The sequence below is a fragment of the Corvus moneduloides genome, chromosome 3, assembly GCF_009650955.1.
Source record: "Corvus moneduloides isolate bCorMon1 chromosome 3, bCorMon1.pri, whole genome shotgun sequence".
In the NCBI taxonomy this organism is placed as follows: Eukaryota; Metazoa; Chordata; class Aves; order Passeriformes; family Corvidae; genus Corvus; species Corvus moneduloides.
This window is the reverse complement of record NC_045478.1, coordinates 78,610,514-78,679,287: the sequence shown is the minus strand read 5'-3', so window position 1 is coordinate 78,679,287 and position 68,774 is coordinate 78,610,514. Positions and strand designations below refer to the sequence as shown.

The window sequence follows — 68,774 nt, the reverse complement described above, 5'->3', positions numbered from 1 at the left end:
GCCACTGGGCAGCCCTAAGGGCTCTCTCAGTGACTGGGGATGGACTGGAAAGTAGCTGCTTCTCAAAAACCAGTTTCTTCTCAAAAAGCAAACACAAGCTTTTATTGCCGTTTGTGTAGTGGCACACACTCCATCTGTCAGCTTCCTGTTGGGATTTTGGGAGGTGCTTAACATTAAGTCCTCAGTACTTGACCCCTGACCTCAGGTTCAGTTGTGGCTTAGGTGGTGTTATGAGATGGATTTTAGGACCTGCTTCTGTTATTTGATTAAAAGACTGTTTTAGAAGCACAGACAAAAGTTAACTTAGAATAGCATCCTCATGAGTTAGATGGCATTCACAAACTCCACATTCTCACCTATAGTATTAATTTATGGTCCTAACCCCACGATAGAAGGGGCTGATTTTTGAAAGGGGGAGGGATGCTGAGCCAGCTGCTCCTCTCCAACCTGATCAAAATCAAAGGGGTCAGGAGATGCTTGCACCTTCTGAATGAAGACCTATATTTTGCAGTGCCAAACTTGGGTTTAGGACCACTCATGAGCACAGCTCTGGGCAGAGGCGAGTCCTTCAGCAGTGAGGGTGTTGCACAGGCACTGCCTTGCACAGAGGGACTGATGCTGCCACTGGTGTGTCGTTGTCTGCTGCCTCTAACAGCAGCACTTGGTCTCAATCTAACCCACAGCAGCAGGTATTCTCAATCGCCTCGGTGCCAATTTCATCCAGGTGAAGATAAACGCCCTAAAGAGCATTCTTACAGCTGAGAAAAATGACTGCTTTGGGTTTTTTGTTGCTTAATCAATGAACAGGGATGCAATGAACCCTAAGTCTATGAAACCACCCTGTTCAGGTTTTAATTTCAAACTAAAAGACTCTCTTTATCCTGAAACTAGCCTTTTATTTGGGCTTGGGATTTTCCTTAATATTTTTAGCAATTGAAGACACAGATTTTTTGGAAATGGGTGAGTTGGATTTTCACATGGCTCACAAGCCCCATTGTTGGGATGGTGTTTTGGAAAATTTTGCTTGTGCACAGCGGTCTGGGTTTGGTCTTTTTTTGTGCAGTTCTCAATAATTTCATTATCCTCCCTGCACCTCTAACAGTGCTGTTGGCAGCAGGCAAAGGATCCCCGGGACCAGCATCCTCTGTTTTGAGAGAAGCAAAGGGATAAATGGGGTATCAGGGGAGTAAAAGAGGAAAGAAGGAAGGATGCAGGACACCCACATGCTGTGGGAGGGAGGGTAACAAAGGGGAATGGCTCTTGCCTGCACCAAAACATCCTGTGGGGCTGCAGCTCACTGCTCCCACCACAGCCATCTGGATCCAGGGCTGGACCAGTGCAGGACAACCCTCCACAATTTAAGTCTACGGCTGCATGCAGTGGGCAATGCAAGAAGCTGTCCTCGGTTAAAATATCACCAAGGGATGGAAAATCTAGAGAGAAGACAGGTCCTTGAAAGGACAAAAACTATGTGGGGCTGCTTAGATGATCTTGGGAGGCACAGTCATGACTGGGTTTGGATGTAAGCTTCCCCCAGATCTGCAGATTACCTGGACCATTACCTAAATTATACAAGGAGCTAAGGGAAAACCCAGGCTCTGAGAGAAAGTCTTGAGGGAGCCTCTGCACAAAAGAGCAAAGGAAATCCTGGAGAAGATGAGCACACTGGAGTGTCTTCCTAATTTTATTTTGATACAGATTTTGCTAAAGTGAAAATCTGCATTTGCACAGAGAGCAGAATGTGACCCAGGAAGGGCCACCCCCCCTCATAGGTCATGGCTTTGTGCAAAGGGAGCTGGCACCCCAACACGCTTCTCCCCTTGGCTTCCAAAGCTGCAGAAACAAAAAGCACTGTGACCCACAGTATTTACTGGGCTTGGCTTTGTTGAGAGGACCTGAACACCCCCTCAAACTTAAGATCAGTGCAACCCCACTGTGTCCTCAGTTGACTGTGTGTCTCCCATGGGCATTTGGCCAGTAATATTTATTCAATGAGATTTACTAAAGGGACAAAATAGGCCACTTGAAAACTATCATTACTTTTCACAGGAAACTCCTAAACAAAAAATTCTGTGGCAACCTTTATTTCTGAAAGTGAGGCATTAAAATGAAGACTTTCAAATCTTCAAACAATTTTATTTTGTAGGAAAATTTTGTGCTGTTTCTATTTCATTAATCCACAGGAAAAATAAATTAATGGAACATGTCTTGTTAGGGTTTATTTGCTTGTTTATTTATTTTTGAACCAAACAGGCATTTTTCTTTAAAAAAAAAATTAAAGAGCTATTCAATTGTACAGATTCTCATGGCACATTTCCTGGGGCTGGAAAATGCAGCACACAAGGGTGACTGTAACCTATTGATCAGCTAATGGATAACTGCAGGCAGTGCTGGTGTGCAGGCTGCCACGTGGGACAGATGCCAGTCAGGGTGAGCCACTTTACCAACAGAACCATTCAGAGTACCCCCCAGCCTTGTCCACTTTCCCGGGAATCGCTGGCAGTTTTGGGGATCCTCTTCCAACCCTCACGGCCAGAACATATTTTGAAGGGGCTAAAATGTTCTGGCTTCAGGCTTTGGGAATTAGTTGTATTTGCAGCTGGCAAAGACTTTGTTTTTCATTTGTCCAGGATCTCAAAAATAAAGCAGCTTCTGATTGCTATGCAGCAGGAAAAGCTGGAGCATTGCTGGCTGTCACAAGGGCTGTGTGCTGTGGGTGATGGCGATGAGCAGATGTCAGGGAAATCTTCCATTGCCCCCCTTGTCTCCTTCTTCCCCCCTCCAGAGCACCCTGTCAGCCTTGATACTACACTGCCCTGTGCAGAGCTGGGGCCAGCACTGAGCAGACCTCTCACACTGTGGTGACCCTGGGCAGCTCATCCTCTGTGCTTGCAGGGACTGCAGCCAAACCCTGTCTTGTCTTGGCTGCTCAAGGCCATGCTCTGAAAATAAAGCTGCAGCTTGGAGGCAGTTCTGGCTGTTGATGTCCAGGGAGTGCCACAGGCAGCCCAGGAATGAACCTCTGTGTAACCCCACCTCAGGGAGCTGTATATATATAGATCCCTGGAAGCAGTTTTCTTCCTTGGCACATCACTCCCACCCATAACTCCCTCCCAACAAGCACTCCCTGCTCCCCTGTGCCCTCACTGCTTGGCTTCCAGCAGCTTCTCTCTCTACCAGGGTAAACAAGGCTTTAAAGCTGAGAAATCTGGAGGAAGGAGGGGAAAGGGGGAAGATTGCCTTGTAAGAGGACTCTCACACATGCTCACAGACAAGCAGCCCAAAGTCAGCATCAGCAGGCATCAGCCCTTGACCCAGGTTCACAAAGGCACGAGGACCTGAGCAGTATTTGCAGTGGAGGTCATGCCTTGTCACAGTTCTGGCTGGGCTGTCCTCTTTCCAAAGCAGAGGTGCTGTAAGGCTTCAGGTACAGGTGTGTAAGGAGACCTCTGTATGGATGTAGCTCTACTCTTGTCCCAGGGGAAGAGCTGCCCTGGTGCCTGGTGCATGCAGGCAGGGACAAGGGTGCTCCCATGGGCAGGTTGACGGTGACTACTGGACAGTGACCCTGCATCCCACACCACGGGCTCCTCAAACCCCCTAGACACAGACACCATCTAATCTATTTGAGTGCAAAATACAGTGAGTTTACATTGCTGTTTATGGTGGCCAGTGCTGAACTGCTGGTGTTGCGCTGGGTAGGTCAGTATTGGGAAGGGGACAGCCAGAGAGCGGAGGAAGGGCTGGAGGCCAGAGCAAAGCAAGAAGCAGAGCACTGCCAGCCGTGCAGAACAGAACACTCCTGCCCTTCACAAACCTCCCTGTGGCGGCAGGGAGAAGGCTGCTTGCAGAGGGAGGGACCATGCGAGCAGGAGGAGGTCTGAAGCAGATCAACACAAAAGAAGCCAACAAGGTTTCCCAGGGCAACTGTATCGGCTTCTGGAAGGATTTTTAATTCCCTTTAGCAACAATAATTACAAAAAACAGTTACAATAACAGAGATATAAGAGTCTAAACGGTTTTGCGTTTGCTAGCACTGAGCTATGCTGCCACTGGGCTACCTGCCTACAGAGCTCAACCAAAGGGCACAGTGGGGAGCTCTGCCCGTCCTGCACTATGTTCCACGCTGAAGATTAAGAGGTCCAGGTGCTAAAGCTGTCCACTTTCTTGCCACAAGTTTTTCGGAGTGGTGTGTGGGGACTGAGGCACTTTTACAAAGGCAGGTTATTTTCCCTATAAGGATCTCTTCTCCTGGAACCCCTTTATCCCCAACACCAGAAAAAAACCCCAAATCAACTAAGAGCTACCAGAAATCCCTTATCCCAATCATTTTGAAGTAGTGATGGTGTTATTCCTATCTAATCTCAGCAGCACTGACAGACCACGTTTCTGCAACTGCAGGAACCAAGCAGTTTACATTGGAAAGTTGCTTTTCTTTCTTCTTTCTCCTTTCCCATGCCAAGCCTCCATCACAGTTTTCCTCTGTGACCATGAACAAGTCAACACTCAGGACTCTGTTTGTTGCCAGCAAAGTGCCTTTTCTATTTTCCATCTCAAAGGAAGATAAAGAGGAATAGCTAATGCCCATGAAGGGTTTTGAGATGTTGTCATAGAAGGTGTTTGGGGAATGTGAAATACTTGTGATCCTAAATTTAGCTCTGAAAGTCATGCAGCCCGGTTTCCTGGCACAAATACCAGAGAAAGTCTTGAAATCTGAACATTTTCCAATTGCAGCCACAAGCCGGAGGCTGCAGTAGCCACAGGTGGTTCTGGGAATCTCTGGCTGTGCTTCCTGCAAGTCCTTTGCCTTGCTGAGCGCCCAGACCTCCCACTTCCTCACAAACTGTTCCCACCAGGAATCCAAACCACCAGCGGTTTCTGTCCTTGTCTTGGGTGTGATGGCTCCATATTTGGCCTCCAAGAGCCCTGTGTGATAAGGTTATTCTTCAAACCTAATAGAAGTGGCAAATTTAGGAGATTTACAGCGTTCAAAACAGGTCAGGGAGAATATGAGCAATATTTCTTGGGATAAACGTTTTAGGAGAAACGTGGTGATTGATTTGAGACCTTCTCCTCTGAGATTTCTTCCCTCTTTCCTTAATTTTTGTTAGTCCACTGAAGACAGCCCATTGTGGCCAAGACTGCATGGTCAAGGTGTTATCGTTCTTCCGTTCACATTTGATGGGTTAAATGCCAGACAGGTTAATAAAGAAGCTTGGTTCTGCTTAGACAGCAAAATATGGTATAAAGTGGAACTTGGAGCTGAATTCCAAAGTCAACCTAAAAAGGGTGTAATGTAATCCTTGAGGTGCTTAGGCTCTGCTGATATCTTGCTTTTTTTTTTTTAGTGCCTGCTGCACAAGTTCCTGGGTGGAAAAGCAATTGTTTGACAGAAAGCTGATGTAAATTCTGTCTTGATCTTGATCAGAATCCAGAAACCAGGTGTAGCTCTGCCCAAACTGGAGGTGCTTGGTTTCTTCAGCAGTTGCAGCTTCCTGTGGCAAAGGCTGCAGCAGGACTGTGGGCAGCGCAGGGAGTGCACCTGCTGAATGTACATCACCGTTTAAAAATAAAAAGGGGAGAGAAAAGAACAACATGGAAAATATTGCAAGGTCAGCAGATGGCAGGGGGAGGGCTCATGCCTGGGCAAGGGGGTTTGGGCAAGGACAGGACAAATACTGGGATGGAGGCATAGCCACGTAAAGAGAAGGCATCTGGGATGTTCCGCAGCGCAGAAGTAATGGAGAAGGCTCCTGGAGTGCTGTAGTGACATTACACTCAGTACTCATTTCTACTCTTAGTGCATGTTAGATTGGCTCTATTTCAGCATTGTTGCAAGGTTTCAGCCCATGTACCCAGTCTCAGATGCCCTCTGCTGCAATGCAGACAGGCTGGAGTTGATTCATCCCCACTGAAGCTGAGGGGGAAACAGCAGATTTGGTTAACTTTTAAGCGCTTGAATGATCAGGTCCCAGATTAAGAAACAAAGCTATAGCAGTAAAAGCAATCACAGGAGGAAGCAGAAGGGAGGAAGAAGGAATAATTTTGCTGCTGTAGGTCCAGAACTGGCATGACTTGAGGCCATGGAAAGTGTAAGATATATGCATTGAACCAGTTGCCTGTTCTGTAGAGATTTTTTTGTTCATTTCATAATTCACATCTATTTTTCTCCATTTGCTGTGAAAGAATCTGTGTGAATTAAGGATCAGTTGAGCCAATGAAGGTATAGAAGAAAACTGAAGAGCAGTAAGACTCAGGTCTGGACCACAGGCATTCTGTAGGAGTTGTAGTTTTGATGTAGTTTTGAATAACATACATGGGTGGAAAAAAGAAAAACATTAAAGGAGATAATGTTTTATGACATAATCATCATACCATTGACTTTGTGCTGGGAAAGAGTGCTGAGTTGCAGTGCTGGGAGTGAGGGCAGGCTCAAGCTCCGAGGAGGTATTTTTCTTTCTGACTCTGGTTTATCTCTTACCAGCATAATGGTAAGTGGCTTCAGAGTAGTTTAGGAGAAAGTAATATAAATATACTGGCTGCATATGGGAAGGGTGTTTTTATTCAGTAGGTGTAACTGTAAGGAGGGTTTGGTATTGCTAAATGAATATTTAAAGCAAATGTCTGATAAGTTCTTCACTGGCAGTCTGACTTGTGAGTCAGGTTGCACAGTCCCCAACCATGCCCCTCTCTATTTATAAAGTCATGCCTTGCTATATCTGACTCGCTAAATAAGCCTTTCAAATTGTGGAGGGGATTCTAACAGCATAGTGTGGGAACCAGGGAATAATTCAGAGGAGGAAGGGAAGTTAGAAAGGACACGACAGACCACTGCATGCTGACTGTCCTCTGAAGAGCAGAGCAAATGTGCTATTTGACCTCTTCACCATGAAAATGCCCAGGAGGCAGGGACATATGGCTTCGGTCTGCTGGGCACAAGGTAGAGAAAGAAGAGTAGAGTGAAGGTTTGTCTGAGCCGAGCCCTTGTAGGTGTTCCAGGATGCATGGAGGAGCAGGGGGAGGTTACTCCAGGGAAGCATGCCAACAGACCCATCAGCTAGTGGTTTTCTCCCTATGCACAGTGCCTGGAGCAGGGCTGTGGAGCTGCTGGAGCTGCTCCCTGCTGCAGCTATGGAGTGGAGTGGAGTCTCGGTGGGGGTCCCCGCCAGCATCTGCCCTGGCCCCTGCCACACACGGGAGCCCTTTCCGGGTCACTGCCCGCCAGCTGGCTGTGGCTGTGGGGTGCCTCGGTGCTGACAGGGCTTATATGTGCAGGACAGGAGGGGACACATCTCCGGAGTGGCACCCTCCTCCCCAGGGCTCCAGCTGGAGCTGCAATAAAGTGTGTTTCCAAATGCTGATAACATAGTGATTACCAAGTAGGTGCAGGACAGGGGAGATGAGGCAAAGGGACATGAGGAATGCAGTAGAAATTGTGCTGGGAAGCCCAGCAGTGGGGCCACTAAAGGCAGAAGGAAGTGTCCTGACCTGTTTTATCCATCTCCTCTTCACAGACAACAGGCAAGGGAGGGACAAACACATGCAAATTGTTTTTAAAGGGTGGTTTGGATGAATGCATGATCTTATTTTTTCCCTGTCAGTCATTTTTCCATGGTGGGCATCTGCAAAGGACTGGGCAGACGAGAGACGAGGGCCGAATGTGAGACAAACACGTTCATCCAGAGTCTGCCTTTGCAGAAGTAGGGCCCCATCACAGGTAATGGTTACTTCGGGAGACAAATGCCATCACTCTAAACATCCCCCCTCTTCCTCCTTCTTCCTCCCACTTTATATACTGACATGATGTCATATGGTCAGTTTGGGTCACCTGTCCTGGCTGTCTCCCCTCCCAGAATCCCATTCTCCCCCAACTTCCTCACTAGTGTGGCTGTACCAAAAGCAGAAAAAGCCTTGGCTCTGTGTAAGCCCTGCTCAGCAATAACAAAAACATCTCTATATTATCAACCCTGTGTTCAGCACAAATTCAAAACACAGCCCCATACCAGCCACCATGAAGAAAATTAACTCTATCCCAGCTGAAACCAGCACACTTGGAAAGCAGAGTGGTGGGGTTACAGCATCACCTGTTTCTGAGACTTTAGTGACTGAAGAAAGTGGTTTTATTCCTGCACACCTCTTTCTGTGTGCAGGAGCTAACTGCTTTCTGCTGGACATGGTTTGGCTCTGCAGGAATTCACAGGAAGCCAGTTTCTTTCCTGTTCAACACAGCACTGCCATAGTGTTCATTCACTGTTCCTGAGTGTCTTCCTCCAAAAAGGTTTTGGAGCAGACAGTGGGTCTGAGCACCATGCAGACAGCATTTGGGAGCAGTCACACAGGGCTGTACAACTACAAATGAGTGAGTGTTTCATAGCCAGAGGAATATGTTTCTCTGGTCTTGCAGGGGATGGGGAGCAGGAGTGTGGGGTTGACAGGGGTGCCCACACAGCTGTGGGAGTGCCAGGAGCACAGGCCAGAGTCCCAAACTCCCAGTCTCTTCTCTCAGGAGCAGAGCCATCCACTTCATCTGCCACTGCTAGCAAAATGCCCTGCTCAGTGAGCTTCTCCTGTGAGCTTGGCTCAGTGAATCTTTTTTAGCTCTGCATGCCCCAAGTTTCCTCACAGTGCCCATCATCTCTGATCCAGGGCAAGTGGCAGGTGCTGGGGCAGCAGGTGAATGTCAGTGCTGGGGCAGGATCTGGCAAGCTCCAAAACCAGCTCCTTTTCTGCTCCAGAAACAGCCCCCTACACCACCCTTGGCCCCCTCAGTGGCAAAACCAGCACATATTTCTCCTGAAGCAGCCTGGCTGGCACTTACAGTGCTGTCCCTGGACCTGGATGTCTCACTTTGTGTGGGGTGGCAGGAGCAAGGGGGTCAGGGCACCATGGTGGATTTTTGCAGGGAGAAGTCCGATTCACAGGAGGCTCAGGCTGGATTCACACCAGCAGGCTGGGGAGATGAAAGTCAGTCTAACACAGCTCTCCAGGGCCAACAGGTTGCCCGTGCTGAGTGGATAATTAATTATAAACAATATATGCAGACGTCAGCACTCTCTGGGGGAGCAGCTCACAAGTGGTGCACAGGTTCTTTTCAAGAGCATCCATTTGTCAAAACCATTCTCAAGATAATTTCTGGTGCCTTGGAGGGATGCTGTACTTCAAGCTGGGGTTTTTCCCACTGGGCACAGGTTTTGCTTGCTCCCCATCCTCTGAGAACCAAAATCTGCATGCCAAGCCATGTGACAGCAGAACTGAGGTACCCTTCTTGTAGGGATGCTGCAAGATCCATAGCTGCTTTTTGACTGCAGCTGGCCTTTTTGCTGACTGTCCTTGTGACAAGGCTGCTTTGCTGGAGTGGGTTAGGATGGAGAGAACTAGAGGGGACAAACAGGTGTCTGGAGACAAATGTATTGAAATTTTAATCAGGAGAGACTTGGGGAAATGGCTGCAGTGTTTTCTTTTCTGCATTTTAAATCAGTACTGGTTTTGCTGAACAGCTGGATTTCCTCCCAAGAAGTGATGAGGGAACCCTTAATACACGATGGTCGATTTTACAAAATGCTGTATGATGTGAGGGGCTGCAGACACACACCCTGCTCCCTGCCAAGGTAGGCTGGTGGTTTAACACAACAGCTGGAGGAGCCTTGGGCTGGCGGGGGTGTGTCGCCTGCTGGCCACGCAGCAGGGGCCGGGGGGGTGCAGGACAATGGCAGACCACAGGCCAGGAAGGCTGACATCCAGCCCTGATGGCTTCACAGTGGTGCTGACAGAAGGGCTGAGCCCCTGCTGCAGGGCTGTCCTGCCCCCGGCAGCCACCAGCAGGTCAGCGGCATGCGCCTCACCCTCCCCGGGGTGTCTAGCTTTTCCTTGCCTTGCAGCAGCGTATCTTCCAGCTCCCTCCCACAGGTAGAGCCGGGGGGATGCCGAGGTTAATAACCCAGACCCAGAAAGTCCTTTTCCAAAAAGAAAACTGCAAAGCTGGTGAGTGGTTGGTGGTGCTTAGCACGTATGTGTGTGCTCCGGCTGCTGGCCGGGTTTGCTACCGAGGCAAAGGAAGGGGCACGATAAGACTTTAATCTCCCTCTTCACTGGGGGATAAACGAGCTCTGACTACAGAGGCGTTTCCCAGCCCGGTAGCCAAAAGGCTGATCACACGCCTCTCGCTAGCTGCCCAGAGCTGCTCTCAGGGGGTTTGCACATCTGCAGACTCGGAGGGGTTAAAAATAAATCCCACCCCGCTGATGGCACATTTTATGTCCATTTAAAGGTGTGCCATGCATTTCCATCCCAACAGTCCTCTGTGGGACCTGAGCAAATGCCTTCATGGTGCTGACGTTTTGTTCAAGGCTCTTTCTGCTCCCGAAGCCCGTGGCTGCCCGGGCTGGCTCTCCACTCCGGCTGCTATTTCGGGGGGCTGCATTTGCCCCCAGCTGCCCTGTTCTGAACGAGCAACTGCAGTGCGATTGCTGATACACAGCACATAATGAGTTTATATTTCTGAGCGAGGCAGGGAGCTGTTCTCTAAATGAGTAAAACATTCTTTTTTTTTTTTTTTCCAATAAGCCGGAGAATACCTGTTAGAAAAGCGGCATCCTTTCTGCGACTTTTTCGTGCTGGCCGTGTGGGGTGGCTGTGCTACTTTTTGGGGTGAACATCCCAGCAGCGTGCCGTCTGGCACATGTGTTCCTCCAAGCGTCTTCCACGTGCGCTCGAGGAAACATCTGGGGCTGGACGTCTGTGCCCCAGCCACCGCAGCTCGTGTGGGACCCAGCCCTGGCCCGGCCCCTTTGGAGCTGCAGGGGTCGGCCCCCGCAGCGCTGCCACCTCCCTACCGCCGGTGGGCAGGGGTCTAACCTGTGTCAGATAGGGCCCGGCCCTGGTCAGCACTGCAGGTCAGGGAATTTCCCACCCATGGCTCCTGGCGCCGAGGAGGCTGCTTGGGGTGCAGGTGGCGTGGTTATAGCACGTAAACAGGCACCTGAGCGTATTTGTAAGAAGCAAAAGCAAAAAGGAGCTGCTGCGGGTTCTGCTATGGAGAGGAGCAGTGAGGGGGGGGCGTGGTGGCACTGCCCTGCACCCTTTGAAGCATGTGGTGCTGCTGCTGCGCTGGCAGGGAGAGGAGAGCAGGGAGCAGGGAGCAAGGCAGGAGCCCACAACAGGGGGATGCCAACAGGTTTCCTTCCCAGAGTGATGCTGGCAGGAGCCGTGTGCTGCTTGCAAGGGGCCTTTCTCTGCTGGCAACCGCCAGGTCATGCACAGACCAGGCCACCACTTCATGCCATATGAAACCCAAGAAAGCTTGGATAATCTCCAAAGGGTGGATGAAATTCCCATATCAAGCAAGCTTCACTGTAGCTCTGCTAAAGTCCAGGGAAGTTTGCCTTTGTGGGAGGACCTGGGTACTTTTATAAGGGGTTCCATTCCTCCCCCCGGAGCCCCCAGCCAGTCAGTGTAGCTGAGACCATATTAGGGATGCCTTTCCCTGAGTCTGAACTATGTGTTTCCATCACATTCCCCACAAGAAGGCTCCCTGCAAGGTTTCCCCCTACACTGTCTTAAAGAGTCCGTGAAGGTAACATCTTTGGGGTGAGAAGCAGGGACGATGGGGCCCTATTGCTCATCCTCCAAGCCAGCACTTATCCCAAATGGGTATAAGTGAGGACAAGCCAAGGTGCCAGCGGAGAGAGAAGGGAGAGCTGTCAGCCTGCATGTGATTTTCCAGCTTGTCTTTGCCTTCCTCACCACCATTTCCCAGTTTTTTCTGCTGCCCCTGTGAAATTTTGGAAGCAGTTTAGAAGCTCAGCTTGGCAGCTGAGCCCTACCCCTGCTCAGAGCTGAACCCTTGATGTGACTGGCTTTATTTGGGATGAAATCTTTGCAGCCCCCCACCAAGAGGCTGGGAGTCCTGCTCACCTGCAGGGTACGGCCGAGGGCAGGTAAACCCCTCTCGGGAGCTCCCTGCATAGTCTTCCTCCTGTCCCCATCGTGGCATCCTCCTCCACCCTGTGTCCTCATCAGGAGCCGGGGGGTCCTTTGGAACTGTTTCTCTAGGTGATCTGGGGAACAACTTCTAATACACTACTTCTTCTGAACTGGTGCTGGAGGTGCTTCAGAAAAAAGTGAGATAGTTGTGGCAACCTTCAGTGAATGGTCTCAAAGCACATGGTCATGGCACTGAGATCCTTAAATGGAGTTTATGCTGGGATGAGGGGTTTTTTGTTGAAGAGCCACTTGTTTGCAGGGGGAGGATCAATGAGATTAGGTTACAGAGACTTCACAAACTGACGGTGAAATCAGCCCAGAGTCAGCACTGAGCTGCCAATAATTTCTGGTGTTTAAAAGCAGATTTGGAAATAAGAACTTGAGCCGGCCTTGTTCCCAAGCCTTCTCATTTCAGATTCTGTGAAGTTTTTTCAAGTATTGAATTATTTTCTGCAGATCATTCGTTATTACCCATCAATTCACTGCTTGAGATCCATCACTGTGCAGGCTGCTGTTAGGTACAGGACTGGCACTGGGCCACCATATGGGGAACTGTGAGGCATGTGGGCTCCTATGCTGGAAGTAACATCCCAAAGCCACAGAAACAGCTTCTGTCCCCATCACCTAGAGGCTGACTCTAGCCCAGCAGTGATGGTCTGAAGGACTGACCTTTCAAAGTTTATCATTTCAGCAGCACTCCCTTACTGCTGTGAGGTAGGGAGCAGGTTACAGCACAGGTGTTTGTGTTTCGCCCCAGAAATTTTATGTTCTCTCAGTGACAGATGGGCTCTCTGAGGTAGCCATTAAATGCTGGAGATTTTGAATCCCTTGCTTGTGGCAAATGCTGTACCAGCCTCTTGGGTGTTGTCCAGGGCCAAAAGAAGGAGAGGAAAATGCATCTGGGATTGCAAAAGGAACGTGAGCAGAACCAACAGCAAAAGTTATCCTGACCAGTGGCTGGATTGCTGCCCCAGAGCTCCAGAGGGAAGGGAGTATGAGCTGAGAACAGCTTTGTGTAGCAATATGAGCTTGAGATAAGGCTGAAGGAAAGTGTGTGGGCTCAGATACTTCTCCATCACCTGTGTCTCCCTGAGTGGGTGCACTCGGACTGCCTCCTGCCTCAAACTGTGGAGGTGGCATCCTGCAGGCGTTACTGAGACCATGAACTCAACAATGTCTTGCACGTTGCAAGTGGCTGTGCTGGACTCTGCCACTTGGAGCGTGATGCAGGTCTGCCTTGATGACTTTTTGGGAGTGAGATCCCACCACATGGTGAACTGCCTCAATCCCTGTTTGTCCTTTAAAACCAGATTTGGAAATATGAACTTGAGCTGGCATGTAGCTGAGAGTGGGATCTCCTGCACTGCCCATGGAGCAGTACATCTGGGAGCTAGGTCCTTGCCTTGGCCATGGGACAGGCAGCTGCTGAGCAGGGTCACCAGCCAGCCTGCTGGTCGCTGGGGCTGCTCAAGCAGGAGACAAAAAGGGACAGGTGGGAAACGTCTCCCAATTCTCCTGCCTCTTACTCACCTGGTGTGTAAACTTGATTTTTCTCAGAGGGAGTAGGCAGCCTGCAAACGTGTTGCTGGGGACAGTGCCTTGACAAGCACCCCCTTACTGCAGACTGTAAGATCAGGTTCCGTGCTAGGACCCACTTGACCAGTCAGCAGTGGTGTGCAACCTTGCAACCTTAAGGACTCAAAAAAAAAAGGGGAAAAAAAGAACTGATACCAGTATGGACTTTGTTCTTTGCCACTGTAACAATTTAAAACTAGGAGCTGAGCTGTGTTCACACCATGTGGGCAACAGTCAGCCTCTCTGGGTGCCCAGTTTAGGACTCAGAACTGCAGCAACGAGAAGACACTCAGGAGTGGGAAGTGTCTCTCCCTGCTCCTGGCCAAATTACTAGCACACAACCCAAGGAGCCACATCTCTCTTTTCATCTTTTAGAAAGGTGAATGGAAAGTGTGGACCTTTGACAAGACTCAGAGGAGCTGCTAAGGTTGCTGTGAACTCTGCTGCTGTGGGTGCTTGGAGGCACAGCCACTCAGCTGTAATGGCAAAAAGCTTCAAGCTGTTCCAAGAAAAATGTCAGATTTTCACAAATAACAGGATTTGTGATCAGAGCTGCCAGAAGAGGGGGTGCAGGGCTTTCCCAACTGGTCGCAACTCACAATGGCCGTGGTCAAGTTTTGCAGAGCTCTGGATACTGGGATCAGGCCGTTCTGGGAGACTTCTGCAGCCAAGTGCACTACTGCTGACTAACCTGCCCCTAAGAACATTTGAACCAGCTCTTCTGATCCTTCTCCCAAGACAGTGTTACCCTGTGGGCAGCTGGTGTAGACCTAAAAAGGATAATAACTCATGAAACCAAAGAACCTGCATCTGCAGGATTAACCAGGCTACTATTGACAGCATGACGGCTTGTTTTGTGAAGTGACTGGGACAGCTACCCCCAGTATTGGCAAAGATTCACTGATCTAGGTGAAAGCAGAGTTTACAGGTCTAGGAAGACTGTGCTTTTCTCCCTATCTGGGAAAATTTTCTTGCTGATTTGGATTTTATGCTGTTAAATACTTCAAAAATACATTCCTCTTTGAGAAGCAGCTTATTTCTTTTCCCTGGTTTCTCTCTCCTCCAAACTTTACCCAAGCAAACTCAGCAGCCCAGTTTCAGACTCTGACAGCTCCTGATTCGGCTGGAAGCCAGTCTGTGGATATGAAAGATGTGTTGACATGTAATTTTTCCACTCCAACTGCATATAAACTGTCCACTATTCCCCATTATTTCCTGGAGCTAGAGAGAGGTGCAACAGCAAAAGACTGCAAGACAAAACCATGTGTAAACTACCCATGTGACTACCCGGTGTTTTTCTGGACTGTACTCTGCAAAATAACATCCATGCTCATTTTTCTTTACCTGCTAATGTTTGTGTAAAACTCAGGCTATGTCTCTGCTCTTGACTTTGCTGTGGTTGTTTCAGACAAAAATAAGGCTGTTTCCCAGACCAGGCTGCTGTCCTCCCTAGTGGGAATGGTACTCCCATTGAAATGGGGTAGTGGAGGAAACTGGGGTTTGGCATCAATCAGTCATCTGTCATGGATCTGGTCAGAAACTCTAGACCTACCTTTCTACCTGGTTTGCTATGTGTAGAAGAAAAATAATAAGAATTAGGAGGCAGCAATAAGATCCTCAGGGGAAAAGTGCTTTACAAGGAAAAAGCGTGCTTAGAATTTCAGTGTTATGATTCAAATGGTGTCTTTATTTCATTTTTTAATGAAGGCAAAAATGCAGTAAAGTATACAAGGGAGGAAATTCTAATGTTAGTATCAGCCTCATAAATGTTGTACTTCCTCATCCAGGAATCATTTAATAACTGGCTATTCTCAGTACATGAAAGTCTCTGCCATGAGGTATTGAAGCCAAAACTCATTAGGATTAAATTAATAATAATGTTTATACAGCTACACTGAGAATATCCAGAGCTGCTGTGTCGAGGACGGGGAATGATTCTTGTCTGGCACATACAGAGCTGCTTGGCTGTAGCTGGAGGGGTGAGGGAGGAGTTGTTCTTCACCCAGGACGGTCTCAGCATCCTGCCCCAGAGCTGCTGAATGTCTCTGGAGCTGGTTTGGGATGTTGGGCGCTGTGGCCTGGAGGTTTCTGCACTGTATGTGTCAAGATTAGATTGTGGCAGGGCATGGGGAATGTGGCTGACAGCCACATTCAGCCTCTTGCTTGCCTCAGCCTCAGGTAATGTGTGAATTACAGCATCAGCTCTGCTGTGTGTCTCTGCACACTTCTGTCACAAGTCTTCTTACACAAGTGGTCCCCAGTTGCTTTCCAAGCCTTGCTGCAGCTCCTTCCCCAGGCACTGTGGGATGTACACGCAAACTGTTGGATGGGAGGGTTGACCTGCGAAGGAGAAACTTAAGCAGGAGTGTGAAGGTGCAGCTTACCTCGTAGCACAGTAGCACACGGGCAGCTGGGTGCTCATTTTCATGTCAGCAGGAGTACTAAGCCTGTGCAGTACCATAGAGAGGATGGGTGGAGGCAGCTGCTAACACTACTGTGTTATTCATGAAGTATTGACACCTTGCAGGCTCTTGTGAAGATTAGGTGCCTCCTCTGAAGAGTGCAGAATTTAGGGAAAAAATTGCAGAAAATGGGAACTCACAGACTGTGTGCCAGGATCTGGAGCTTGTCATACTGGCATTTCCTGTGTGATGGCTGAGACACGGATCAATGACTGGGCAGTAGGTTTATGAGCACCCCAAGAGAAGCTTGGTTCTGCAAAAGGGGATCCCTACTTGATAGAGAAGTCAACAGAGAGTATCCATGTACCTCTGATATAGCTGTGTCTTCTTAAACTGATGTCATGGTTCAACCCCAGCTGGCAACCCAGTACTGTGCAGTCACTTGGTCACTCCCCTCACTCCTTGGTAGGGTGGGGAGGAGAATCAAGAGAAAAGAACAGGTAAAACTTGTGGGTTGAGATAAGAACAGCTCAATAATTGAAATAAAGTGAAACATAGTTCCAATTATAATAATAACAATAATAACATATAATGATAGTAATAAAACTGGGAGGAAGAGAGAGATAAAACCCAAGAGAAGCCAGTGCTGCACAGTATAATTGCTCACCATCCACTGACTGATGCTCAGCCCACCCCCAAGCAGCAATCAGTGGCTCCCAGGTAACTCCCCCCAGTTTGCATACTGGGAATGATGTTTTATGGTGTGGAGCATCCCTTTGGCCAGTTTGGGTCAGTTGTCCTGGCTGTTCTCCCTCCCAGCTTCTGGTGCACCTGCTGGCTGGCAGAGCATGGGAAACTGAAAAGTGCTTGATTTAGAGTAAGCACTACTGACCAACAGCTACAATATCAGTGTATTACCAACATTATTCTCATACTTAATCCAACACACAGCACTGCACCAGTTACTAAGAAGAAAATTATCTCAGCTGAAACCAGGACAACAGGGAACAGAAGTCCTTTGAGAAAGGAAAGATTGATATAATAAAATACGTGGAAAAAGCGGCAGCATTTTCATAACCACAAGTGACCAGCTAAAACTGTGCAGGTTGATTCAAAATGACATTTTGTACAAAATAACATTTTATAAAAGGAAAGGAAATTCTGCAACCCCCAGACCTTGCTTGCTTATATGAAATCCACTTATGTCATCTCCTCATATAGACTGAGCAGAGTATCAGAGTAAGAAAACAGAGTCCAGGTTAATTGTGGAGCAACCCGCTCTCCTCTCTAGACAGCACTGCTACAGCTGCTTTCTCTAGTCCTGTCTTCAGTTACAGGTGTTTTAAAATCTATTGTTCCCTGTTATTTTCCAAGAAATGCCCTCTCTTAGAGCAGGTGGTGCTGAGGACGTGGCTGGATCCCAGCGAGACCACTAAGGGCAAAAGGAGAAGGCATCAGGGACAACCCAGATGCAACTGGAGCCCTCAGTGGGGGTAATAAACGAGTGAGGCAGCTCCCAAATATAATCCTCAGGATAGCACTGGGTGAGGGGAGAAAACTGCTGCATCTGCCTGGTTTTATTCCGGTGCAGTATGTGAGCAAGGCTCCTGCTCGTCTGCCTCGGGCAGGGCGCTGTGAGTGTCACAGCATGGAGAGAAGGAGCCCTCAGAAGGAGCTCCTGTCTCGTTTTTGAGGCAGTTGAGTGGGAGTAGGTGCCCTGCTATTTCGGTGCCTCTCTTCCCAGTAAATACACTGCCCAGACTCTGCTCCCTGGCAGCCCTATCACCACCCACCCTGAGCGCAGAAGGCAGAGCTGAAGGGAGCTGGGGGAGTTACGATGGGTTTTAAAATGGAACCTAACAAGTTGATGGATGCAGAAGTACAGCGTGTCTGCCTGAAGCACCAGGCGCTGGCTGTCACTGCAACTGGCCTCTCCTGACTGCATTTTCCTGAATCGCAAAGAACAGCCGGGATTTGTCCAATATCCTGCTGTCATCGGGCTGTTGACATAACTGCAAGGGTTGGGGCATTGTGAGGGCTGAAGGGAGGTAACCAGGTACTTCTGGAAAGGTCAGGCAACATCTCCGTCCCTTTCACTCATGCCTGAGCACCACGGGGTTGGAAAGCCTCAGCCAGTCCACGCAAAACCAGGGCTAAATTCTGCTCGATCTGAGCATCGATTAAACTAAGTCAATTCGGTTATGTTAGCCGTATCGAGGATTGCGTCACTCTGCCGCGCAGGCAGAGGTGCTGAGTGTAACACCCGCCCCCTCACCTTAAAGCCACCAACACTTTTGTTTCACTGGAAGAGTGTGGGCCAGCGTTCACCATCCCGGGAATCCGCGCCAGCTTGTGTTTTTTCATTTATCTCAGTCAGGGGACGCACAGGGCAAGGCAAGGAAAAAAACCTGTTTGCTTCCTTATTAGTTAAAAAAAAAAAAAAAAAGCAGTTTCCTAGAACTGTTTCTGAAAATCCGTCAGTGCCCCCGTGTGTCGGAGCGGGGCCTGGCGAGGAGGCCGGAGAGCCTCTGTGCCGAGCCTGCGCATGGCAAGGGGAGTCAGGTTTGCAGGGGTCCAAAACGGGGCGCTCGCAGCCCGTCGGGCGGGGGGATCACGCTGTCCCCTCCCAGAGTGTGCGCGACACTGTGGCAAAGGCTCTGCAGCAAACCCTTTTCAAGGACAGTCATGTCCCACAGGGGCACGACTCGCTGCGATGCCCTAGAAACGGTGTGTGGGAGAAGGAAACATCCAGAAATCGCCGAAGAGCCGGGGGTGCGTGTCCGTGTGCGGGCAGGCAAGAGGGCGGAGGGCGGCTGAAGAGGCCGTCCCGGTTTCTGCATTTGCCTCTAAAGCATTTCATATCCCAAGCGACGGCGGCCGCCCAGCTCAGGGCTGGATTAGGCCAATCTGTTCTGGCGCTCCCTGGAGACAGGTTTTTAAAGCAGATTAGCGCAAAATGGAGAGTGCTGCTGCAGCGTTGCCCTGTTGTTGCAGAGGCGTTCGCCTCCCTCCGGCCGGCCCCGGCTGCTGCCCATCCTGGTGCTCTTACAGAAGCAGAACGGGAGGCAGCAGCTCCCCCGCGGTTACCCCGCGGCCCGGGGCGCCGCACACAGACGGCGCTGCTGCTGCTGCTGCTGCTGCTGCTGCTGCTGCTGCTGCTGCTGCCGCATCGGCCCTGACGCGCTGCGCGGACTCGGGCGGTCTCAGCGGGCCCCGGCAGGCGCTGGGCAGCGCCAGGCTGCCCCTCCGCGGCGCGGCGGGGAGGCTTTCCCGGAGCCTCCCTTGGTGCAGGGATCACCCGGGGCCCAGCACCCCTACTGCTGGGCCCAGGGCTGCGGTGCTTTGGTGTATTTATTAATTATTTTACATTTAATTTAATTTAATTTAATTTAACTTAATTTAATTTAATTGTCATCCTCTCTCACCCTGTTCGCTGTGCCTCATGCGCCTGTCCCCACGCTCCAAGCATCCCTCCCCGCGCGGGGCGGGGCCGGACGCCGCTGTTTGGATTTAAACGTTGCAGCGGGAGGGGGCGGGCTCGGCCGGCAGATCCCGGCTCCCGGTCCCCGGCTGCGGCTCCCGGCTCCCGCTCCCGGCTCCGCCATGGTGGTGCCGGCGCGGCGCGTGAAGACGGAGTACATGAAGCGCTTCAAAGAGCCCAAGTGGGAGTCGTGCGGCGCCTGCTACCTGGAGCTGCTGCACTACCGCCTCAGCCGCCGGCTCCTGGAGCAGGCGCACCGGCCCTGGCTCTGGGACGGCTGGGAGCAGGACAGCGGCAGCGGCGGCGGCAGCACCGCCGGGTCCCCTTCGCCGCCGGGAGCCGGCAGCCCCGCGGCCGCGCAGGAGGAGGAGGCGGCGGGAGCGGCAGCGCCGAGCGAGGCGGGACGGGCCAGCCCCGGTAGGGAGCGCGGGGGGGACACGTGTGTCCGGTGCGGCCCGAGCCCCCTCCCCGCGGCGGGGCCGTGCTGCCCTGCCCTTCTCCGCGGGGTTCGGCAGAGATGGCTCTGCTTGGGCCGCCCGGCCGCGGCTTGAGGGCCGATCCCCGATGCGGGGGTGCCCGGGCCCGGCGGAGTGGCCGTGCGGGGGCACCCGGCCGCCGCCTGGCCCGTCTTGCCCGCCCCCAGGACATGGCCCGGGCGTGGAACGGCTCATCAGCCAGCCGGATCCTGGCTAGGCCTGCGGAAAAGCCATAGCTGCGGCATCGGAGGTGTCCCTTTAAAGAGCCGAGTGGTGGTAACTCTCATCCTGAGTCACAGCCACTTATGTAAACTGTTGCCATGGGAGCCGAGCATCTCTGCAATTATATAAGCAGGTTCTCGGGCAAAAGCAGCGGCAAATTGGACTGTACGCCAGTGGCTGGCGCTTAACGCAATTGCTTTCCTGGATCTGCACGTGTAATGTGTCTCGGCTGAACACTTGGTTTTTAATGCCGCCTGAGGTTTGATCTTGGGCGCACAGCTGAGTGCGGACAACTTCATAGTCTGAACAGGTGCAGAGCTGATAACATTCTGTTCTCTTCTAGCATTGAATAATTCCCTTTTGGTGTCTCACCATCTAACTAAGAGAGTGGTTAGGCAGACAATAACACTGTCAAGCTTCCCAAGCTGGTATTTTTTTATCCCATAAGATATTGTTTCTTACCTGTAGTGAAAGAATTACTCTATCTGGCAGCCATTGATTAGTGTTTTGACATGTTTTTTGAATCATCTGTCTATCTGTTGTACAGTAGCAGGGAAAATCCTTGAGAATTGGTCAGTTAAGCCTCGTGCTGCTTGTTTGTTTGTTGTTTGTTTTTTCTTTTTTTTTTTTTTGTTTTTTTTTTCTCTTGGAGTTAGATGTGCTTGTTTGGAGTGGGGAAAATAATCTGATTCAAAGCCCTTTGGGGCCTGAGCTTTCCAGAATGATTTGTGTTCTGATATTCAAGACTAAACTGCATTCACAGACCTTAAGAATACCACATTACACAAAAGCTTTAGCTACGCTGTCATCTGTTCCAGAGGCTGGTGTTTCAGAGCATATTAGCTATGTGGGGTTCTGCAGTGAGCTGGGTGGGCCTTTGGCACCCAGGCCTCCCATGGGGGTGCACACAGCTGCTGGGGTAATCCACTCCACCTCCCCAAAGCTGTTGCTCTGATTCCAGCTGGGATAATTTTATACCAGTATCTGGTACAGTGCTGTGTGTTGGATTCAGTATGAGAATAACATTGATAACACACGGATGTTTTTAATAGTTGCTCAGTAGTACTTACCCTAAATCAAGGACTTTTCAGTTTCCCATGCTCTGCCAGGGAGCAGGTGCACCAGAAGCTGGGAGGAAGCATAGCGAGGACAACTGACCCAAACTGGCCAAAGGGATATTCCACAGCCAGGAAGTCGTGCCCAGTGTATAAACTGGGGGGAGTTGCCTAGGAGCCACTGACAGTGCATCACTGGCTTCTCTTGTGTTTTATTCTTCCCTTTTCATTACTATTATGAATTTTACTTTATGTCAATTATTGAGTGGTTCTTACCTCAACCCCTAAGTTTTTCTGATTCCGGTTCCCATCCCTCGGCGGAGGGAGGGGGTGTGTGACTATGTGACACTTAGTTGCTGGCTGAGGTTGAAGCACAACAGCTGTGCAGTGGTGGAAGCACCCAGCTCACCAGTGCGGTACAGAGTATTAGCAGGCCTAGTCTTGCCCTCCTCAATCAGGCCTTGAGGAAGTTAGACTGGGAGCACGTGTGGAAGAACTACATAGTATCTCAGTGAGAAGCAGAACTAAGGAATTGCAACAGATCAGGGAGTGGTTGCATGGGAAAAGGTGATGCTGTCTGAAGGCTTGGCTTTTAGTGGCAGGAGATGAAAGCTGTTGAAGCTGCACTCAGAACCTGGCATTCCCAACTTTTCTGATGCAGTTTGAATATGTACAAGCCTGGGGCAGTTGAGGTAGGAACCTGAATTTCTTTTCATTCTTCTTGTTGAGCCTGTGGATAGAGCACGTAAACCTGCTACAATCTGATGACGCTGGCAGTTGCCAAGGCTAGAGACTGCTGGCCAGCATGCTCTGCTCACTCCTTAGCCTGCTCCCTGATTCGCTCCCCGACTCCTATCTAGGGAAAGATCCAGCTGGAGTTACTTGGTAGCCTGATTCTGGTTGGGATTTCACAGGGAATAAAAGCTTGTTGGCTGTGCAGGCACTTTCTGTGGTCAGTGATGGTGCGTGTGACTATCCAGTGTGTGCATAGTTGTGTCCTCAGGCCTGTATCAGTGCCAAAGGGACTGTGGAGCACCAGTGGCCTGGCAGGCTGCAGGGTTTTGGGCAGTTGTGCTTCTGTAACTGATACACCTTTGCCATGGATGCTGTAAGGGAATGCCTAATGTTCTGCTAGGTCCTTGCTATGTGATACTTAGAGTGGGAGAAAAATCTGTACTTAATATTTGCTTCTTTGCCAAATGGCTTAGGACAAACATTTCTTAACTTCTGCAAGTATTTAAGGGCTTTGCTAAGTCCTTAGCAAAAAGACTGAAAACAGCTCTGCTTAGGCAGCTGGATTTAGTGGATATTTATTGTATCTTAATGCACATATAATATAAGGAGGTGACTCAGTTAGTACTGGACAATTCTAAGGATGTATTTTTCTTCTGCTTACTGGCTGGCTAATTAAAGCATGTGGAGGAGATAACATAGAAACTACCACTCTGAAGCTTCTACTATTAAACTGCTTTTTTTTTTTTTTTTTTTTTTTTTTTTTTTCTTTGAAAGAACTTAATTACACTGAAGTGCTGTGGGGGTAGCTGAGTGTGCTCATGTTGATGACATCTTTTGTCTTCTGAATCTGACATCCGCCCACATGCTGGAGCATCCTAGCTGTTACTTGGCTACTGCTGCTCCCTGCTGTTCTGTGCAGAATCTGATTTCTGCCTGAGTGATATTGACAGTGCCTGTTGCCAAGATGGTTGGCCAGCACTTATGTTGTTAATATCTGAGGTAAATGCAATTCATAATGGTGTGTGCGGCCCTGGTTTCTTCTTTCTCCCGCTGAGATGAGCCCGTGCGTGTTTGTAAAAGTCGTGAATGCTTCTGGTGCATGTAGAGAAAGTGGATGTAGGCAGCTTGGCTTTAAGGTTCAGTGGTGTTGGTCTAAAGCAGTACCAATGTGAACCCCTGGGGCAGCACGTGGGACAAAGATGCTTTGTCACTGTGTCTTGCACTGAAGCTATGGCTGAGTAGCCATATGATACCAAGGTATGCTCGGAGGCAACTTTGGGTTAATTCCTTCTGGGCCTCCACTTGCAGCAGCTGTTTGTGAGATTGTTCTAAGGAACATGCCCAGGCGTAGATGTGCTTTAAACATAATCCAGCAAAATCTTGACCTAAATCAACTGGTGTAGTTGTGGTGTAGACACATCCTCAAAGCTGTCAACAGAGCCCAGTGGGCTGGTAAGTAGAAGACAGAAGTTCTTGGCAGCAGTGCTGCTGTCAGACCTGTTGCTTGTGAAATGACACTGCTGCACACACGTGCAGGATGAAGGCATCTTTCAGTCCTTATTGCCATTTTGCCTTCAGCAATTTTGTGCAGTGGTCTTAAGTGACAGCAGTGACAAGCTGCCATCAAAGGAGTTGCCCCAACAGTATTTGTAAAGCGACTGATCTGGATTAGTGGAACTAAACAGAAGATCCAATTTCAGACTTGTTCCCTGATCTTGTCTGTCATCATGTCGCAGGTGTATTTGCTGGCCCATGTACGTGGGAAAGAGTAGCTTGTGGTGGGGAAAGAAGGCAAGGCTATCAATTCAGGGGTTTATAGTACTGTTACTTAAAGTTGCTCCAATTTTTTTTTTCCTTTGGAAACAAGCTTTGCTGTCAAGCCAATCCAGTAATTGCTTTCCAAACTCTGCTGCAGATGAGGCTTGTGTGAATCTAACCAGCTCTGAGCTGCTGTGTGGCTGCTAGCTCCAGTGTTGCCTCACACAAGATCTGCCTTGAAGAATGATGCTGCAATCTGTTTCATCTGTAGTAATTTACTTTCTACCTAGCTGCAGTTTGTCGATACCCACAACTGGTTATGTAGCACCTTCAAGAGGTGTTGGAGACCTGCCCCATTTGGGGAGGTGTTGGCACAAAAGCAGGAAACTCCACGTTCTGCCTGCAGCAATTCCAGCACAAAGTGCTTCTCCTGATGCTGGGGTACTGCTGTAAGGAGCCGACATCTCCATACAGAGATAATACTGCTGACCCCTGTGACCTGGCCTGTGGGTTTAATCAGAAGGCTGCTGATACTTGCAGTAAGTCAGCAGGGCCCTTGAAATGGGGGTCCTGTCTGTCCCCCCGGGCATGCAGTGTTGTGGGAGAGAGCAGCTCCTCTGGAGCCCTTCCCGCTTGAGCCAGGAGCGGAGCTGTTACGCAAGCGGGGCGATGCAGCAGGGTTTAAGTGACCTCTTCTGGGCAGGAGCTTTCAGCAGCCGTGTTGGGTGGGCCTGACAGACTTGTTCTGCCTGTTAAGCACTTAATCCCCTCCTGTCCATCCAGTGTTCTCTGCTTAGCATCCATGATGCAGTTTTAAACGTTTCTAGCTTTCCCCCTCTCCTGTCTAATCCCTGTAAATGCTGCAAGCTGGTCAGTTCTGAGTTTCCTGTGTCTGCTGGAGCTGGTGCTCTGCATGGGAAGGAGAAGATGGGTAGGTGTTGCTGGTGCCTGGACTCCCTGAGCAGCTGGGTCTAAGTCCTGCTGTCAACTGCTGCTTTTCTGACTGCCTGTGAAAAGTGTTGCCTAAAAAAAAAATGGCTTGGGTATAAACCATAGTTTTAAATAAAAGGCTTCAATAACTTAGAGATCTTGAGCCTTCCCCAGCTGTGTCCTGTGTAAATGCTCTGTAGGAGTGGGTTCATGGAAATACCTGCTCTAATAGCAGGTGTTCATAAGTGCTACAGTGCACTCTGGCATACAGCATTTACTGCAAGGCTGTGCACAGGACTCTGCGTGCCATTTACCCATATGCTTTTATTGCTATTTTGGGACAAGCTGGCTCAATCATTTCTGGACCAGCTGGAGCTATATCCTAGTGAGCAGCATCCCCAGGCATGGCTGGTGCCTTGTTTTTTAAAGCTAAACTATCCATATAACTGCAGAGCCCCCACTTTCCTGTATTTTTAAGTCTCTAAATACCACTTCTGCTGTTTATGAAGTCTGTGTTGCTCCATCCTCCTTTGCAGAGAGGGAAGATGCCATTTTCCCTTGAATGGAGGATGGAACAGCTTTCCAAAATGAAAGCACTCCTGAAAGCAGAATCAACAGCAATATGTTCCCTTCCAGTGCTTAATTTTCTCAAAACAGTGCTTCCTTCTGATAATGGACCCAGGCAGTCTCTCCTTTGGAGTGGCTCTGCAGGGAGATGCTCAGATAATATTTTGTAAGGGGATAGCTCTGTGCTGCCTGTTTGTAGCCTTGATGAATGAGCTGCCTTGTTTCAGAGGTGAAGCTGTGCGTCCCAGAGCCCAGGACGCAACGCAAAACAAGTCTACTGCCACACTGAGGTCACTGCTGCTGTCTTTTACCAGCCTTGGCTGTAGTAACTGAAACTAAGTCCAGCCAATATTTAGGTATGTAAAATTCATCTAGCCATTTTTACTCTCGATATGCTTCTGCTTTGGCCTTGACTGATTTTTTTTTTTTTTTGTTCTTTTGTGGGGTCATTCAACTGAATTCTTAACAAATACAGCTCTAAATACTTAAACATTGCTGGCCACTCTTGACCAAATACTCAGCTATGTTGCAGTATCACCTGTAGATGAATGCTACACCTGCACATCTTGGAAGATGGGTATAGGCAAGCCTGAATAAGGCCCAGCACCAGGGCCTCTGTGCTGGTTGACAGCAAGTAGAAAGCATGCTGGCAAGGCTAACACCTAGCAAGAGAGCATAAGGCTTGCCTTAGGGGAACTCTGGGGCATGGAACAAGTCTTGATATCTTTACCCTGCAAATGTGAAGTGAGTGCAAGAGTAAATGGGTGCTTAGCCAATGTGCCAGGCAGGTAACTTCTATTTCATCAGAACTGGATGGATGCAGAATTGAAATTAAAGCAGTGTCAGATTGGGCATGTACGTGCTTGAAATCACAGCAATTAGCAGGAATGGTTGCAACTTCATCACATGATTGGCAAGACCTTCTGCCTTTAATGATGAAGACACTTGGGTAAAAATTGTGCTACTTGTCCATGGTCAACCTGTCAATATGTAAGCAAGCCCTAAAACGGATGAACTCCCTATGACAGTGAAGGAATTCCTTCTGTCCATACCAGCATATGTTGGTGGTGGCTGAAAGTGCTGAGACTTGGAACAGAGGTGGCTTGGAGCTGGTCCCCACCAGAAGATGGTGTGGTAGGAAACTCGCAAGTTTGGTGTGTTTATATCAGCAGAGTTTGAGTGATCACTGTGCGTGTCAGAAAACAGTATCTAATGATCAAAGGTGGAGACTTGAAGGGAATTGGTTACTGGAAGGGAATTGGCAGACTCCTATGCTCTTAGGTGAATAAAAGTCTTTAGTTGCCTTGTGCATAAAAGGCATGGTTGGCCTAAAAGTCACAGAGATGTCAGATCACAGTGTCTGCCTGTGCCTGCCCACAACGTCTAGGGGCCATGTTCAATGTCTAGCATACACTTCCAGCTTGTCCATACTACTGCTGAAGATTTGCAGGATGGAGAATGAAAACAGGGTTCTTTGTATGTACTTTTTTCCATGGTAATTTTTCACTAGTGTACTGTAAGCAGTATATCTGATTAACTTGCTCATTATAGAGTAATGGAATTGTTTAGGTTGGAAAAGACCGTTAAAATTGAATCCAGCCATGAACACAGCACTGCCAAATCCACCTCTAAAATCTATGTCTCAAAGTGACTCATCTACATATCTTTAAATACCTCCATGCATGGGGACCCAACCACTTCCCTGGGCAGCCTGTTCCTATGCCTGGCAACAATTTAGGTGAATACATTTTTCTTCATATCTAGTGTAAACTTCCTCTGATGCAATTTGAGCCCACTTCCTCTTTTCCTGTCACTTCTTCCCTGGAAGAAGAGATGGATCTCCCCCCCCCCCCGCCCTCCCAGCTACAGCCTCCTTTCAGGCAGTTGTAGAGAGATGAGGTCTCCCCTGAGCCTCCTTTTCTCCAGGCTAAACAGCCCCAGCTCCCTCAGCTGCTCCTCATAGGACTTGTGCTCCAGACCCTTCCCCAGCTCTGTTGTCCTTCTCTGGACATGCTCCAGCACCTCAATGTCTTTCTTGTAGTGGGGGTCCCAGAACTGAACACAGGTGTGGCTTCACTGGTGCCACAAACAAAGGAAAACTAGTTCTTCCCTAGCACTATAATGCAAGAAGATTGGATCTTATGGAACAGTTGTTTCTCTGTGTTTTTATTAATTAATATTTTATATAATGCTGATTCAGCCCTCAGTGGTGATCTAAAACTGTGGTGATTCAGCCTTTAAATGCTCTTCCACAAACCCTGCTCTCCATACCCAGTGTCTGGAGGACTTTTGCTGGCCCTTTGCTATGGAAGGCTTAAATGTGTGGGAGAAATGAGCCTTGGAGAGTAATGTCTGCAGAGTCAGGTACTTTAAATATACAACATAATTCACCGATCAGGTGGCAAGGGTGATGTCCACCACTTTGTGGGTTTTTGCTTCACACTCTCCTCTCTTTCACAAGCAGAAAACCATGACAGAGATATATGTATAAACAGGGAGGTTGAAAATGAATCACTTTTTCCAGAGGAAGGTGATAATATGAGGGATTTAATATTGCACATACTCTTACCAGACTTCATCTCTGACTGGCTAGCAGCATCTATGTGGCATTCAGTGCTCCATCTGGTTGCTGTCTGAGAGATGCAAAGATGAAATAGCGAAGACAGAACATCACTGGAAACAGTCTTTAAATTCTGCCTGGAGCTGTTGATTATCTGTAACCTCACTGGTGAAAGGCATTTTTAAGTGTGTAAAAGCTGTATTGTAGTCGCTAAAGAAAGAATGAAGACATTTAAGCAAGGTATATGTCTGCTACTAAGGAAGTAATGACTTCTTGCATTTCTAAAAAAAGCACAGCTTCAATGATGTATTGAGAGGCTGTGCAAAACAGACATTAATATGCTGTCATTGGGAGCTTAAAGCATACCTTTTTTTTCTTTAGAGAAAGAAAAAGAAGAACAGGAAAAGCAGGAGAAGGAAGAGCAAGAGAAAACTGTAGAACATGCTCCTGTAAAGGAAGCAGACAAAACCAGCCGTACAGGACGACGTCCGAGTCGAAGTGCCTTGTCCAGTCGTAATGATCGAAAATCAGCCAAAAGTCCCCAAAGGACAGATGCACCAAAGGAGAATAAACATCCATTTGCTCTGTATGGGTGGGGAGAAAGACAGACGGATACTGGAAGCCAGAAAACTCACAATGTCTGTGCTTCTGCTTCGGTGAATGAAGTAAGTAAGAACTTCTGTTTCATTAAAAGGCAGTGACTACTTAGTGCCCAGAGATGTCTTAGTATCTAGGTAAAATTTCTAAGGGGTCCCTTTACTTGAATGTATGGAGATTCCAGCAGTAGATCCTAGCAATAAACCTGCAGAGTCTTGAGATGCCCAAATAAGAGTTCTTTACTGTTAGGTGGTTTGGATACTTACCAGGTTTGACTAATACTTGCAGTTCTAATTACAACCTGGGTGTCGTGTCTCTGGCTGTTACAGTGTTACCAGCAAAACTGGCAGGTATAAAAGTATCTCTGCATTCTGAATTTCATGGAAACAAGAGATAAGCAGGTAGCTGGCACCAGGCACCCCACAGCAGGCAGGTATATAAACACTGGGGTATAAAAACACTTGTGCTTTGAAAGAGTGACTTCTGCAGGGGCACCTCCTAGACTAAGAGCCTCACTGAGATGGTACAAACGCTTTTCTGCTAAAATGTCTTGTCTAGCAGCCTGTTTTGGTGGGTTGCCAGTAGGAAATGTTGCTCGCAGCAGAATGGTCTATCAGATGGCTGATGGATTACAAGGCTGGTGTAAATATTACCAAAATAGCACAAATAAAATTCATGTGGTCATGGACAGCACCAGGATTCTGCTGTACTGGGGCTCTGTTTCCTGGCTTAGAAACAGCAAGGGAGTGTTATAACAGATCCATTTCTTTCTTCTCTATAACTCTCCTAGGCTGGTAAAACATAATCATTAATGCACCCCTGCCAGCGTCTTGTTTTACTTATCTTACTACTAATGTACAGTCTGAATCTATGACACAAATACCTGAGGACTGAGGTGGGGGTTGTCATAATGTGCAGGATGGAGCTGGCCTTTAACGGGCTGTCTTGGAATGGGTTTGAAGCCCAGGCTTTTCCTTCCTGGACAGCTCAACCCTTTGAGCAAAATGAGGAACTTGGGCCTCACAGCTTTGGAGAGAAGCTGCCTTTCTTGATAATGGACACTAATGCAGAATTGATAAGTTTTGTTCAGTGCTCAAAATAGTTGACTGGTGCTTTATGTTGAAGCCTAGAAGAGGCTGAAGCCTGACTTGGGCAGATATATTTCTACTTTATCTTAGACTTCTAACATTTCTTATGCTAGAAACAGTAATGCAACACCTCAGCTTGGGTCTTGAGTTTGGACTGAGTGGGCAGAACACTCCTGAAACACTCCCAATTATGTAGTGTTTTGTCACTGAGGATGTTTCTTTATGTATGACTACTTACAGCCTGCTCAGGTTACTTGTCTTTGCATGCCTGAAAGGTGTTACTTTTTCCTAACTGAGATGGGAGACAGAGTTTTCAATCTGGAGATATAAGCAAGCAAACATAGAGACTGACTCTTCATATTAAATTTTGGGGGAAATATAATTCATTAATATAAAAATGTATGTAATTGTGTGTTCAGCATATTGTTCAAAATTAAGATCTTTAGTCTCTAGTAAGGGATCCTCCAGGGTTTGGTCTTACTAATATGGCTTAGGTTTTAAGGGATGCTTGGGCATATTGAGGGGTGTTTAAGATTTTAAATGATAGAAATAGAGAATTGAAGGTTTTAGAATACATCTGAGTAAGACTATGAAACATTCGAGATTTTTGCAATCATTTAATAGTTTGAAATGTGAAAGATAATGCAGAACAGAATTTGAAGCACTTTTCATGAAAAAAAAAATCTGTGTTCAGTTAGTGGTACAAATTTCAGAAGAAAATACAACCTCGCTCACAATCCCTGTTCCTTCAGGATGGGGACTGGGACAAATAAAAAGTGATCCTCGTCATTCCTGACAGGTTCCTAGGCTGTTTTCCTTCTGTAATGGTGACTCTGGTCTTTTAGATTCACGAATCTGCTTTACGAGCAAAGAACAGGAGACAAGTGGAGAAAAGGAAGCTTTCTCAGAGGCGAGTGCGATCAGCAGAAGCAGAAAACACTTGGCGAACAAAGCCCTCCCCACCAGACAACCCCTGGATGACAGAGTACATGAGATGCTACTCAGCAAGAGCTCTCTGAACCCGGATTCCCTTAGGCATCCTCAGAAGAAGTTACGCATATCAGGACACTGGTGCAAGGAACCAAACTACTTATGCAAGGTTTTTATAGGGAGTTTCCAGCTGTTAAAATATTTGTTACAATGTTTTTATCTTGGCTACCTACCTCACAGTGGGGTGTATCCTTGGAGCCATAACATTTGAAGAGGCTTTTAGATATAACTACCCAAACTTTTAAATAATTCCCCTTTTGGGAATTTTTCTAATGCTTCAGTTAGCTTGTTTTGAGGGTGGGAGGGGGAACCTTAGCATACAGGGAGTCAAAGCAAACACTTTTTTGATCATGGTTACAAATAATCTGTTTTCCCTTATTTGAAGTACAAGTCATGGGGAGATGGTATTGGGGAAAGACTTTAAAGGAGTGATGGAGGTGCCTTTGTATTTATAAAATGATTTAACACTTTTATGAAAATAAGCATATGAAGACAGGCAACAGGATGCCAGTATGTCTGGTAATTAGCACTAATAAATGTAGATGCTTTAGGCAGACAAATACCAAGCATTGTCTGTATACAGAAACTTCAGAAACAACAACAAAAAAACCCAAACAAAACCCAATCTTGTTTGATTAGTGAATCTGCTGATGCTAACATTTATCACTGTTTCTAAGGTCATTAGAATAAACTACTCATTTTCAGGGCAAGAAACAGCTACAGGATGGTTTTGCTGTAGCTGTTCCTGTTGTACCAAAAAACTAATGTAGACAATCATTATCTGATAGCTGCCACTCAATAAGCAGTTACTTGTCCTACAAACATAGAATTGTACCACTGTACTATCCTTGTGGTCACACTTAGTCTGTACTTAATCATGTAAATGCATTTATTGAAGGAGAGGGCTGACTCCTTTCTGGTGAGGTCTATTTTTAACACTTCAGAGTATCTATTAAGCTCAGTGGGGGTCAGAGTGCAATATGCATTCCACTTGGAGGTATTGTACAAGTATATTGTTAAAGGGTTTAAACTTGAAATTTGTGTTGATAAAACTTGCAGATGAAGTCCTGAGAAACTTGCTGCCTCTTGAAATTGGTGCAGAGCCCCTCACTTGTGGGGGGATGGGGAGGGGGTAAGGGCTAGGGAAAGGAGGGGTGTATCCTTTAGTAAACAAGAACATATAATGAAGTTTGAATACTTTTGTTTTGTAGGTCCTACTTCTACATAGTAAGACATTGTGATATCCTTGGTGGTTTTGTTTCCCTCAGGTGGCTGTAAATTTTTTTTTTCAGTTTGCTAACTACGCTTTAGGCAGATGATTGCTGTAGTTGTGAGCTTCAAAGTTTTGTTCAGATGTGTAGCGTGTTAGTTACATATGTTGGTTATCTCAGTTTAGTTGTTTTGAAGCTTGTGCTTTACAGGCTGGACACTTTCCCACAGGAAGCATACTTGCACTTCTGCAGCAGAAACCTGCATTAGTTTTAGCTTCATTCCACAATCTCAGTGAGTAAGCAGGACTCTAGAACTACTATTGCAACAGAGTACACATGCTTAGTGAAAAGTCTGATTGTGCTCTTGAAGAAAGTAATATTGTGCAAAGGGTCCAAGCACTGCTGCCTCCTAGTGTCTATTACACCACTAAAGGTTTCATTACCCACAATTTTGTTAAGATGTCCTAGAATCTATGAAATTATAATCTGCGCTTTTTTAAAAAACCTGTCTTTTAAGCATAAAGCTATAAAAATACAGACAACTCTTGTTGAAGGCTACCTATTTAAGATCTTACAGCTTTTAAGTCTGGGAAAGCACAGTATGATTAAGAACCCCTGTATTTCAACTGCTACCTAAAGTACAGGCTAGAACTTCCTGAAACTTTAGAACAGTGCCCCAAACTGGGGAAAACCATTCCAGAGGATGCCTTTACTCCATATGAGATTCTTTTGATTTCCTTTTATGTTGTTTTCCTCTTTAAATAACTGCTGTAAATATGCTTAGTTTGCTTCTGATGCTGTTGCAATTCCAGAAGCCACTCAAGCTTTGAACAACAGTGTCAAAGCACCAACTCAGTAGTGTTTAACAGCCTTATTCAATAAAAACTTGCCTGTTCCTGTTGCCCACAGGCTTTGTAGGCTTTATGTAACTACAGCAGATGGATTGTGCCCTCAGTGCATTTTGTCACATTCACACTCAACAGTTTCCTTGATTGTGTAGGGCAGGACTCGTCTTGCCACGCTTTCAAAGACAGCTTCTACAGTTCTCTCTTCCCACAGGGAATGGAGGAGCTAGGATGACTATGTGCCTGCCTTAAGTACCCATATTTGGATAAGGTGTATCTCCCATTAGGTGTTGGTGTTTTCAATAATTATCGGAGGCTTAAGTGTCTTCTGCCTTGGATACTGGGAACCAAACTTAAAACATCTCCAACAGGCCGGTTTAGGTGTTCAGCAGAGCATGAAAATTTTCAACAGCGCCAAGGCTGCTGTATACTGAGGAAATTGTCTAGCTCTAATCCTTGTCTGGTCAAGAGCTGTCCGTCACAAAGATCACTTACTAGAAGACAGCAGAGACACTGATAAGGTCTTGTGAGTTGTTGCTGTTGTGTTTTTTCAAATGGTCGGTAGCCAAAACAATCCTGGGTGCTATGTTGGTACTATCGGGGTTTAGGTAATACAATGCCTGAAGTGAGGAGTAAATTATTCTGCAAATCAGGTAGCCTTCCTGCATTTGGGCATTACTTGACTAAAAAGCTACTATTTTGCTTAGACTACAGGAAATAGTACAGTTCTGATCACTGCAACCTCTATGCGCAAAGTATTTGGCCTGGAAAACTGCTGGTGTTTTGATGTCAACAAATGAAAAGCCAGTTGAATTGTAAAGCAGAACTTTCCAGATGTAAAAGCTTTAACTGTATTCCATAGATTCCTACAGGAGGTGGCCATTTTGCTTCAAATTGGACTCACTAGAAAATAGAAAACCTAGTGAATGTCTCCCTATCAATTAAGGAATTTCTGAACTTTGTCTTGCATGGACTCTTGAATTTAGCCAAGTGGTGAACACTTCTCACTCCTGTTTTAGAAATAAAACTTTTTGCCAAGAACACAGTAAATACTCAATTGTCCAAAGTCTTCATTAAAATTACTGTTTATTCCTTTATGTTTCTGAAAGTACTTAGCTAAGTGGAGCAAGAGTTTTACAATATATTATGCTGCAGTTTAACTATAGTGTTGTGAAGACTAGTGTTTAGAGTGTAAAATGTTACCATGCACCCTGCCTAAGAATGTCCTGTAAAATACAGTAGCATGCCTGTTCAGTCACTGCTGTCACATCTTTGCAACTATGAAATACCGACTTTTTCACAGGAAGCTGAGATAGTCAAGGTGATAGCTAAACTTAGAGCCAACTTCAACAAAACTGAGGGACAGACCTGAATTTCTGGTAAGAATTTTATCCAGGTAGCACATGCACATTTAAATTCAATTTTTAACACATAGGGAAGCGTATCTGTTCTCACTTTTTATGGTATAATGTAGTGCCACTGAACTATAAAGGCCTGACTTTTTTTTTTACTGTGATAGGGACCAAATCCTAGCAATCTGAGGGCCTAATGTGTGGTAACCTGGATGTTCCAGTTTCTTTTCCAGCTCAGTGCACTCAGCAGCAAAGCCATAAATGGAGCCTGACTCAACACCTTGACAAGTAGCCTCATGAAATTAGGGGTACAAGTAAATGGGAAGCTGCCTCAGCTATTGTTAGCACTGAATTCACTTTAAAAACAATAGGGAAATACCATCTAAGCTTGAAGCAATATGTGTTTTTTAAAGTTTTTAAACAGTATTTGTTTTTAATGCTTCTGTATTGTCTATTATTAATAGTGTAGTGTCAACTTGTACATGTGAATAAAATGAGTGACACAAAGTGCCTGGACTGCTTGTACTGTGCTTTTTGGGGTCTCAGATTTTTTTTTTTCCCCCTTACAGGGCACTTTAGTCCCTGCATGCAAACTGTGGCTTCTGCTTGTCCCAGATATTATCTCCTAGAATGTAACTGACAGGCTTCTGTAATGACTAAGGTCGGGTATGAAGTTAGATTACAGTTACCATTCCAGTCTCTTATGTTCCTCCTGTAACTCTCCCAGAGATTCTTAACACCCTTTCCCAACTTGAATCACATTTTTACCCCTACTGTGATAAGAAAAGAACCCAGCTGTAAAAGCTATCTGAAATGCTATGCCTTTGAGAACATGAATTTAGAGCTTTGGAAGAAAAAGGGTAACAGATAAAAACAGGAAGCTGTATCACTAAGAACAGGTATACTCATGCAAACAGGAAAAGTTAAGCTATTAAGTGTTGGCTACACTAAAGTTCTCTGCCATGGGTTCTACAATAAATGAATATTTTTACTCCGTGAGTTTACAATGTATTTCTTGATATTTTTATAGGGTTAATTCTTTTAGCATATAAAATATAATGGAAATGAGGTACACAGAAAAATCAGGTTTTTCTGGGGCATTCACTTTTTATAGGACCTACTTGAGCCATACTGCATACCTGGTTGAATACAAAGAATGGATAAGATGGGACAACTGTGAATTCTGTGTGAGTTGCCTAACAGTCACGTTATTGACTCCAGGTACCAGACAAAGCTTGCATAAGTAAACAGGATTTGGTGTAAGACACCTAGAAAATCAAGGAAGAATCTTTATTTGGTGCTAGATACAAGCATTAAATGAAATAGTGTAGGCCAACAGACTCATTAAAAGGCAAGACACAGACTTTAATAAGACATTTAAATCTCTTAATGGGCTGAACAGCTAAAGCTCCACATCCAATGAAACCTCAGATATAGGTACCTGGTGGTACTTTATGTAAAACTTACAGCCATCTTGCTTTGGTAAAGTAAGAATTTTACCCTAAAAACATACATCACCTATTTATCATTTACTGTTCAGGTGAGCTAGGTTTGGTTTGCTGTGTCAACTATAATGCTAAAGCTTGAAATCTACTCTAGGGCTGATATTGGCATGATGTTTATTTTTAGAAATAAAAGACCCTCAGAGGGAGCTATAGTAAACAATAGAGTTTGCACTGCTGAGAGCTAATGCTTCCAACAGTATTTCTCTAAGGAGTTGCAATTTTAGAAAATTTATTTTTAGAATGTCAGCAAGATATGCAGCATAAAAGGCTGAGATACTACAAAACACGCACATTAACCAGGTTAATGTGTATACAGTAAGAGTATACATTAAAAAATGGTAAAAACATGTTCAAACTCATTATAATGACACTACTCTTTCCTTCCAGGGAGGAAGGGGACAGCTTTAAGACAGTTACTGAAAGAGTAAAACTGCTTACTGCTTTTTAAACCAGAGACACTTGACCAAAATGATCATAAGAACCAAGTATAAAAGAGGCCAGTCTTGGTATGTAAAAGGGACAGAAAGAAGAAAAAGGCCAGTCTTGTATGTAAAAGGGACAGAAGAAAATCCCTGTGAAACCCCTGAAATTTCTATTTATAAGCAACAGTCCTCTGCTCCTTTTCAACTGCTACTCTAATAAAGGAAAGAGGTTTTCATCAACAGCCAACACCCCTTCCACCACTCTTAACAGTGACAGGAGAGCAACCTTTAACTCTACTTGTGCTGTGCCAGTGCTCAGCTTTTGCCAGCGTGCCAAGAAACCTGACTGGGTTGTGGAATGGTGTGTGGTGGAACAGACTACCCAGTACCTCATCTTTTCCCAGCATTCCAGAACTGGGTTGGGGTTTTGGAACCAACACCCTCCCCAGCTCTGGCAGACAACACATCCCAATTAATAACTGGCTATTTGGACTGGTGGAGGAGACAGCTCCATCCACCTTCCTAGTCCAGAGGACTTGCTTTTGGTAAGCATTTGCAGTTCTGAAAGCCAAACTGAACTGAATGAGGATTAAGACAGGTAAATTTCTTCAGAGTTCTCAGATGTTCTTGAAAATACAGTTATGCTGCTTCAAAAAACACTTCACCCTCTTACCAGGAAGAGAATACCATTGTGAATAATTGTTATCAGTTCTGTAACAAATCCAATCCTAAATACAACAGAGGAGTGATATAACATTGAAGTTTTTGGACCCAACAGCCTTTTTAAACCTAAACCCAGGCTTTTCAAGTACAAAGCATGCTTAATTCCATTTAATTCAGAGACAACCTAAGGTGCATACTTTTCAGATAAGCATCCATTTGAACCAAAAATGTCAGGACAAAGGGAATAAACACAAGTCTCATTTCATGAAAGATGGTATAGCTTGGTATAGCATTCTTGCTCTGCTCTTGTGCTTTAACTTGCCTTTTCCACCTTGACATATCAGGATACAGAAGTATGGGTCATAACCACACATTAAGAATTGATCCTGTCACCAGCTTGTTAGAATGTGGCAAACTGAGTAGGAAAAAATAAACCAACAACCTCCCACTGACAGGTGCCAGTGGTTTTATAATTCAGCCTGTAAATACAAACTATTGTGCAACAAACAAACGTGACAAAGCCTACCTTGTTTAAATTTGTTTATATGGTAAAAAAATAAAATATTAAACTGCTTATAGTGCAACATTCTAATAGCATACATAAGTATACCATGCTTTGTAAATTTACTATTACATTATTTACAGTACATTGCAATGCTTTAAACTAGAGGTGAAAGAACAAAAACAGGTGATGGAAAACATTTACATACAGGTCTGAATCTTAATATTGTCCACCAAACTACCAAGTTTGCTTTGCAGACTTGTGTGCTGTGCACATTCCTGCCCCCTACCACAGGACACCTTTCTGTCAGCAGTGGTCTGCTCTGCTTGTAGATAGTGGAAAGATGTTTTTAAAAACTGCATAGCCTTCAAGCTTTTCTCTTTCTTCAAACACCACTTGCAAGGAGAGCTGTAAAATACACAAGAACTCCATTAATTACCCATACCTGATCCATCTGAAAAGTAATCTCTTGAAATAAGATCAATAAATATTCATTTCTGTAGAGCCATACCAAAGCTGAACTAAATTAAAGCCCTTTTCTAGCAGTCTCTTAGTTGAAGAATGGCATTTTGTAGGAGGAAAGCAGTTCAAGAATTCCTATCCATTATTTAAAATTCTGAGCTTTAATTGGGAAATAAGCTCCCAGAACACAGGAAAAAATATGAGAATGTAGAATTATGTGCTGCCTTATTTAATGTTCTATAAAGCTTCTGCTGTCTGCACTGCTCAAGCTGATGAATGACTACAGCAGAAGTGATGCAGTAACTATGCCTGCAGTACTTATTTAATTTGATATCACTGTCCTTGTACTAGACAAATAAGGATTAATTACATCAGAATAATTAACTACACAGGGAGAAAGAACTGTGCTAAGAGCCACTGCATACTGCAAGGAGTTATGTAAAATCCAGTGAATACTGAGAGGTGTCTTAAGGACAACTGTTTATAAGAAAGACCAACCACAGAGCTGTTCTTAGGAGTTTATGTCACTTCTATGTCTCTTCCCCTACAGCTACTATAGGGAAAATTTTTTTCCTCACTTTCTCTGAAAAACATCTTTGGAAGACTTTAGAACACTGCACACATGCTTCCTAGGCTGCAACAGCCCCAGAAGAACTACTTTAGATGACATTTACATGTCATTTACATTGTTTACATTTCTGCTAATAGCAGACAGAAATCAGAATAACTTCAGGTTGCTTTTAGGTAGGGGCAAAAAAGTCAGTGGAAGTTTGAAATGTAGTATTATCTTTAATTTTTGAGTCTCAGTGTTTAAGCCTCATATTTTCACTTTATAATAGCTTAGGACAAGATACTGTACCACACATTTTGTGAATGCTCATTTCTATTAATGTTTGTTCTCAATGCAACAGAACGGATTCACTTTCTCTACAGTGCATTACGTAGCTATTAGGCCCATAATGCATTTCAGGAATTGAGAATTTTAAAATGTTTTCCACAGCATTACTCAGAGTAAGCTAAGATCTAGAAATACTTCAGTAAGAGCACTAGTCTTCCTTTAGTGACCAGACGAGAGAAATCAAACTATAAAAACCCAAATCCACCCTACTGTGCATTATTTCAATAGATTCTCTGTAACTTTACAGGCTAACTGTGGAAAAGCCAAGCACTCAATACAGCACATTTATGAAATATGCTAATTTGCCCACCACCCTGAAATTACTTTGTAACCTTACCTTCTGTATCTAAAGTAAGTATTTGGGATTTTGTATTTTGTTTCTCTAACACCCACATTCTTGAGCACTTTGTGCTTGTGCTCTACGTGGTGATCTCAGCTGTCTCAAGGCAGCATCTCCATACTGAATACCTGAGCCCATTCTTTCTGGATCCAATTCTCCTGATAAGAAACAAAATGGTCACAAGAACATAGATCATGTGCAAATAATATATTCCAAATTAACTGATAACATTAGATAAAAAATTGCATAACTACATTCTGATCTATTTATGGAGAGATTATCTCAATTCTGTCTACTTTTAGGCAATTTCAAACCTGAATCACTTTTTCCTCTAATTTAACCATGTGTCCTTGATCATGATGACAAAGCAATCTGTCTCAGAGTTAGGCTGCAAACAAGAAATGCATTTGCACTACTATGAACAAAAGAAGAGTCTAAAATGTTTTCTGCAAACACAGTTAAAAACTTCCTTTCAGAGGCTCATAAGCAAAGAAAATAGTACTGTAGACATCAAACCAAACAAAAATGGATCAATCTGATAGAATTCCAAAAAGAACTGCCCCCAGGGAAAATGATCAACCTCCACAACTCCTGGTATCCATTTCTGCCTACTTCATACCCTGTGCCTTCAGAACTGTTCTTATGGCTGTATGGTGGTCTGGCCAAGATTAGAATTACTTGATCTACTTAATCTTAAAAAACCAACCAACCAGGAATCCCTCTGAATCACTTATTTGGGTTCACTGCACATATGAGCCCTTTGTTAAGTTAGCCAATGGCACCATGTTGAAGGGACAAGTGGATAGCTCCAGAGCTGAGCTGTTGTTCAGAAAAGACTTTGATTGAACTACAGGAACAGACCAGAAGGAACCTCATTAATTTCAGCAACTACACATGCAGTGCTCTGCACCTGTGGTGGAACACAGAGAAGCACAGGTGTGGGCTGGGGACCGAGTGGGAAGATAGCAGCAATTGTCAGTACTGGGACACGTTGCCCAGAGGGGCTGTGGAATCTCTGTTCTAGCCCTTGGCAGCTTGCTCTCATTTTGAACCTGAATGTGCTTTAAACAGCAGGCTGGACTAGAGATCTCCACAGGTTCCTTACAGTGTCCATTTTTGCATGATTCAACGGATATGTGCTGGCACAAAAAAACCCAGGAGCAGTTCACAGAAAACAAGACTTAATTCTGTGGTGGCAATGTCTCTTGAAAGCAGTCATGGAACTACAGTATCACGAGAAACTCTCCATACATTGTTTTTTCATTTGGGTTTTGGGTTAGTTTAGGTTCTTTTTGTTTATTTGTTTAAAATGAAAGCTGCTGTTTGGCATTGATTTGATGCGGTAATCAGAAAATTCCTATGAAAACATCATATTTTCATCGAAAAATTTGGCATTTGAAACATGTAATTAGAATCTGAGACAGACTTTTCAATATGGCCAGTACTTGAAACTTTGAAGATATCAAGCAGCTAGAAAAGAGGAAAACTGGAATGCAAATTAGCTGTAATGACATCTAACACACAGGAGCCTGTCTCCAACAGAAACCTGCCCACTTGTGTTGAGAAGCTTCTGGTGTATTTCTAGATCTGCAAAAGTAAAAATGATTTCAACTGAGAGGCAGGAAGGTCACTTCAGAGGAACAGTTGCTAGGAAACATCCCTGAAATTTTTAGTATTACTGTTCATACTCTCTCTCATACTGCATTTCCTGTTATATATGAGAAGCAGAATTAAAAGTTATGTCTGCCCTGATACTAGGTTTCTATTCAGGAGTACAAAACTGTCTAATGGCAGGCTTGGTATTTGTAGGGATGCAGCAACCCACAGAACACACAATTTACACTCAGACCTGACTGTTAAGGTATGCATCACCCACAATTCACACCACCACCCCTTTTTGGATACTTCCATGTGCACTTTTATTAGTTTTCACATTAAAAAAAAAAATTATAAAGCTTAATTTACCTGATTCAATTTTATTGAGTATTTTCCTTGCACACTGTACAAAGGCCTCTTCGACATTTTCCCCCGTTAGAGCACTTGTTTCCAAGAACATCAGCTCTGCATTTGACACCAAAAAAAAAATCCTCAAAACAAGTCTGGAATACCAGATATAGCAATTCAAAACATGAAAGCTAGAAGCAATAAAAATATTTCTACAGACATCTACAGTCAAAATGCATGGTCCAGAAAAACTAACCTTTGATGGGAAAACCACAGAAAACATCCTCTAAAATTTACACATGGACCTTAGAATGCTGGAATCCAAAGATAATAACCCGGGCTGTGCACGCAAAACAGCGCTTGAAACCAAACTTCATACAGTTTCCCATTAATAGAGGTTATATTCAATACCAAAGTCAACAGCCAGACTTGGTAGAAAAGACTTTAATTGATTTACAAAGTCAAAACCAGATTTTGCTGATGGCAGGACTGCAGCACAGAAGCTCAGACCGAGGCTGGCTTTAGCTGGCACAGAAACATGTCCTCAGACTGGAAATCCTGAATACTACAGACCAGGTAATAGTCCTCTGGATCCACACCCTGCACTGAACTCAGCTTTCCATGAGTAAAACTCATTGCTTCAAACTGCAGCACACCCCATACAACCTTGTCTATTATCTACAGAATCTTTAAGATGCTTAAAAATAGGAATTTATGTTCTTCATTTTCTCCTCAGCCCTTTGGAGGCAAGGCAATACCTGAAGTTGTAATACATCTCCTATGGAATATATCTCCACACAGAGGATATTCTTAAAGGAGCAGCTGCGACTGGAAGAATCACTGGTAATGAGACTTAAGTAGTACATGTAGTTTGCACTGCAGACACTGCCTCTCTGGGCCTCATGTACTGACAGAACCCCTTTCTGCAGACAAGGTACAAAGTACAGCTTAACTGCACAGAAATGTTAATGATTTGAAGTACTATGCATTTTTGAATGCTACGTGAAGGTTTTGTACTACTTACCGTTTTCCTGTGCAAACCGGGATGCTTCTAAAAAAGTGACCTCACGATCTGCATCAAGATCCTTTTTGTTTCCACACAGTATTATCACAATATTTTGACTTGCTAACATTCTTGCATCTGTCAACCAATTAGTAAGTGCATTGTAGGTTTCTCGGCTGTGTAGGAAAGAACATCCTTTATTAGGACACACTTATGTCTCCTGAACAGATCACCGAATTAAAACTCAGAAGGCAAATTGGTGTTTGTGGCAAACAACAAACTGCTGGTAGTCAGGCAAGGCACCTACACATCTCAGTGTGCCACTGATAAACTGGGAAGAGTATCAAATGCCTTCATGAAACTATTTAAAAGCTTGAGTTTTTAAAAATCAAAATTAAATCAATCACAAAATATAAACACACAATTATAAATCACCGTGTTAATGTGAAAAGCTAAAATTTTAAGCTCTAATCTAGTTTTAACCTTTTGTGCATGATATTTTGGGATAACAGAATGAGATATTGTTCCACTTGGAATTCAACTGATACTTAAATTACCAGTGGGACAGTTAGAATTTACAAGGCTTGTGTAGATGTGCATGCCTTAACTTTCACACCGCTGTCAGGACCTACACTGCAGGCAGTCACCCTGCACACACCATTTGTCATTGTCACAGTGGTCAGAGAGAAAGCCTTCAAGCAGCAGGACTGACAGATGACTCCAGCTGACCTTAAGCACAGAACACAGATTTCAAAGCCTGCTGAGAGAATCCTTCACTCACAGGACAACAAGCAGCAATCTAGTGAACCACCATAAAGCAACACAAAACTCATCTGACAGGTATCAGTCAATGGTGGCAGGAAGAATGTGGACATGTGTAATGGTAAGGTGTTTTATTGGCTGCCCATAATATTAAAATATTAAAAGATGCAGAAATGAACAGAATTTTGGGCTACAGTTAAGGAATTTGTATGCAGAGCTAGATTCTCCAGAGGATGATCTTCTACCCCAGCACAATAATCAGCAATTTCCACAAGTAAGGGCGCAGTGCCTTGGTTAAGGATGGCTGAAGTCCGCTCTTGTTTCTGTGGCAAGGCTTGCTGAGGGAGTGGCTGTGTGTAATCCACCATGGTTAGATCAGCAACTTGGGAGCCAATCTCCACAAATTTGTGTAACCCTTTAGGATTGTTCACATTTATGACATTCACATATCTCATGTAAGCAAGTTCCAAAACCTAAATACGCACTGATACAGAAGTACTTCTTATACTTCCTTTTCTTCCTGCCCAATCTCAATTAGAGCATTAGGTATTTGGAAAGGAATCATTGTGCATTGATGGAATCTGGCAGTCTACGAGCAAAAGAGCTGCTGGCTTTCTTACCTGGTTATATCATAGACAAGCAAGGCACCTGCAGCCCCTCTATAGTAACTCCTTGTTACAGACCTGAAACAGAATTACAAATATACATTTCTGTGGTGCCTTCGCTGTTTAAAATCTGGGTTAATACAACACAATCTGTATTATGAAACAGAATTCTCATTTACGTATTTAAAACAAAACATGTTTTTAGATAATGTTATCAGCTGTGCAGCAGCAGACTAATTACAACTATGATTTTGATGAAGCACTTTCATTAAATATAGCTGCACAAGGATTCTCAAAGTCCATTATGACCCATGTGCTCCTGAAAGTACACAAATCATCATAATCCATGACCAGATACAGAACTTGAGGCTGATATCTGGCCAACACACTGAAGAGACCTCATTAATGAAGACTACATATCACAGCCCAGCTTTATCAAGTCAGAAGTATATCCAAAGGACTAGTCTAATAGAAGACATTTACCTGGATTGCTGTCCATTACTCAGACTTCTACCATCATACTCATCTTTGTTAACCAACCCCTCTCCCAAAACAAAGAAACCTCAGGCACACACTCCATCCTCCCAAAAACAGAAAAAAAAAATTGATGTCCTATGTGATGGTGAATGTACCTAGGAACACATTAGATTTTTACTGAGTTTGAGCTATGCCTCAGATGCAGAACACTGTTAAAATACAGCATTAAAAGTACGAAGTTCTAAGCTGACAAATTGATTGCTTTTTCTCTAAGAAACTTAAGATATCTCAGTCTTTCTAGAAATATATTTACCCCAATGAATTTGACTGATTTTTTTTCTTCTCTAATCAAACTGTATATAGAATTACACAGTGCAATTGTTTTCATGAAGATTTTGAACAGTTTACAACTTCCTGACGTTTACTTATTCCAACCAATAGAAGGTCTTCTAAACATAGAGTTGAGCACATACACTTAGTTAAAAAACAATTATGAGTTTGGCTGGTGAACAAAGCTTTTAGCCACCTATTCTACTCATATACCTTAACAGAAAATACCCAATGAAAGAAAGGGCAGAACTCAGATCCTGCAAGGCAGCATTGCTCTACCGCGGTCTGTCCAGCTTGGAAGGTTAATATGAAAGAGACAAACAATTCCACTGATGAAGAAGCTTTGCCTAGTAACAAGCAGAGATAAATAATATCCACCACTCACAGCAGCAATTTAGTAACACTTAATAAAAGGCTGAAAAGCATACCTGAACCTTTCTTGTCCTGCTGTATCCCATATCTGCAATTTTACATATTTACCACCAACATTTATGATCTTTGAACCGAATTCCACTCCTATAGTATGATTTGAGTCATCTTTGACTACGGAAAAAAAAGAAATAAAATCAGACTTATTTGAAGAATATTTAGAGTGAATAAACAGCTTTTACATAAAACTGTTTAGGTATTATCAAAACTCCTAAGTGTTCAAATTACAAACTACTTCCTGAACCATCAAATTTAGTGTCACTCATTAGCCTACTGCCACCACACAGAAATAAATGTTCTTACAATTTTTGACAGCTTAGACAATTCAAAATTACTACTAGAATGGCCTGCCTTAAATAATTTCCAGTTCACTTTAATAAGTGGCAAGATACTTTTTGTACATTTTTTTCCAACTGTGTTTTCTAATACCTTGATACCATTTAAAATTAAAATTCATGGAATGCAGAACAAAAAAAGACACTGTCTTGTCCATGAATATGCAAGAGCCAATTCTTATTTAATGCACAAAGTTAAGATCCTTGCCCTATGTATGTTGTTGATATCACAGAATCCCAGCAATTTACAGCTGCCCTTACTTGAAGCAAGGGCTTGTTTCGAGTTCACGCAGAATCAAGCCATGTCCCTTAGTGCTTTACACATCAGTATCCTTAAGTATTCCTCAAGAGATAAGGTGACTGTTTGGTTACTGTTTGGCTGAGAAAGGTAACAGTCACCTTAGATTCACAAAGGTTTCTAAATGCATATTTGTTGGATTGTATTAAATGTACAGCCCAACAGAAATTTTTCTTTTATGTTATCTGCTCATTTCTGAATAACATTCACAATGAAATCTCTACCAGTATTTATCATAGACCACAGTCCTTAACAAAGAAAATGTGGTTACTATTTACTTAAAAAGATACTACAGGCTTTCTAAATTGACTCAAGCAATTCAACTTTTCTTTCATCAATTTTTCTAAATATCCAAGTCTCTGCTGTATATCTAGGGAAGCTTGTAGCTGCAAATTATAACTCCCACAAAAAGTAAGCCTATTTTCACCAACATCCTGTTATATTTATTTGAGAGGAATACAGAATAATGCTTCATATTAGGCTTTAGATTAAAGACAAACAGTGAGCAATAGGGATTTACAGCATGGTTCTGAACATAATTCTTTACTAAAATTCTCACCTATACAAATAAGAGAATTAGGGGAGCTTCCATACCAATAATAGGCACTCATGTAGGCAGAGCCTTTACCTGTGGTACAAAGCAATGAAGAACTCTGACTGTCCTTCACATGTACTTACATTTCTTTTCAATAAATTGGTGTAGCAAACACGATTTTCCAGTTCCAGCATTTCCTATGACCAAGAACTTAAACAGGAAATCTGAAGATTGAAAGAAAAAGAAAAAAGAAGAAATTGCTAAATTTTAGTATGGACTCACATTTTTATTACAAGACCAAGTTCACAAGCCAACTATTCTCTTGTAGCTGTTATTTCGAAGGGAAGGGAATAGATGACAAAATTAGCAAAATAGCAACAAATCTGAAGAATAATCCAGTGTCCGCAACAGTGATGTCAGACAGCAAGAGGTAAGAATTGTTGTTTATAGAGATGCAAGGAAGACAAAATAAGGTGAAAATGGCTGAATCTGAATTCAGTTAAAATAGGCTGAATCACATGTAAATAGTTGGCTTGTATTCCAGCAACCTGTTTCAAAAGTACGTAAGCTATTAACTATAGTCAACACAAATAGATTATCATGTCATTTCTTAAAATCGATACTTTTGGGGAGGGGTTGTTGGTTTGTTTTTGGGGGGGGGAGGGGGTGCTTGTTTGTGGATTTTTTGGATTTTAATTTTTGTAGGTTTAAAATTTACATTAATTTGAACTTCTCTATTAACAGTTTAATACTCATACTTTATTTTAATCTTTGTACAGCTGGGACAACTACAGTATTTCTCGACAATATTTAGAGGGAAGAAGTAATTTCTATTGTGGGATGCCTAGTTTCACATTTCCTCCGCATGTTAAATTAATATACATTTATTTCTGTTACCTATTTATGAGCCATTTGTATCAATGTTCATTGGTAATACACATATTTAAGGTTTATGGCCCATTTCTATTGTTTTAACAGTTACATATAATGCTTTAATTCTACCACCACAAATCTGCTTTCAGTTTTGCTAAAGACTGAAGAAAGCTTTCCTGTCTTACTAATCTCAAAAATTATAAACTGATTAGAAAGCTTACAACTGCTTCCTCCAATACACTGCCACCAAGGCAACATTTGCAGCTCATGCAAGATTCCCTATTTATGTTTCTACCAGCAGCAGATTTTTTACTCTTTATTGCACAGTTTCTCTAATAAACACAGCAGGTCTCCAGAAGACATCTGGTAAGCATGGAAGGAAAATGATTAAGTTTGCAATATCAACAAAACCAAAAACATTAATTTTGTTAAGAGTGTTGAAAGCTGTCAAATGGGCTACATGGGTATTGGCCCAGGGGATGGCAGAATAAAAAGAAACCTACATTATGCCAAGTAAGTCAAACAACTGATAAAATCCTCTATCAGGACCTCATCGGAGTATTTAGTTTTAAAAATCAAATTTAAGATGCACACAAATCTATGTGTCCATTCCATTTCATGAAGGAGTTATTTGTTATGGTATATCATAAACACTCCCTAGCAATGCCAAAAGAAACAAACAAGTTTCTCAAATGCTAAGATTCCCACTGTTAAAAAGACAGTAGTAAAACACAGAGCTATGAGTCCTGGAAATGTCTACTGTTCTTTGTCTTCACCTGTCTTCTGGATTTTATTAATATTTAAAATGAGCTAATGTTTTACTAAGTATTTTTGCTTTTTTATATTTTGCCCTTGTATGATTTTCTTGTTTCAAATGCTGGAACAGGCTTGGAATAGATTCTGAATTCTACCCTTCTCAGAAGATGGCTGTTTCCTGCTTACAAATATGACCATTTACATGATCAAGACTTTCTGTTTCAAAATCTTCTTGTTCTTCACGCCCCCACCCAGCTGCTCATGCTTTCTGGATTAAAGAAAAATAATTACAAAAAGGATTTTCCTCCAGGTTATGAAAATTTTGTGTTATCTCCTCTAAGGAAGGGCCCTTCATGTCACCTCAACTGCAAAACACGCTGAAGCTGAGAACCCTTCATTCTATCAAGTCTTCACTGTTAGCATGAAATGTAGATATCATAAATAGCGCAAAGTGTCAGGTTAAGAAAAAATTCATCTCAAAGAAAGTTGAGTTTCAATTTTTATGGATCAAGTATCACTGGTTAGCTGCCTTTGACTCCATTTTGTATACTTACACTACTGTCTGTCTGTGTGTGTGTGTAATCTCATTGGTTTTACCACTTTCAGAGTACCTCAAAATGCAGGATATTCTGAGACACAGACACAATCAAAATAATCTGTTTCTGATGCTGCCATTTTCCCACACATAAATCTGAAACCCAGTTAAAACTGGTTCTACCTCTTATCTGGTGAATGCTGTTTGTCAGATTTTCTCCTTAAAAACAACTATAAAATTCAAGTTTACCTTCCTTTTTTGTCCATGGAAGACTCGTTTTATTGACAGCAGTACAACAGCTACTGCAAACCTAAACCAGGGAAACACTAAAACCAAAACTCTATTTCCCCACTAACTTGCACTGTAACTGCAAGCACTGATTGTCAAATGTGGCTCACGAAGGCGTACTTGTGCAATCCACAAACCCACACTGAGCAGCAAATTCAACACACTGCTCCTTTCTGCACAGACAGGCTGCAGGCCACTGAGGCCTTGGGACAACCATGTCGCTGGCAGGGACTGATCCGGAAGAGCATCAGAACAGCAGTGTATTTTTCCCTGAGGTGTTTTAAGTTGAGGTGCTTTATATTTTGCTCTGAAAGCAACAGTGCTATTTGGGGATTTTATATTCATGTCTTTAAATGGATAATGTATTCTAGCAGCGCTTCATAACAGACTCCCAATTCCTATTGAGATTCAGTTGTGCCAGACAAATTTAAAAGGGAATCTTTCCTATGAATTAGCCACTTAATTGCCAGTTCAATGCCTGCTTACTTAGCAGAAAAAAAAAATCCCTCTCACAAAAATAGCAAATGGGCCTTTTAAGATGAAACTTGAAATAGTTACAATTAACTTTTTCTCGGTATGAAACAAAGAGAAATGTGTTTTATTCCACCAAACTAAGAGAAATGTCTTTTAGTCCATTTCATAAAATGAAAATGTCAGAATCTTCTAACAAAAAAGGCTAAAACCTTTCTGCACCAAAGGCAGCAATGTTTCCAGACACACGTAGTCTCAGAGTAAAAGACACTGTTACATTCACAAATATAACTATGTTTCTAAAATTTTAAACCCAAATTTTATGTAAATTGTTCAAACTAGCAAAACGCTTTCAGACTTAAGTTTATCCATAAGCACGGGATAACATGGTTCAGGAAATACGGAATACTCTGCACAGTTAATCAACTGCAAGGAAGGACAAGAAAAATGCTTTGCCAATACCAAAAGTTAAAAATACCAAGATTTAACAAACTTTTAAGTTCACGGCCTAGCATATTAATGAATAAGGTAATATCAGATAAGAACAAGGAGAACATTTTTCATCTTGTTTTTCTGCAACTTCTTTCTTATAATGTCATTCTGTATGACAACTGGTACCACATCAACTACATTTTTATTACTTATTTTAGCACGCAGTTTAGGATATGAAATGTTTTCCCTTTAAGCCATACAGATGTATGTAAGATTCAGCACAGTTCGGAAGCACAGAAACCAAATGAGATTGGGCAGATGGCTTCTTTTAGACCATCACTGTGGACTCAAACTTTATATAATCATTCTTTGCAACTTCAGCAAATGCAACTCACATTCTAGTGTTTGCACTACTGCTTAATTGCTTTAGTTTTTCTTTTTTAACTTCCCAGAGGAGTTAATTCACTTCATTTCATAGCTTTTTTTAATCTCCTCTTTTCTTTCCAATTGACCAAGCAGCTCAGAGCTCCAGCATTCCAGTCAGCGGCCAAGGCTGTCACCCTAGAGAACCTTTTCTTTTGAATCCTGTTGTTCCTCCTTCATAGAAAAGCTGAAAAGCATCATCATTCAGATGTTACAAATGCTTGCTGCCATGCTGGGTGCTGAAAAGGTCTAGAAAAGTTAAAGCACTTCGCCTTTAAATAAGATCGTCTTTATACAGAAGATATTTAGGATGAAAACCGAACTCTGTGCTAAAGGGAAAAAGGGTTACAGGATATGCACTACAGAAATCATAAGGAGATGAAGCATAGCATAGCATGGCTGTTTAAGTTAATAAGGGAATATAAAGAATCAGCTTACTCCCCTCTGAGAGCTACATGCATCACCTGATCCCAACCTGGGTAGGGGGTGCAGGAAATAAAACTTATTTTCTAGCACAGGCGTTTTTGTGCTAGAGTGAATTGTGGCTTCACTCTAAAGATGCACCAGCAGCACAAGCTGTTAAATGACATGAATTACATCACGTCTTTTGTGTTTGTTTTTTTCTTTTGGGGGTGGTGGTGCAGTGTGAGCTGAGGGGAAAGGAGAAGAGAGACAATTGTGGGCTTTGACTCAAGCACCAGCAAAAACAGATGGTTGATGTGGCAACCACCCCCAGACATCCAACCTCCTCCTTTGACTGAAGCCTGCTCCAGTAGAAGGAACAGTCAAACAGCTTCTGAGATGCTGTAGCTTAGTCTTTAAAATGCAATGAGAATTAAATTGTTTCCCTTACACTGCTAACACGGTAGTGTAGGGGGGAGACCAAATTATATCCCCAATCTCAGTTTGATCTCCTTCCAACTCCTTGTAATAGAGTAGAATTTATATTCACTAATGCTGACCCTAAGGAAAGTCTTTCATTCATGCCATAGGGCAGGAGGAAAGAGTGCTCTGAAGCATTCCTACTGGCATTTGCTGCCTTTAAAAGAAAGGAGGAGCTATTCCCACTGCTTACTCCTTTCTCTAGCAGGAGGTTAACAAGACAAACAGGTAGAACAGATAAAGCTGGGTCTATTCCAATCTGCATAAAGAATGCTTCAAAGAGGGAAGATCTGCTTCCTTACAAGCTAAAGAGCTATGCTCTCTAAGAAATAAAATCAGATTTGAAACAAACTGAAGACCAGGGTGATAAATGCAAATATCATCAGGTAAATGGTGGGGAATGGGATGGCAAGAAAAGGATGAGTCAAATTGTCCAGATCAAAAAGAATTCTTTTCAAATGGATGGAAAGACTATACATTCTCTGACAATGATAGAGATTGGTAAGCTTATGTGACCAGATTGGGAGCAGTAGATGCTGGTAGAGAAAACACAAGGAACTAAGGAGTGAAAAGATTTGACTTGAATCTTACACATTGCATTTATTCAATGCTCAATTGAATAAATTCTCAATTCAATACAACTTCCATCCTTCTACTATTTAAAATCCAATGGTTGCTTTGCATTTACTTATTAAATATAAGATACTTTTATGTCAGGCTGTATTTAACCCAAAAACATGTATATTTTGAACTGGGAAGCAGGCTAAAACATGCATGTGTGGTTATATGGCAATTATCTACAGAAAGGCCATTGCATCTCACAAAACTTGAGTTAAAAAGAGTTTTCCTGTGAATAAGAGATTTGTTTCCAATGTCACATGTTAAACTTTTTAAAGAACGACTCTTTTCTCCCACAAGCAGCAGGAAAATGTTCTTTCTAAACCCAGTCTCAAAATTCATGGAGTTATCTTGTATTCGTGTTTGGTTTGGTTTTGGCACTTTGTACGGGAAATAAATTGAACACATAAGAATTGAACAGATATTGAATTGAACACATAAATAATTGAACAGATAAGAAAGCTAAGAACAGAAGATACATAACCAATGTAATAGATCTACAGGAATGAAAATATGAATTGTAAGGAAAATTTAGTGCCAAGACCAAGAAGCTGCAGAACTTTGTTTGAAAAGAGGAAAGAGACAAGAATCTCAATAATGGATGGAAAGAGTGAAAAGTGAGTGAACAGAAAACCTTCAGAGAAGATAGAATTTGACATGGAGGAAGAAACTAAGGGAGAAAAAAACCAGGAGGAGACATGAAATTAACAGTGGGGGCCAGAGGAAAGGCTGTTTATTCCCTACGGATTGAGAAAAATATTGAAAAAAATAACCCCCCTTTCAAACGAAAGAAGTTGAAACCTCACAGCAAAATCAAAGTCATATAAAAGTCAGGCAGCAAAATGACATTGGAAAGAAAAACACCAACCCAACCACCAACCAGTTTCCTGAGCCCACCTGTATGGGATGAAAAGCTTGAGGTTACATAATTAGAATGGGCCATAATTCAGGCGACAAGAAAAATCTAGTTTGTGACTAAGCATTTACAAGCCATAGGGATTCCAGGAAGGGGATACAGTGACCACTAATCTCAGTCAGCAGGGAGAAACTGACCTAATACTTCTCCCATCCTTCATGGTCATCGTAACAGCTGGTCAGAAACAAACCACTCATTGTTAGGACAGTGAGCACACTAAATCCAGAGAGTTCATCAAGCACAGAAGATCTGTAATTTAATCACATTGTACTGTTAACTTTGATATGTCAATGGGGCTGCTACATATGTGGACAGGACACTGCAAAATTAGATACTGACTACTGTTGTAGTCAGAGATTGTAGAGCCCATTAGTTAAATTTTATGCTATAACTTAGCTTTTGTTCTTCTGTGTACTCTAGAACTTGAAACTCTCAAGCATTCTAACACGGAATTTTTTGTAGCTTGTGTGTGCATAGGACAGACACAGAAATTCCGAAGGGTAATATATCAAACAAGAATTAAACTAATAAAAGGAACAACCCACAACTACAAGGCTTCCATTTCAAGGGCTTGTTTTCTAGGATAAGTATCAACAGCTCCAGTGGGCTTACTTTCCCTATTCTGCATCACTGGAACAATGCAAAAAATGTTTCAATGTTCTCGTTTAAGATACCAATCATCTATTTGGCTTATCTAGTATTACAGCATCAAAAGAGGAGCACCACTGAAATTCTGTCATCTCTGGCTTTCTACCAGGTCTCTTGCTCAGAGAGCATCATAAGCATAGCCAAAGTGATCCCAGTTCTAGGTCACAAGAGTTCAGAGCACGAAGAACTTTTCAAACTCAAATCTAGATGGACAAAGCACACCCGTCTGATTTCTACATGTAAGTCTTACATGTTTCTAGAAAGTATGGACAAAAGAAGCAGGGTCTTAGTATCCTCATGTTGGCACTTCAAGGGCTGCCCCACACTCTTGCCTTGTTTTGCCCCTTAGTTTGGAGCATTTGCTGTACACCGAAGCACTGACCAGTAGGACAGAACATCAAGCACTGATGCCTACAGTATTGAAAATAGAGTGCCTTACACAGTAGAAACAATCAGGTCACTAGGCCTACTCCTGATGGACATCCCAGCCCCCAAACGGTTTCCAGAGTTGTTGTGTCCAATTTTGCTTTAATTATTCAGTATTCAATTCTGATCTTACTCTCATGGACTATGAATACGAACCTATTACCTGGATTTAGAATATGTTTACATGTATAACAGCATTTTTATACTGGAAAATATTACAGAACTGTTTGGCATGGAAAGGGTAGAAAAGAAATCCATTCAAGCAGAATTTCAAGTACAATTATAAAGAAAAGAAATTAAAACGATTCAGTTGCTACTCATCTCCTCCACCTAGCCAGCAATACCAGCTCTGCTTACCTCTTTGACTCCTCACTTCTCTTTGATGCTCCCAGCGAGGCACTGACACACCCTGTCAGTGCCTGCACTCCGACTTACCCCACCGGATGTTTTCCTACCAGTAGTAGTCAGACATCCATGCCAAGATAGGGACATACGAACATATCCACTGATCTTTTCACCCCCAACTCACTCTCAAAGTCAACTCTTTTTGACGCCGCACGTCTAAGACAACAGGACCGAAACCTTAACCTGGCCCGCAGAAGCGCACGCCATCTCCAGGTAAAGGAACGGGCGGCTTCTCCCAGAGGACATGCACTGCAAGTTTCCTTCTGGACGCCCCGGACCACAACAAGCAGCGCCCAAGTCGGCGGCTGCTCACCCTGAAGGATAACTCGGAAGGCTCCTGCCGGGCCGGCCGGGCAGCCACGGGCGGGGCAGGAGCTGCGGGGCTCAGGGCAGCGCCGGGCAGAGGGACCCGCCCGAGCCCGGGGAGCCCTCACGTCACACCGGCTCCTTCCCCGCTCCTCACGGGGCACTGCCCGGGCCCGCTCCCCCGGAAGGGAGGGGGGAAAGGGGGATCCTCTCACCCCGCCCCCGGATCCTACCGTAGGTCTCGGACATGGCACTCTGCGACATCCCGGGAGGGGTGACCCCCGCCGCCGCTGCTCGCTGCCTGCCCCGCCCGGGGTCGGCGCTGACAGCGGAGGGAACCGAACAGGCCCCGCCGCCCGGGCCCGGCTCAGCCCCGCCCCGCCCAGCCCCGCGCAGGCGCGCCCGGGCCCCGCGCGAGCCCCAACTCCCCGCGCAGGCGCGGCGGCTCGCGCCCCCCAGGCCCCGCCCCCCAGGCGGCCCCGCCCCCAAACAAGGAGCACGTGCGCCGGGAAGCTCCCGCCCCCTTCCCTCCCGCGGCGGCCCGCCGCTGGAATACGCGGCCGGCCGCTGGAATACGCGGCCCGCCGCTGGAATACGCGGCCCGCCGCTGGAACGCGCGGCCCGCCGCTGGAACGCGCGGCCCGCCGCTGGAACACGCGGCCCGGGCGCGGTGCTGTCGGCCCGAGCGCCGGCTCCTTACCCGGGGCGCTGTTCCCGCCGTTCTCTGCGTTTTATTCCCGTCTGCACCAGGCAGGGAGCCGGGCGGCGCCCCACCAAAGGCTGGCTCCCCGGTCAGCAAAACGTTACGCTATTCATGCATTGTAATGGAGAAAAGTCAGCATTCCTTCGTTACAAATTACATACCTTTTCCATTAATTAGTACTCAAACCCCTGTTTGCTCGTCATTCCTCTCCTTTTCATGGTAATTATTCCACAGGCTAAGTTCTGCTCTCCTTTCGAGCCTGGGGTCCGTTTTGAGTAAGTGGTCATTGAGTCTGTGGTAGTGATCACCCACTGCTGGAATTACCTTTCCCCCAGGTACTGCTCAGTCCTGCTGACTTCACTCCTGGTGGCTGTCATCCAGACAGCCCATTCATCCTGGGATTGTCTTCCCTTTTCCTTAAAAGATTAGCCTAGAGCATACAATGCTCACAATGGAATTGCTTAATCATAACTGTACAGCTATAGCTACTGATAACAACTAAAAGAAGTTGCAAAGTTTGATTCTAATCTTCAGGGGCCCGATGACAACAGTGCCTCTATAATTCTTTATTGGTTGTCTTAACTCCCCTGCCAACCCTAGTTAGTCTGGGAGCAAAGGGCAATACAGCTCCCACCACAACAGCCTCTCCATCTACTCCGTTCCTAAATGATATTTCCTGTGCGTCCTCCACATTCTCCTTTCTTCCAGTTCTTAAAAAAAATTCCTCTTATGTCCTCTTCTGCTATTTCTGGCTTTTTAAATCTCATTGCTCATAGCTTCCCATCCTTTCCACTTCTCCTTCATCTCCCAAGCTGTAGGAAAAACTGCCTCTGCCTGTCCCAGCCACCTACTTGCCAAGTCCTTTGCTGGTCAGAGGTCAGCTTTGAAGTTCCCATCTCTAATCAGTGGAACAACATGCACTGAGCCAGCACCAAGAAGCCCTCAGAGAATCTGCTGATTATTCTTGTTGTGGGTACATACAGACAAAGAAACTTGCCACAGTTTTCAAAGAACCAACTTCTTAATGAGTTCACACTGTTTACAGTAATTAGAGGTTGTATAAACAGGTCCCCAGATTTAGCATAGTCCTGATACACAGAGGATATGGAGGCCTAAAATGCCACATGTGGGCATTTCTCTGGGGCATCTGCTCTCCAAAATACTGTGGAAAGCTGAGGAGCCTTCACATGAGCTGCACGGACCCCAGTATGTCACAGATGTGAGCTTTGTGTCTGAAAGCTGTCTCCCAAAATGGTGCATTCTGAGGCTCAGGTTGGGCTTTAAAGAAGTTTGTTCTAATATCACCAAATCCCTGATAGATGTTGGTTATTTTTGCTCAACTCCCCCCCCCGCCCCCACCCCCAGAAAACAAAACTAACCAATCAAAAAAAACCACCAAACCAGAAAACAAACCAAATGTCTTAATCAAAAAATCCCCAAAGACACTGAAGTAGACAGATTTTACTAGATTACCAAAAATATGCCATGTTTTATGAGTAAGAGAACAAGGAGATTTAGACCTCCTTCACTGCATAAACTTTAGGTTAAGAGGTAAATTATTCTGTTTTTTTTTTATTCTGTGTATCTTGCAAGATTACCTTGCCTGTATGGAGTTTATATTTGATAAATATGTCATCGTGTTGATACCACATTCCTTTGCTTCCAATCACTCCTGATAAGTTTACATGCACCTATCAATAAAGTACGTCAAAACTGTAAAGGTTTCCATAAAAGCTATTAGTTTAATACTAAAGAAGAAGGTGGAGGTTGGAAGAATGTTAAAGCAAAGACAGGAGAACATGAGACAGGAATAGGATTTGGTGTTTTAGAAATTTTGCCTTGGAGAATAAATTAGAACAAAGAGTAAAATTCAGAAATAATAAAGACTGCACTAGGCAAGAAAATATATAGCTGATACCTCAGTAATTTGAGAATGTCAGGCCTGTATGTTAATGAAATCATTCTTTCTGACTAATAAACAATAAGTAGCTAGAATCAGCCTTGTCAGTGTCCATCTTGAGTACAAAGGTGAAAAAAAAACCCCAAAGCCAAACATTTAATTCACTTGATTTCTGTTGATTACATCTGCTAGAAAATTTTGGAGCATGTAAAAAGTGATGTATTATGTCAAATTGGATCTCCATATCAGGGACTCCCTCAAATTACCACAGTTATTGTGCCTATAAGTGGTTGTGGTTGTAAAATTGCTGCTCAGAAGATCATGTTAAGTTTTCTCTAAAAGTGCTGGTCTCATTTTTTGCTAGTTCTTACTAACCAGTGTACCATAATAGAAATGGAAGAGGACCCACAAGATCTCATGGGAGCCAGACTCAGAGTGGGGTATTCTGTGAAATCTCTTCCAAAATAACATGACTCAGGACTTTGCAGATTTGGACACAGCCTTTGATGACCGAGCACTGCAAGTGGAGAGATCCTTCTGTTTTCTCTTGCCTTTCCTTTCCTTTTTATTGTAGGGGAACAAAGTTCAGTTTGTAACTGAAGCTGGGCTGTGTTTTTGGTTCACCTTCACCGTAGGCTGCTGTCCGGGACTGGAGCGCAGCCAGAGGTGGGACGGGCTTTTCCTTGAGGGGGTGGTAGGGTTGCCTCTCTCTGGTCTGAAGATGGCACTACAGGGCTGTATGTGGAAGCCACTACAGTAGCTGGACGCTGCTGCTTTCTCTGTTAGTTTTGGCTGTGTGGCACGCGGTCCAACCTGGGATGTTCAGGTAAAATGAGAAATGATGTATTCTGCTGCTCTTCCCTGTTCCTTGCATGCTGAATATGGAAAGCAACCCAGCGTATGCGGAAGCCGCTGGCTTCAGCTTGATCTGAAGCATTAATGAATCTGACTCTAACAACCCAAATGAAAACTGAAGGCAAGTGATTCATGCTCTGAGGAACCTCTGAGATTGCCGTGACCTCCTTGTGCTCAGTGCCATTGGCCAGCTGACTTCATCTGAAAACAACTGGGATCATCTGAACATTGTCACCTTCAGCTTCCACAGGAACTGCCCTCAATCTATGAACACATTTGCCAATGTGTGCATGGGCAGCTCACAGCTAAGAACGACTAGCACTGAAATCAGCATTAGGTGGACATTACATCACTCTCTTTCAAGTATGAAAGTGACATCCATATATTTTAAATAATAAGAAATGTAGCAGTCTTTCTGTTAGATTAGTACCTTGCTTTTAGAAGGACTTCAGCCCACTTCATGTGGTGTGCAGGTAGTCTGAATTCCTGATCCTCAGGGATCCAAGAAGAATCTGAGGATCCTCAAGGGACCAAGTGCCTAAGAGGTGTTAACTGGTTCAGTCCCACTTGCCACAGCAGTGCTGAGGGGATGGGCGTTTACACTGGCACCACAGCAGGGAGAGGGTGACCTCCTGTTGTACCAAGGCTGTCACCTGCTCATGGTGATCCCAAGGCAGAACAAGAGAACTATCAAACCAGTGTGGTATCAGAGAATCGCCCTGCTGGGGTTACCAGGGCAGTCTTTAAAAACTCATATGTACTCGATGTTATACCACTAGAAATATCACAGGCAGAGAAAGATGATATATAATTGTAGTTATGTATGGAAATTTATGGGTTGGATGCTTCTAAAATCATGGGCTCATCCCTCTGCTGTTAGCCCAGAGTGATGAGAGCTGATGAAGGAGACTGCAAAGGTACATTGGTGCTGTAATTGACGTCTTTATCTTGTCCTATGGTGAACATTTCCAAGAGTAAATGTGAAGACCACAAGCTATGCTACTGGCAGCTGGTGATGGCTAGAGTCTGCCATGCTGTATGCTAAATACCTGCTTTAAGCTTTCATCACGCTCTCTTCACCAGTAGTAGGGAGAAGGAGCCACACTGCACAACCTGGTACTGTGAAGAATCACCAGAAGAGGGGATAAGCTCATTTTAGGATAGCTTTATGCTATAGCACAGAGATACAAATTTGCCCCGGTGTTGGATTGGACATCTTTTTTTTTCTTGCAGAACCCTGCTTTAGGTGTTGTGTCAAGGGAGTCACTTTTACTAACATAAAGCTATATAGATATGCTGTATTTAGAAAAGAAATGCACAGAACAGAAAAAAATCCTGAATCAAATCAGACTATAGGCTGCAGCTTCTAAGAACAATTAGTGATTTAATTTTTCAGGAATCCTGTAAATAGAGTGAAGGCGCCTAAATACTTATTTCAGCATGTCAAGAGATGCACAGAAAAATGAAAACAACAGAAATTTGGGATGTTATTAGCGTACATAAGTCACTGGCAGTGTCTGGAATACAGGCAGATTGATTTGACACCCCTGTTTTATGAAGTTAGCCTCATGGTGTCACCAATTAACTTCTCTGTTGGTGAAATGATGATAACGGGAGGTAATCAGCTGCATATGTTCACTTCTAGCAATAGGAAATGACTGAGGGGGTTGATATTTTTAATACCATACACTTGAACTAGAAGATGTGTCAAGAGATTTCTCAGGAACACACAAGGACTTGTTCATGTTCTCCCTTTCATGCTCAAATCGGTTCTCCCTGTTCAGAGGAACTCATATATAATGAAAAGGTCCCTCATTTGGGTCCTGTTTCTCAAGTGCATATCCTTGAAGACACAATATATTAGCTTTGATTAAATTCCGACTCTTTGGTTTCATGGAATGCAGCACCAGGAAGCAGTCAAGGCTGGCTTTGAACACAGGTGTTGAACCTGCATGGTTCACCTGGATGGCTCAGCAAATAGTGCCTCTGTCTGGGTCAGTGTGTGAGCTGCATGCTCAAGGAGGAATTTATCTGGTCTCATCCCATGTTGCAGGTGACTAAGTGGTGGACACATCATCTCATGCTCCTAAACTTCATGTTTCCCAGCCAGCTGAACCAGGGACCTGTCCAAAACTTAAACACACACAGGCTTTCTGGGCACCGTCTGTATCAGTGCAGAATGGGAGGCACCTCCAGAGGGATCTTCAGCCCATGGGTCACCACTGTCTGTCTGAGGACAGAGTGGATCACCGTCTCTCCACTGGCTCTCTTTTAAGTGAGAGCCCAATGCAAGCTTTGAAAAACCAGCACAGACACCTAAAAGTAGGAACTATCAAACCCTACCCCAAGGGGTTTGGTTTCATCTTCCTTTCTCTAGGCCTTGCTTGTGCTGATGGAGAAAGGACAGTGATGAGGCACCAGACTGGTGGGGAAAACCCACAGAATTCCCTGAGCCAGTGCCCTTTGTCTGTCCCCTGCCTTTCTGGCTCCCCAGTGACTTATTGCTGCCAGCATGCTCACAGCAACTTCTGGTTGCCCCTGGTTTTGGAAGCAGCCAAGGGGTGTGTTAACTAAGCTGATGTTACATTATTTTGCAGCTTTTAGGCTTGCTACTGGCAGTTCATCTTTCCATTGGATTTAAAATGGACAACCTTTTGTTCAGGTTTGGTGAGTAAAGCCAAATTTCAGTACGCTTCTCTTCCTCTCTAAGCTGTTACATTCCATGATACATGCAGCCTGTAGTGGCATCCTTGCCTCTGAAAGTGGTTTTCATTAAACAGTCTAAACACACTGTGAAACTTGGAATACATTTGTTTTGTGCACAGATGTGATTACAGGGAGACCTGGTGGGACACAGGCTGGCAGTGCTAAGCTGTGCTCAGTGGAGTGATGTCTCTGACCAGTAAAAGAGTTTTCTGGTCATGAGTTTCTGTGGTTTTCGTCCTCAGTGTTGTTAAAATAAGTTAAAATAAGTTGCAACTGCATGTAATGCTTTCCTGATGCTGCTCCCCCTCCTGAATGTAGTGATATGCAGCCATGAAAGCAGCCATGCAGCCTGGAAGAGGCCAGCTTCCATGTAAAGAGGCCAAAGAATGTCACACTGCGCATCTGTCATGGATATAAGGAGAGCTCAGCAGCTGGAAGAGGGCTGGGAGAAGACAAGGCAGTCATACGTGAGGGGATGTCCCTGTGGCTAAAATCCTGCTGTGGTTTTGCCTGAGCCTGGAGATGTGATCTGTGCCAAGATGGTTTGAGAAGACTAGTCTGCAGTGCAGTGTTAAGCCTTTCACTGCTAAATAAATACGTGATAAATTTCTCCAAAGCCACAGAATATTTCTGTTTTAAAAACTGCAAGGTTAGAATTTTCCAAGTTGCTATTATATACTTATAAAGCATTCCACAAAAGAAAATCTCTTCATAACTGATACATTTTAATGGATTAGACTTTGGGTTATTTCTTTTTTAGACAGACATAAATTTCAGAATACCTGAGGTCTAAAGTGGATTTTTTATACGCAACAATTTTTGCATAAAATAAATGTATTCACCTTGCATTTGCTAGGACAGAGGTAACCAAGCTGCTCCATGTGGATGAGGTGTGCAAACTCCCTTGTGCTACAAAAAGGACCACCAGGCATGTTCATGAGTGTCTTCAGGAAGAATTTGTGCCTAAATGTAATGATGTCTGTGTAGGAAGTGAGTCTTAGTTCCCAAAATGCAACTCTGTCTCTGGTCATGCATGGCATTTTTCATGACTGTGTTTCTGCATGGTTCGCTTTCACTTGTAGACAACTTTGTAGCTAGTTTTGCCCTGTAGCTTTTCTTTTCCATAGTAATTTTTTGAAAATAAACATTAGAAAATACTTGTGGCTTATGAAGAAACATCCTTGATTATTATTATTTTTTTTAATAATTCTGATGTGTTCATTGAAATGAATGGGCATGGATTTCCACCAGCCTACAGTGCTAGTGGCTGAATATTGTTATTGATGGCTTATATAAAATGTGTTTCGTGATCTTATCTAGCTTTCAGGTTGTTGCTGTCACACAAAACCCACACAGATCTGTTATCACCAGTTAGAGGAGAGGTTGGACAGATATATTTTTCAGTGGATGTTACAGAATTTTTAAGTCTGTCTTGAGACTTGACCCTCACTGTGTGTCTCTTTCAAAGCCAGCTCAATGTTTTTGTTCCCTGTAGTTTTTGAAGTGCATTTTATGTACAGCAATGCCTATAAATGGGTACATCAGAGGCACCAGCTCCTCGCAAATGACTCTTGCTGTTACAAGTGCCCCAGAAGGGCTGTGCTGGTTTTCACTGGGGTAGAGTTGATTTTCTTCATGGTGGCTGGTATCGGGCTGTGTTTTTTGGTTTGTGCTGAACACAGGGTTGATAATATAGGGATGTTTTTGTTATTCCTGAGCAGGGCTTACACAGAGCCAAGTTTTCTACTTTTTGTACTCCGATGCTGGTAAGGGAGTTGGGGGTGCCCGAGAGGCTGGGAGGAGACATATCCAGGACAGGTGACCCCAAATGACTGGAGACATATTCCAGACCATATGACATCATGCTCAGTATGTGAACTGGGGGGAAGAATAGGAAGGTGGGAGGATGTTTGGTTTGATGGCGTTTGTCTTCCTAAGTAACCATTATGTGTGGTGGGGCCCTGCTCTCCTGGGGATGGCTGAACCCCTGCCTGCCCATGAGAACGGGGAATTAATTCCTTGTTTTGCTTTCCTTGTGTGCTTTTGCTTTCCCTATTAAACTGTCTTTATCTCAACCCATGAATTTTCCAGCTTTTACCTTTCCTGTTCTCTCTCCAGTCTCACTGGTTGGGGAGTGAGTGAGCAACTGTGTGGCTCTTGGTGGCTGGCTGGGATTAATCCACGACAAGAGCAAATACCTTTCTCAGCCATGAGGGCAGGTATATTCTGCAGTCCCTCCTTCTGCTTAAAACCATGTGTTTAAGCTTGATTCTTTTGTATTAATATCCCTTTGGATCACTCTGGCAATGTAAATATCCTGGAAGCAGGTATAGGTGGAAGACTCAGAGTCCAGAATTGAGCTTGTAGCTTTTCTGTAGCTGTGTCCCATGTAGGATCAGGGATGGTGCTTTCATTCAGTCATGGCCAAAGAAATTCAGAACAGATTTCCATTAAGGCATCTCAAAACAGATACCTGCCTACATCTACTTGGATACTTGCACATGTGCCCATCGGTCAGGATGGCAGTGAGCCCAGACCAGCTGGATCCTCTTCGCAGGCGCTGCTGCTGTGCCAGACATGGTGTCTGGTGCCTGACCTCCGTAACTGGGCAAGTGACTCCTCAAACAGCTACCACATACGTATCTGAACAAGGTCTTTTCACTCCTGAACACACTTTCCCTGACTTCCCCTGCATTGAGGAGCTTGGGCCATTGGCCAGATACATGCATTGCCTTGCAGTAGGCAGCTTGAAAGCTCTCACAAGCCTTCTGCTTTTAAGGGAGAGGTAGCATTTGCCAGAAAAGGCCTTGGGCCTTTCCAAGGAAGGTCATGCCACTGTCAGTCCATAGCAATAGGAGACCAGTGACTTTAAAAAACAAAATGAGAAAATCATGCTGAGTTCAAAGCACAAATTGAACTCTTTGATAGCTGAGTGGATGAAGTGTTGCCTGAGAATATAGATGTCCTTGTCCATAAGCAAAAGAACAGTAGAGATTTTCTGTGCTGGAAAGTAAAGTGAAAAAGAAATGGAATGGAACAAAATTCTAGTCACACCTGAAAATAACAATTGCAATTGATTGTCTACAGGACCACCATCATCCTTTAAAGCTATACAAATACATGTTTACAGGCTTCTGTCAAGTAAGCCATGAAATCTCTGTGTGTTGATTTCAGCAGTGTCTAGATGGACAAAATCAAAACAATTCTATGTAAGAGAAGCCAGGTAGGTCAGCTTCTTCTGGGAGACCAAAGAGGATAATTTTCTGACATCACTTTGGTAATGGGGTGTAGATACAAAAATGCTGCTAGCAAGGATTTTCTTGCTATTTTCCAAGTCCGTGAGAGACTTTTCTCGCTCACAGAAGAGGTAGCAGAGTTATGTAAACAACCAAGCCACCTGCAACCTTGAAAAGTCTTGTTTATGGTACAGTAGAAAAATATTTTGACAATGGATGTTTTAGGATTTTAGCCAATCACCCCAAGGGGTGGCTGATCCTTTGTCCAATTAGACTATGAAGAAAAAAGTCTATAAAGAGTTTGTAAAATAATTAAATATATCAATCTTGCTGCACAATTCCTGCCTGCTGGATCTTCTCTCCTCCTCCTCCCTATGGCTGCAGTAACAATGGAGTGATGCTCATGCTCTACATATCACTGTCTGTGCCTAATGCTTTGGCTCAGGATTAAATTTTACTGCTACTGAGATTTAAAATCTCTCTCTCTGTTCCAGAAATCAAATTTAGGTCTGCATAAGGTCCTTAAACGTAAAGCTAATGTAAACAGTGTGGGACTTAATGGAAATCCTATAAAAGTATAAATCCAGTGGATTTATTTCCTGAAGCAGCAACCAGAGTTAGTTGTGCAGAAGCTACAATTGATCCAACATGCCTGACTCTATATTTTGTAATTTGCCTTTTACAGCAGTGTTTAAGCACCTTGTATATCAAGGAGATTCACACTGGTTAAGACAGAAGATTGATTTCAATCCCTCCTTCAGAGACCAATGCAGAGTTGTTTTGGATGATCTCCTAGGTGGTTTCTGCTGCATACATATAGAAAGATAGTTTCCATCGTGGGATAAGGGTACATAATACAAGCCTGGTCTTGTTTCTCGTGGGGGAGAGCTCCACAGCTGGGGTGCTTTATACTGTGTTCTTCTTTCAGCTTCTGCACCTTGTGCATGGTTGGGTACCTTTCTTTCACAGAAGAGCTCAGAATGTTTTTGTTAGTAGTAGTTGAAATGCCATTCCATCTGATATTGTAAAAGGAGATTTTGGGAGATTTGCCTATAGCCTGTCAACGCTAAAATTATACTGAAAGGCTTCTAACAAGATTTAAAATCTTAGTCTGGACTTCCAGTTGTGATCTAATAGGATAACTCAAATGATGCTCATGGTCCATAGTGATAGGAAAAGGTCCTGCATCTGAATAAACAATTTGTAGATACTTTAAAAATTCCAGACACAAATCAGGCAGAAGTCCAGAGCCAGGATACTGAAGCTTTCTCTGTTGGAGACATTAGCAAAAATTGCACTGTATCATCCTCAGATTGAAAAACCCAGCCAATTAACACCTCTTGCCTTTCCTATCTTCATTTCTGGTTCATCATTAAAAATTATTAGAGAAACTTCGAGGATTCATTAAAATTTAAATATCGAGTTCTTTATATTCTTTATTGCTATCAGCAAAGTGGATGTTTGCTTGGGCTACTCCAACACAGCCAGGCACTACTGGGTAGTTCAGAAGTGTCATCATTAGGAGGGTTTAAAAGAGCCCTGCTCCTAAATATGTTGTTTAGGCCCTGCTTTCTTGATTTTATATTGCCCCTTTCAAATTAACATCAGTCAAGGTGGTTAATGTCTTGTCACTCTACAAATGGTTTCCACAAAATATAAATCATGGCAATGTTTTCATATTATCTTGTCTTTGTGACTAACCAAAAGGAATTCTAGTAAACTTACAAGACCAGCACATACTTATTTTTCTTCTTAGCCAGAGAAATGGTTTCTTTTGTCTTTTCTGAGTAACATACTTGCACACTTTGCATTAATATTCACTGAGATTAGGTGAATATCTCAACTCTAAATAATTCCAACTTGTATTTCTGAAAAATTAGAGTATTCCTTCAGGGTTGGGAGAGTCCTGGCTGGGCTGACGATAAGATTACACACTGATAGGCAGCTTTTCTTTGGAATTAATTTTAGGACATCTTCAGTGTTCGATATTGTTGGTAACAACTTTGGTCCTGTAAGAGTAATCAGATTTTCATGTCACTATTAATTTCTGTTATTAAAGTATTTCTATTCAATTGGTTGTTAATATTCCAATTTAAACATAAATTCTGCAGTGACAATACGCTCAGGGCTTACTAAAAATGTCAGTGAAAACTTACAGTACTTGCTGAACCTTTCTGTTTGGCTTTGTTGTATTTTAAACAAATATGCCAATGGTACCTTTACTTGGGTCTTTTTCTTTGCCAGCTTTTTTGGGGGGATATATTGCACACCACTGAGCAGAACTTTTCTAATTATATTTTCTGATTATTGCTTTTCTCTTAGCTTGCACAGCTTGCCCTTTAGTTGCCCCTCTAAACCAGGTACGTTTATGTAAAATTCAAGCTGGTGGGGAGCAATGCTTGCATCTTCCCGCTACTCACTTAAAAGGGAGGCATTGAATTAGCCCTTGGTCTTAAATGTGCTGGTTTCAAAATGAGCATAAATGGATGATTATGCATAAATGTCAGGATCTCATGAACAGGTAGAAGCTCCAGAATGTTACACACAGACAGGATCTTCTTGTCCCAGCAGCAAGAACTGTTTTGTATAAAGTAGAAGGGTTTCCAAAATGCAAATAATTCTTAAATTATGTATTGAAACAGCATGGCAGATAATAAAACCGTGGGAATGTAATTATATTTAAAATTACTTAAATAAGTAATAAAATTAGAAAGTGGTCTTTCATTCTTAAGCTGTAAAACTTTAGTATATTATCTTAACTATTATCAACTAAGTAAATTGTTTATTTCCCTATCCATTTATATTTGGCTGAATAATTATCCTAATCCCCTTTCTTTATTCAGATGATATATTATAAACTGAATCCATTACAAGTTTGTCCTTTGTGACTGATGCATTTTACACATAAAACTTTGCCTAAGAAATTTCAGGAAAGGTTTTTCTTAAATACAAATGTATACAACAGGTTCTCCTATCTAAAAATCCTTTAAAATAAGCAGATTCTATAACTCAAAACCGATCTAAAATGAGAATTTTGTTCAAAGAACACCTACTGGATGTCTTCATGGTTTTGCCTCAAACCTTTTGTAGGGTTAAAGAAAACCTGCCCCATAGGTTTTCCAGTAATGAGCATCTTTTTCCTGTTTCAGGCTCTTTCAAGTATTTCACAATGTATAGGCTCTTAATACATGTTCTTTGTATTTGGCAAAATGCAGGAAGCCCCTCCCTTGCCCCAGCTAATGCTGAACATGTACATTCCAAATTCGACATCCTTTTTTTCCCCCCTTGGTGACTTTGATCTTCACAGCAACCATTGAATCAGGGAGTTGGACTAGATGATATACAAAGGTCCCTTCCAACCCAAGCTATTCTACGATTCAATTAAATTAAATAAACTTAGGCTACCTACTGGTTGCTTCAAGTAATCATCACAGAAATCCTTTGGGCTTCAACTTGCAACTCCTTACAGCAGTATAAACCAACATCATTATTAAAAGAAAAATATTTCTTTATTTCATTCCTAACAAATTGTATAGAATTATGGTCTAATTTCACTGCTATAGAATAAGCTTGCAGCAGTAATTTGCTCTTCAAAATTTCCTCACCTCCAGGCCAAGAGGCTATAAATCATAGTGCGTAGGGGCTGGGCTGGCTGAGGCAGCTTCTGAGAGGGGCATTCTCCAACTGATACTGTTTCAATTAATTAACACTGGAAACTGTATCCAAATGCTCTTGCTTTTAATACCCCCAATTGGGTTCATGCACGTCTCATGTATTAACAACTCAGTGAAATTCAATCATTTGTGGACATTTCATACTTCAGACTACATAAACTGGTAATGTTACAAACCCTTAGCTTTCCAAGCATTCTTCCACAAAAATGTGTCAAAATAAATACTAGTTTGGCTTCTCGGGTTTAGCAGGTGCCCCCAAGTCAGCTTATAGCAACTCCAGTTAATTATGTTACTCTCCCTGGACCAATGCCCTGTGCTTGCAGTCACCGGTTTCCTCACTGTTGTTCGAATAATATGATTAATTTGATCCATCCTTCAGAAAAGTAAGGCTCATAGAAAACAGATAATTTACACTGGGCTTCCAGTGGTTTCAGACACCTGGCCACTATGGTTGGAATCAGGAATAATTGTGATCACCCGTAAAGAAAAGTTCCTCAAATACTCCTAAAAATGCTCCCAAACCATTGTTCCAACAATGCCTTAGCTGCGGCCAGGCTTGCCTTGCTTACGTATAAAACATACTGAACTCCCTGTGTGGATGCATATAATTGTACATCTCTTCTAACAAAACTTCATTTTCAAATAGAGAAATCATAAGTGTATTATCAAGCTAATAATCTCTCATTAGCATCCTAATAAACTGAAAAATGTCTAATGACATTACATTTATTAAGAACAAAAATGCTGCTACCTCAATCTCTTGTTAAATATAAATGTCTTAAACAGAACGTCCTTCATAAATCTGCTGGGTCTTGCTTTCTGAAAGGTTTATGGAAATTTAAGAGATGTAAAGATATTTTTTAATTGTACCTAATAAATAATTTCTTCATGTGCAAATGGAGAAAAATCTTGAACTACAATCTACCTCTTCTTTCATGCAATTTTATTAATTAAGAGAAACTTGTGAAAGTCCTAGGAGTAAATTTTTCTAGCCTTCGTGAAAGCATATACAGCATATGTATCTGTGAAATCCACAAAGTGTTCGTATTTAGTCAATGTTAGTAATTTCTCAGAAGTGAGGCTGTAGGAAAGCACAAGAAACCTGCTCCTCCAGGCTCTCCCGACTCCTTGACTGGCCATCTGCTGAATGGTGACCAGAAACCAGACTCTGAAAAAGAAAAGAAGTGGCAGCTGCCACAGTGCAGGAGATAAAAAAACCCTTCCACAAATAACTCAGCAATTGCCTTGGATCAGCTATAGTGGGAAGCGTTAATTGGTAAAACCAAAGGCTGTGATTTTCTAGTGGGTTATTTTCTACTCTGCTGTATGAGGGATGTGTTCCTGACAGCCAAGGAGCACAACCTTCCTCTTTGGGGACTGAGTGATGACTTGCTCTCACATGAGTCTGCAAGAGGTATTGCAGGGGAACCATGAGGCCAACTTTGGGATACTGGGCACTCTTGGGCACTGTAAGTGATCTGAATAATCCAATCAGATAATTGGGGCAGAAGATGAATCATTTACAGGGAAGAAGAGGAAGAAGTGCTGTGGCTTTTGACAGATAAGTGCTTCAAAGTCTGGGTGGGGGTCAGACAGGCAGAAAGGGCAAGCTTCTAATTTTACAAAGTTGTTTCCTGGTGGAAGTAGTATTTTCTTAACCACAGCACATGCTGAGCATCCCACCTACTGGAAGAACACAGCACCTTAGTGCATCCACCACACAGACATCACCTGACTCCTGCAGATCCTGCTGGCGTGAGGTCACCAGCATGCCTCTGAAAAGTTTCTGTAGCAGGACCTTTTACAGAAAAAAGTGGCAAGTGATTTCTTATCTTCTTTCTTAGGGAAGAAGAATGTTGGTTGTTAGAAGGTGTTATTTTAACAGTTCTGGTCTGTCTTGCAGATTTTGGTTCTTAGAACAACTACATCTGTTCAGCTGGCACCATGTAACTGCTCTACCATTTTTCACGCTGGCTGAAGTTATTGATATCTTCCATAATAAGTTCTTGGTGTGAGTACATAATCATTTTTAATGAAGTTTATTTTTGTTTCTATTCACTCCTATGTGACATTCCTCTGGTGTGTATTCTTGTTTCTCATGCGAAGAAATAGAAAACATCATAGTATCTTGCAAGAAAAATAATTCGTCTGACTAAAGTCCACAACAAATGTAAATGATAGGTATGTGCTGGGGGAGGACATGGACACGTTAGGAATGTCATAAATGATCTATTTCTTCTATTTTGACCCAGGATCTCCTGCGAGGTTTCAGTTACATCAGAGCACAAATGCTTGAGGGTTTGTGCCACAGTTTTCAGTTTTCACTCATTCATTGTAGTAAGAGTCTGATTTTAATTCACTGCACCAGCCTTGTGCCTAAATTAT

General features: G+C 43.7%; 2 protein-coding genes and 1 long non-coding RNA gene across 4 annotated transcripts; 1 reads left to right on the top strand and 2 right to left on the bottom strand.

Annotated features, from left to right (window-relative positions):
- Positions 1-15,223: 15,223 nt before the first annotated feature.
- On the bottom strand, positions 15,224-19,332 carry LOC116440943. Of its 2 annotated transcripts, none has more exons than XR_004238813.1 (2): positions 18,235-19,332; positions 15,224-15,897 (listed from the first exon to the last, which is right to left on the bottom strand). It is a non-coding gene; the product is annotated as an uncharacterized LOC116440943 (long non-coding RNA). The 2 variants fall into 2 exon arrangements; XR_004238814.1 differs by lacking the exon at positions 18,235-19,332 and adding an exon at positions 16,327-16,483.
- A 143-nt stretch (positions 19,333-19,475) lies between these two features.
- On the top strand, positions 19,476-34,336 carry CCSAP (centriole, cilia and spindle associated protein). Its single transcript, XM_032102320.1, has 3 exons — positions 19,476-19,857; positions 28,125-28,408; positions 30,274-34,336. The coding sequence occupies exons 1-3, from the start codon at positions 19,563-19,565 to the stop codon at positions 30,445-30,447; spliced, it is 753 nt and encodes a 250-aa protein (XP_031958211.1). The 5' UTR covers positions 19,476-19,562; the 3' UTR covers positions 30,448-34,336.
- Positions 34,337-35,097: 761 nt separating this feature from the next.
- RAB4A (RAB4A, member RAS oncogene family) lies at positions 35,098-53,696 on the bottom strand. Its single transcript, XM_032102321.1, has 8 exons — positions 53,549-53,696; positions 45,480-45,560; positions 44,168-44,282; positions 42,948-43,010; positions 41,587-41,741; positions 40,584-40,679; positions 38,616-38,776; positions 35,098-37,326 (listed from the first exon to the last, which is right to left on the bottom strand). Exons 1-7 carry the CDS (start codon positions 53,577-53,579, stop codon positions 38,661-38,663), a joined length of 657 nt encoding a protein of 218 aa, XP_031958212.1. The 5' UTR covers positions 53,580-53,696; the 3' UTR covers positions 35,098-37,326; positions 38,616-38,660.
- Between the last annotated feature and the right edge of the window lie 15,078 nt (positions 53,697-68,774).

Bases quoted from the DNA above. Each gene is read 5' to 3' on its own strand.
- CCSAP (XM_032102320.1), top strand. From the start codon at position 19,563: ATGGTGGTGCCGGCGCGGCGCGTGAAGACGGAGTACATGAAGCGCTTC. The intron at 19,858-28,124 runs GTAGGGAGCGCG...TTTTTTCTTTAG, and splicing joins GGCGGGACGGGCCAGCCCCG to AGAAAGAAAAAGAAGAACAG. The intron at 28,409-30,273 runs GTAAGTAAGAAC...CTGGTCTTTTAG, and splicing joins CTTCTGCTTCGGTGAATGAA to ATTCACGAATCTGCTTTACG.
- RAB4A (XM_032102321.1), bottom strand. From the start codon at position 53,579: ATGTCGCAGAGTGCCATGTCCGAGACCTACG. The intron at 45,561-53,548 runs GTAGGATCCGGG...TTCAATCTTCAG, and splicing joins TGCCATGTCCGAGACCTACG to ATTTCCTGTTTAAGTTCTTG. The intron at 43,011-44,167 runs GTATGCTTTTCA...ATTCTGTTTCAG, and splicing joins GCAGGACAAGAAAGGTTCAG to GTCTGTAACAAGGAGTTACT.